This window comes from Clinocottus analis, unplaced genomic scaffold, assembly GCF_023055335.1.
Source record: "Clinocottus analis isolate CAN_PGR_092001 unplaced genomic scaffold, fCliAna1.0.p SCAF_9, whole genome shotgun sequence".
In the NCBI taxonomy this organism is placed as follows: domain Eukaryota; kingdom Metazoa; phylum Chordata; class Actinopteri; order Perciformes; family Cottidae; genus Clinocottus; species Clinocottus analis.
The window spans coordinates 11661764-11733387 of record NW_027176251.1 but is presented as its reverse complement, the minus strand read 5'-3'; the positions used below and the strand labels follow the sequence as shown (position 1 = coordinate 11733387).

Genomic DNA, 71624 nt, shown 5'->3' with positions numbered 1-71624 from the left:
GTGTGATCCCCTCTCTTGAGTCTGCATCTGGGCCCTTCATGACTGTGCTGCTTCAGCCTCCACATGTTGAGTCCTCTGGGTCCCTGTAGTTTAAGTCTCTGAAACAAAGCGCTCTGCTGTCACATTTGCATGGGAAACCGGGCAATGAGCAACAAACGACCCTGGTTTTTGTGCCTCATGTTGGTTTTGTTTGAACTACAGCCAAACAGTTCTGGTGAAGCAGACTAGCTGAGCTTTTGAGTATTTAATTTACAATAAATGATGAATAAGCATGACTTATTAGAAACTTTGATTTTTGCTTGTTTAGTGGTGAATATTCAATAAAAAAAGAAAAAGATATTTGAAGTTTTTAGTTTAAATATGGTGGGGAAAAAAGTACATTTAAAGTACATTTTGTTGATTCACAGCATGTGCTAAGGACGGCAAACTGGTTTCTAATGGGCCGTGTGACATATCAAGGCCTATACAGAATTTGTAATGGTATTTGTGGGTGCTGTTCTCTAGAAAAAGCATCAACTCTTTCCCTTGGGACTGTAGCTACTGTTTCTGGTTACAGAGATTTGATTTTAGATGAAATGAATCCATATTTCCTATCCAGATTTTCTGTGTAAAATCCTCTGCAAAGTGACTAAGGACTTAAATACTGTGAAAGAAATGAAGCAAAACATATTTTCCTCTGAAATGTAGTGTAGTAGAAGAATAAAGTGGCATGGATAGATACGGTCCTTAAATAATCCATAGGGGCAGCTCTTTGTCATGCAGTTACCTGAATATAGATCCTGCATGGCATGACAGTGTTTAGTACATATGCCAAAAATAATGAATACCTGGAGTAATTTCCAGTTGATGACAGCCACTTTCAGCATGTGGCATTGTTTCATCCCCTCCAGTTCTGTTTGTCAGCTGCAACACACAAACCTTTTTATTCATGTCTGATTGACCCACACAGCAATAATGTGATTACAGGGCAGGTGGGCCCCAGGATCACCCATCGCCCTTACTTATTGGATCGAGCCAAGTGGGTTGTATATCATCTATTGTTCCTGGGTGGAGGCATTGACTGGCAATTCACAAAATTGAATTTATAACTCGGTGTATGATGAATCTTGGCCCCCATTCCGCAGTTAATGGCCTCTTGTTTGTTCCGCGTATCGGCTGTATTCCCTTGCACTGCCAATACGGCGAAGTGTTGTTGTTTGCTGGCATGTAGAGCACCGCGGTAAACAGAAGCCGGAGAAAGGCCCGCTCACTTATTGATCGAGCGGTTCGGGGAGAATGTCAAGCCTCACCCTGAGCTCCACAAAACATTTTTAGCTGCAGGTCCAAGGAAATTCCTCTAAGATAAGAGGGCGGGGGGAGGAGAGCCGGGTGTAGGTGAACACAGGCAGAAAGCAGCAGTAAATTGACTTGCTCCACTGAAATAGCATTTTACAAATGTAGTTCCCTCTTTGCAAGTGCTAATTGCTCAGATCTGTGGTCAGGAACAAAGCGAGTACAGCGTGGTGGTGCAGAGAGTGACATTTAGTTCTCCACGCTGGTGCTGATGGTGGGTTGCAAAATAATACAGCAGCTGCCTATAAATCACAGGTGGTCAGTTTCTGCTTCCTTTTTCCATACAAAGTTTTAAAAAGCCAACGTTAAATGACAGTCATCTGCTGTACACCTGCTGCAGCTGAGTGAGAGAGTCTCACTTTGTCAGAGCAATAAGTTGGAGGAGTTTTGTTCAAGCGCCTTCCCCGTAGTGATCGCTCGTCCATTAATGTGACAAACGTGTGGCTGTTGAGGCCCACATCAACCCAGCCTCCACACCACCACAGCAACAAGTGAGCACCAGTTGAACCACAGGACATGAATCGGATCAGAACAATCTCAGTGGCAAACGCAGGTCCGCAGATCTTTTATAAGAAGTGGAATTTACATTAAAGCTTCAAAAAAATGATTTCTCCGGTCCAGCTGCATGCATCTCAGATAATGGGTCACCACCATGAATAACAACATGGTATTTGAACATGTAATAATGATTTGTTGTCCTTCAGAAATGGTACACGTGTATCTTGTCCCCAAGTAAAACATTTAAGCCAGAGTTTATGGAGCTGTCCTTTGATAAGAACTTTGCATCTGTACATGTATTTACTGTATTTCGATGAAGATGACAGGTCGGTAAGTATTGATTGACCTCTCCAAAACGTATCGTTAGATAAAATGTCCGTACTCACACATGCCTAATGAAGCTGATTTTTTGAGTGTTTTTCTTAAATAGTTATGAATACTTAATCTTTTGAAAAAAAGTATTATTTTAAATCAAGTTAAAGTACAAAAAAACACAGCTGCAGACGGTATAGCAGAGGGTAACTACAATCAGAGTTTGATAACTCTGATAACGTTTTGTTACCGTACCAAAAACAAACAAAAAAAGTATATATATATTTCGAAACATTTAGGAGGAACTAAACTTGCAGCTTTCACAGCATAGAAAAACACAACAAAATGGAGTTTTCTTTGTGAGTACTAAAAGAGTACTGAAGAGCTGATAGTGCTGAGACCCTTTAAAGACCCTGAGGCCACATGTTGAGGCACAATGGATAATAGGACATCAGTTCCCGTCACTCCATGACAGTTATTGTCAGTAGCAATCCATAATTGACTTTCAATGACCAGAGTGACAAAAATACTGCCATGCTAATGCATCTCAAGCAGCAGTAAATTTTCTTTCCAGCAAGCAGCCTCTGGATTTGGCTAACGCAATGAACAACTCCTGTCTACTCTCAGCAGAGCAGGAATCTGACTGTATCAAAACATGAGAAATAAATGAAGCCTTGCAGACCATTTGCATTTCGCGCGCTGTGATGGTGAGGGACTCAAGACAGAAACTCTCCAATACTTTGCTGTTGTACTTTGGTGAGACAACATCATGATCTCTTGCTAAACACAACTGGTCAAACGCACTGCTGAAAACAAACTCTTCTCGTGGTATGAAAACTGACCAAATGATTCAACAAATTAGTGCAACAAATAATGAGAAATAAACTAATGCATACATATGCAAATTGGAAGGCTGTAAGTCATTAGCATGCAGAAAAACACTTGTTTTTTCAGTCAAAGCAATGGAAAGCAACTTTACTACACAACCTTGAATAAAACATCTTCATCCACTGCTTTTGTATCACTGAATCAAAAAAAGCTTATCAAATAATTGTAGAGTTACTTCTATGATAACTACATGTCAACACCTGGAATAGATTAACAGACAAAACCTGGAAATATAAGCAATTATTGTCCTGAACTGCAGATCACATATGATACCATTGGCAAATGGTACCTTTGAAACCAAAACCCTGACATTGAGACACCCACAATCAAATCCAACGCCAACCAAAGACTGATAACACAAGCAGAGAAATATCAAGCTTCGCAAGCCACAAACATCGAGGCGTCTGATAGACTCACACTGAGTCAGAGGCGAATGCAGAGCAGGTGGCACATCATACTCACATCTCTGTCACATTCTCGCTCTCTTGCGCGGCCAGTGCCGGGATGCTGTTGATGCCATTGGGCTCTAGGCACTGCAGCATGGCGAAAGAGCACCGGCAAGCTGCCGGGCAACCTCCCAAGGCTGGCGCCGGCGCCAGGCTGAGCAGGGCGAGCGCCAGTGGCAAGGGAAGTGCCCGGGCCCACGGTGCCAGAGCCATGCTCAAAGGAGGATCTTCTCAGCACCAGCGGAGAGGCTTGGCAGCAGCAGTTGGCAGTTAGTGTCTGTGTGCTTCACCTAATGAAGAGGCAGCGAAGAGAGGTGAGGAGCTTTCTCTCACTGTGGCTCTTCGTGTGGGCTCTCTGGCAGGAGTTGAGATCTCCAGCTGGTCAGGGTCTGGTGCTGAGCCACAGCTGTACTGAGCAGCAGGAGGGGCAGGCAGGCAGGCAAGCAGGCAAGCAAGGGGCCTCTGGGGACACAGTGGTAGTGGGCTGCAGCCGTCTCTCTTTCTCCCTCTCTCCTCTCCTCTCCTCCACGATGAAGGGAGGGGCCAGATAGCAAGGGCCCGAGTCACCAGACACCTCCGAAAGCGACAAGGGGAAGAAGGGAGGGGTTGGGGGTGAAGGGTGTGTGTTGATGATGATGATGATGATGATGGGATATGGTGATGGAGATCTCATCTGCTTCCCCGATCCCAGGGTGAGAGGTGTCCTGCCAGCAGCTCGAGGTTCAAGCAGAGCCAAGAAGCCAGGGCTGTGGGGTGCCTGGACGCACAGCAGCGCTCTCAAACTAACACTGTAGCAACATCCTGCCGTACGGATGGGTGGATCGCTCTCTTCTTGGAGAATTGATTGTTTGGAAGGTTTGGAAGTTGTTGAGACTTAGGAGGTCGTCGTCTTGAAAAATGACCAATAACATGAGAGAAGCAAATGAAACGGTTCCCGAAGGCCTCTCTCCATTGTTCTACTGTACATGGGATGGATGGCCAAGGTGTTTAGTTTTGTGTCCAGTTTTCTACTTCCACTCCTTCTACTTTGTTGATAAAACTACACTGTAGTCTAGTTTAATGTATATAGTTTTTGGTCGTCAACAGTCCCTGTAAAATATCTGGTGAAGCAATCTACTGTTTCTTTATTCTTTCACCTCTATTACTTTCTAGTCACCTGCCTACACCACTACACCTTCATGAAGATGTACACAAACTAAACTTCTTGTAGACCAGATTTTGAAAACATTTTTGCATGGCAGTTTTATCAATTCAAATTGCATGTTTTGTCTGACGTACAGTCATAAACTCAAAATCCTCGCATTTGAAAAGTTGAAAGCTGTCAAAGAAATTATGCATGTAAAGATATTATCATTACTAAATGCTTGAATGCTTTTGCACTGCAGCTTTTAAATGTGACTGTTTGAAACGTGTTGTTTCTTCTTTCGTGTTTTAACTGATATGTTTGCGAAAGCAGACATGGTCCGTTAGATTACGAAAGGCGAAGGAAAAGCAGAAACTGTCTTTTGGCCTTCAAAAGAGGGAGAGGGTGCAGACACTTCCTGTTATTGTGTGAAACTTAGACATAACTGGCCTCAGCTAGAGAGGTCATTGTAGTCTTCTGTACTGCATATGAACTTGTTCATGCAAATGTGACTCCACCCATGTCATGCAAATAAAAGGCAAATGAGAATCATCACTCAGGCAGAGAAAAGACGCTGCCATCGAGTGAGCTGATTCTCTCCTTGCAAGCATGAACGGATTACAACTCTTCTCGTTCTTGTGTCTCATTTCATGCAGGAATACAGACTTTGAGTTGAAACCTGACAAAAGCCAAACTTAAAAATTGTCTGATTAAAAAAATCCTCCTGGAATCAATAGAAATATCAGACGTAGAATTAGATGGGTGTTCAATGATGGTTTTGCATTCTCACTTCAATACTTGTTGAATTGCATTGATGACATTTAATTCATATTACTATTTCACTGCTGTGAGCTTCTATATACTGTACCTACTACGACACCTGTTGCAGTGAAATAGTCTTGATCCTGTGGGAATTCTGTAGAACTTGAGTCCGCTGTTAAATATCGACTCTGACTAAATATATGCAATAATTAGACATTTTGATGCTGTTAACAGTTTAAATTAAATGTTTAAAGCTGGGGCAAAATGCCACTCCCCTTGCCAAAGCGGCTGCGCATATGTTTGATGACATTGGCAGTAAATTGAACTATAAAAACTGCTGCAATAAAGGAGTTAACTTATGTGTTCTCAAAGTCAAGCCAATGGGGATGCAAGTGAGGAAGGTAGTAGGGAAGGCTTTAGAGACCAAAGTACTTGTTTTGTAATAAAATAGGCAGGCGCCGAAGCACTTTTATACGAGTGCTGGGCTGAGCTGGAGTGTCAGGGTGAAAACATGTCTATTGAAACCATATTTCCATTTTATATATTGTAGAGCTATGTGAGCGTCTACGCGAAGAGAAGCCAGGCGAGCAGGTGAATCCACCCGCCATCACTGACCACGCCTCTAATTCTGCAACCGCCAACATGAGCTTGCTCGATATGTTCTTTTCTCGAGCGGAGCCGACTTCTTCCCCTGGGACAAATACTGTGCCCCTCCTCCATTCCTCCCAGTCACTCTGCACATGAGTAGGGTCATGGTGTCCCGACCACAATTACTAGCCATAAGCTGAATAGCCATTTTTTGCTGCCGTCATCAGGATTATCTTGTGGCTTGATTACTCTTCCTTTCACGCCCCTTTTTTCTTGGTCTTAGCTCAGCAAATACTGTGAAGGGACAAGATGCTTATTTGCAGGAAACGTGTGTGAGAGCTCAGCAGACCAGTTAAGAGATGAAAACGTCAATGGGAAGCATTAGCTGGGAGGTGTGATTATCAATCACACAAGGCAAACATGCAAGGGAGGTCATGTTGGATTTGAATATGATATGTATTTATGTTCTTTAAGTGTTATATAAGAGTTTATGTGCATGAGATGAGTGTTGCACCCTTGTGATAAATGCTTAATGTGGAGAATCGACAGCAGACATTTCACACACCCTCAGTATATCCTGTAAAATGCAAAGTCATGCTTAAATCATTGCACTTGCTCTATCCTAGTGTATTTCTTATTTTCGCTGGCATATAAATTAGCGATCAAATGTTTTTCTCAAGTAAATCCATTTCTATTTTTTTTTAGGAAACTTTGAAAACTGCAGCACAGTCATTTGCTATAAGGAGTCTCTCCAGCATACAGTACATCTCCAGATAGATGGAACGCACAATGCATCCTGATAAAACAATAAGCAATCAGGTAATTAGCACGTACCGACCACACACACACATCCATCATCAAACAGCGTTCCTCCAAAGGTCCTTTTTAACTTTACAAAGGTGTCGACTAGAATGAAACATCATTAAAATCTATCTTTCCTGAATAATAAATGAACATGAGATGATATGAAGAGTTGTATTTGTTTTTATGAGATATCCACCGGCTTACTCTCACATGATGATGATGATGATGATGATGAATAACAGAAAACTCAATGTTCTGTCTCTTCATTCTATCTTATCTGTTTTATTTCTCCTGATCTCCTGACTGTTGAAACGTGACTAGTTTACTAAATCATACTCATTTCTGTCTGTCTTTCTCCTTATTTTAATCCGAACACTTAATTTTCAGACAATATCATTTCCCAAGAGCCAAATCACAATTTTTAGCCCCCTGACCATTTGGTATTATAGTGGTCATTTGGCGGATGATAATGGTCTCGTGTCTATCTGGAAATGAAATTAGATTACTGCTTTAATGCCTTATGGTGATGGATGGTCATAGAAGGGGTTAATTGCAACACTTGGCTTCTGAACCAATCTCGCTGAAGATAAATGGTTCGGACTCACAGGGAACAGACACAGTTGCTGTTGCATCCTGTGCTATAGACTTGAGCATGTTACCAGCCATACCATATCTCAACCATGTGTCCCTGACTTCCTCTCCATATCTCTCTGGAACACACACACAAACATGCAAGGACACAGTGCATTAACTCAGTCAATCCAAACAATGAGATGAAATGATAAGGTAGCAAATCATGAAGAGAAAGTCTTATATCGTTTTTCTCCATATACAATAGAGCTCCATTGTTGTACAAAAACTATTAAAACACATCAGTAAGCCACATCATGGGTGACATGTTTCCTTATTGTCATGAACATGGACACCGTAGCTTATCAGTCAAGTCCATATGCAGCTGTAAATGTAAGTACATGTACATATATAAGTATGAGTATTACTCCAACAACAAAAAGTCTCAAACAAATGTGCAAATTTTGAGCAATGTCTGTTTAAAAACCCACCTGTTTTCATAATATTTCAATAACATTTACAAAAACTATTGGATGTATTGCAATAAAAATGTGTATCAAAATTCTTGCAGTTGTCCTCTAGCGCCACGTGCAGGTAAAGGTTTTTTACATATCCTCTGAAATATCTCAATGTATCCCAATACAACAATTAGCTTGATATCTCATGAAAAGTTACTCCTCATATTTCCCGCGTTTTTCCTGAGAAAGACACAAGTCACTTTTCGCTCGGTACTTTCCTCACAGTCCTTTCAAAATCAACTTCCGTCTTCACCGGAAAGTCAATTAGGTTTCAGCAACAAAATTAGGAGTTAGGTTTGGCAATAGATTGTTGTTTGGGTTAAAATATCTGAGTGCTGTTCTGAAAGTACACAAGTTACATGACACGTCAACATTGACGTCTCGTTTAAGTGAAATGTCTCAACAAATGTTGGATCCATTGACATGATATTTAGTTCACAATTTGTGTTTGTTCAATCTAATATTCACGTTTTCATGCATTTGGCTTCAAAGAGCTGCTTGTGTTGCTGTGCATAAATGTATCCAACATCCTTTTTTTTCTCATTAATCTAAGTATTATTGAGGCCACTTTTCTTGCTGTGTTATACAAAATACTGGAGAGGAGTTTAATTTCCACTTTTCCTTTTAGTTTAAAGTCAACAATCTGTATGAGTATGAAATATAAGATTGATTATGTTTTTAGCTTTGGGAACACCTCCAGAACGGCTGGTGAAGTTTATTAACAAATAGTCTTTCATCCTATTATGATAACAAACCTTGAAAACACTTTCAAAAAGGCTTTCTGTTAGTTTGGAGGGAATAAGTCGACGTCTGAGCAGCCAGAGCACATAGAAGGGTTAAACACAAACAGAGAGGAAGAGCGTGAGAGAGGCTGCACTCCTGTCAGACCCTTAAACAATAATCAATCAATTTCATATTTATGCCCAGCATCGGAGAGAGAGAGAGAAAGAGAGTGTAACAAGAGAATGAGCGGGTGAGTAAAAGCTCTTTTGGACCAAGTACAAGGAAAGGCTTTTACACTTTAAGTGGTAAAGGTAGCTGCCATGTTCGTATGTTGGCTGCGCTGCCTCTGGCTGTCATTTGCTCGTCGTACATCGACGTGTTTACCGAACACTGATATGTTGGCTTACGTTACACATGTTGATATTTTCAACTTCAAAGAAATACCCACATCAACAACGGATATCAAGGAAAAACAACAGATTTAGAAATTTAAAGATGTTTTTTTTGTTGTAGTTGATCATCACAGATGTTGTTTACAGTGTGCACTTCCATACATATTTCCTCATCTCATCTTGACGTCCATTTAGCAGCTGTTCTGGAGTTTGGGATTATGTCACATGGCCGTCATCAGCAGCGGGAGTTTGCCCAGTTGTTATGGATTTGCAGATGTTCAAAGGTCCATTTTCTGAGCACTTGACAATTTTGAATACATTACTCGTAGAAAATGCTAATTTTAATATCTAGTATGCTGTGACAATTGGGCAACTTCAACTGCTGATGAAGGTCATGTGATTTAATTAAAAGTTTAAATAAATGGCCCTGACAATGTCAAGGATCTTGTGTTTTTTTTAGTTAAAATCATACTTGGGACTAAAAGGCAGCATATTTCAACCTCTGCTATTGCTTTTAAATCTACTTCTTGTGAACCCTGCAACTTTATGGAAGTATGAAACTAAATCACTGGAGTTTTTCTATTGAGAAAATAATTCCACATTTCTCTTGTTTTAAAAGCCTGTCCTCTGCTATCTTCAGAGAAGTGGAAGCCTTGGTTGGATCGAAAAGAGGATGAGGTTGCAATTTGTACGTTTTTTTTTAATGTTTTCGATTGTGGTTTGCACTGGAAAGCTTGTAGCCCTGATGAATAATGTCTACTTATATCTTGAATGAGAGTGTTTGTCCTCAGTGTTCTTTTGTAAAACATTTCTGTTTTCACAAGAATAATCAAGCATATTCTTTCTATGACCTCATTTCACCAGCGCTGAGTGCATCTCATTCTAAGTTAATATGATTACTTTACTAAATTAAAAAATACTTAGTAATTCCACGACGCACAGACCACAACCACTGGATGAAGGTTTTCTTTACTCCACGTCAACTTTATTCATAACACCAACAAGTTTACAAACAAAATTGGAAATATCAACTAACTAATAAACCCTAAAACGTTTAGTGATAAACATATTTTAGTGCACAGTCTAAAGGTCCCTTCCTCCCCACATCTGGTCAGTAACCTGTTGCTCAACTCTTTCCCAACATCTAAGTGTTTTCCGCAAACCCGGTACTGTCGTTTAATATCGGGGAACATAACAATTTGCTCTGGCCAAACTATTTCCTCACAACCTCCAATATACCTTCTTCTGGCCTTCGTTGCTAGATTTTGCAGCTCAAAAGGGTGATATATACTCTTTCAACTACAACTCCGGCTGGTCACGCAGTCGGATTGACGGACTCGTTTTGGTTAATAGTTCTCGTACCTTTTCCATAATCCAGAACAGCAGGTGGCACAACGACCGTTTAGAGTCGACCTGAACATCGACGTTCACCAATATCTCCCTCCAGGAATTCACCTCCATCTGCGTGTCCTTATACTCCGTCAGACGGGTTTTATAAATGCTCATATTTGCGGACCTCTTCAGCCAAACGTTCTTCAACAAGATCTATTGTTTGTGTTTCTGCTATGGCTTTTCAAAATAGCGGTATTATGCAATGAAACCGGAAATGCGAGACTCAGGAAGGATGTGGTTAACGGACCAATCACAGTCTTGCGGGCTGGGAACAGCTCACGAAGCTTTGACGGATAGTCAGACATTTTAGGCGACGCACACAAGCACGGAAGAGGGTTTCGGGACTACGCAAGGGGCCCTTGCGGGTTTTTCGTGCTCGCGTCTCTGCATAAAACCCGAGTATAATGGACCCTTTAGCGCCATTCCTGTATGGAGCTTCAGCATCCCCTGTTTCGCTCTCTCTGGCTGTGTGTGTGTGGTTAGCGGACCAATCACAGCCTTCCGGGCTGCGTACGGCTCGCTTAGCTTTGACAGACAGTCAGAAATTTGGGGTGACGCACGCAAGCACGCAAAATGGCCGATTTGACCACGCACGGTCGGCCATGCGTGTCTTGCGTGCTTGCGTCTCTGCGTAAAACCCGAGTATAAATCAGCCTTTATTAGTACTGACCTGAATGTGTGGCTCGACCTTATACATATATCACTGACACCACTATGGTTATGCAAACATGATTATAGTAAACATTTTCCCTCCGCACAAGAAAACCTCACAGTGTGGCTACACTGACAACAGACTAATAAAAACAATGCAGCGCCATTAAGTTGTGTTTGTGTCAGCTGGGAAGATATTATTTGTAACGTAAGTAATTCACATTATTCTGTTGATTGGTAGACATTGCACAGCAGCTTGCTGCAGGACGCATATCTCATCGCTAATCTTGTGTTTTTGGAGTTAATCAGCAAAATGATGTTCCCCTTAACCTTAACTGCTCTGAGTTGCCTAAACATAACCATAAGAATATGTTAATTATTGAGCTATAGTCTTTTCTTTTTCAGAGCGACAATGACGCGGTAAAGTGTCAACCAATCCTATGTTTTTGTACCCCCCATTAGTCAGTTTGCAGTGTTGTTTAACGGTAATGTTGTGTGGCTTTGCTGTTGTCACTAATAGTCTATATTAGCAACCACACTTCAACCTGACCAGTCCGTGCTACAGGGATCCACAGGCTTTAAAACCACTATGTCCCTCTTTCATCAGAAATGTTACACAAGTAGAAGTAATGGGACATGTAATAAACAAGACACTTTGGGTCCATTTAACTACCCTCGACAAGCTTGTGAACCAATAAAAGTTGTCGACAGCAAAACTTTTGTCGAAGTCCATGTCCATTTCTCTACATTTGCATTTATTTAATTTCAGGATTTCACAGAAGCAACATGGACACGTTGATTCAAGCCACCCAGAGATTTTAAAAGACCACAGAGCTGAACACCTTTACACATATGTGCACGACAAATAGTTCCATCACTATTATCAATGTTACATAATGATACATTTCCTATTAATGCTGCTAAATTTGTGCTAGCAACTCTATCTAAATCTCAAATCAAAACAAGTTGCAGAACAAAGTGCGATATAACCAGCTTTATTCTAGCAGCCGTCACACAGGTGAACAAATTATAATTAAAAGCACTGAGCTGGAGCTTTGAGTACTTTTATCATGTTTGTCTGGTTGTCTGTGTTTGTGTTATGTCAAGATGGATGCCTTGTTTTTCTACTGTTTTATCTACTGTTTTTACTACTGCACTGCAAACCAAGTCTGCCATCGGCTACCAATAAAGTAACCAAAAAGGTAACGCCAAAGTAGTAAAAAAAACAAAACACAATTCACTCATAAATAGATGCATTTATTCATTGTCTTTCACTTTGAGCATGACTGAGCTCCATCAGCCATTTGCAGTGAGAGTTCAGATTGTATAAACCTGAGGAAAAATCTGAGACTGAGTCCCGGCCAAGTCGACACCATACGTTTATCCAAGGAGCTCGACGGCATTACATGTCCTCTGTCTCATATCAGATGAGGTGCAGCTCAGGACAAGCTGATGGAACAAGATACAGAGAGGGGACTCTGTGTAAGCCAGCACATACTACAGTGTCTTTATCTACAGATCTGGACATCACAGACCCGAACCCCTCGTCAGACAAAATCCTCGCCTCCCTGATCGATACACCACCAAGCAAAACAACGGTGTTGGGTGTAGACGTCTCAAGTTCTTCATCAGTTCTTCTCTCGCTTTTTTTGTTGTTTTTTTTTTACATCACCCAACCCTTCTCCTTTATCTGTGGCTGGATCATCAACACTCAGCCAGTAAAGCCCAGACCAGTGTGTGTGTGTGTGTATGTGTGTGTGTGTGTGAGAGAGTCAATCTTTGTTTAGAAATGCACATGTGTGTATGTCTGCAGATCACAGGGGTAAACCCAAAATCAATGGGTTGAAGAAGTTGAATCTTTGTGTGTGTGTGTGTGTGTGTGTGTGTGTGTGTGTGTGTGTGTGTGTGTGTGCGTGCGTGCGTGTCTGCGTGTGTAACCGGATCGGCCGTCTCACCCTCTCATTAGCAGCTGGCTGTGGACACCAGAGGCCTTCGAGAGGCTCATGCAGATGAGCAGAAACCCGAGGAGCTGTGGTGGGAACTGGTTGGAGAGACAGCAGCAGTTAGCTCGGTAGCTAACAAACGACAACATGTCTCTCAACAACGTCTCTTCTCTGCATGAGCCTCTCAAAGTCCTCTGGTGTCCTCTTCTATCGTTCTGTCTCTGCTGCTCTGTTCACTCATGGAGATCCCTTTTTGTTTTTTGCTTTACCTAATACGCTAAAACTCACCCATTCATGTGTTGCTGCTATTTCATGTCCAGTCAAACATCATTATTGAATGTTAAGCTAGTCGCTACACACAAACATAAACAAACATGTTGCCTTGTTAAAAAGCACCCCAATTTGAGTTGGTGGAAGGCTAGTTATGAACATTTCAAAGCTGTGCACATTTGTGGAACATTTAAAGCCTCTTGTATGACTTCTTGGGACCTGTTTAACAGCACTTTTTATCCTCTATGAGTAGCCTGGTTAAAATACATAGAAGAGCCTTCACGAGACCCTCAACGTGTGATTGGTTACAAGGCCCGCGTGACCATTTCCATGCGCCGTGATTGGTCAGTGGTCAAAAAAAGTAGCTGGCTGAACTCAGTAGGAAGGAAGGAGTAAGTTGTTGTTGAAACATATTTCGAGGAGCAATTCAATTTGTATAGTTTTGTTCAGTGTATTTTTTTTATACTCTATGACTGAAGGAGTAGACTTGATGGTGGATTTATTTTACCAGCAACGCCTTTCTCATGGAGGACATTTCAGGAAAAGCTAGAAACTTCTGGCTTCAACCTAGAACCCAAAAGCTTGCTTGCTGGTTGTTTTTGACTTGCTCGTGTAGTGATGACACCTTTCACACAGCGCATTACAGAGATGTGGTGAGTGAAATGCTGGCTATGTAACTTATTTTATTGAGCTCCGCGTTCGGCCTTCTGCGCTGGTGGATGAAATGGCTACGTTGGTCGTACCTTGCACCCCGCGCATTGTACAACTGCAGAGTCTCCTCTTTTTTTCCACTTCATACCGGTGGTGCATTTTATATATATATATATATATATATATATATATATATATATATATATATATATATATATATATCTCCATCCATTTTCCGCCGCTTATCCGGGGTCGGGTATATATATATATATATATATATATATATATATATATATATATATATATATATATATATATATATATATATATATATATAATGATGATAACAATAGAAGTTTGTTCTCTTTGTTGGTCCCTCTCTCCTCCCTTCCTACAAGCAGCCAAGTCTTTAGCTCATATCATGTTTATAGAGCGCTGCTCTCCATTATCCTAATTGAAAAATGAGAGTAAAGTGCCACTTTATTCACAACACACAACCATAACCTCCTTCTATTCATCTCATGCATGACAGTTCACCCCGAGGCAGCAAAGACGACGCTCAAGCATTGCTGCTAAGAGATGACAAAGTAAACTGAAATGTCAATATTACATAGATTGTGATCTATTCCCATGTTTTTAGCAGTTTCATTATTTTATTTCGACAGACTCAAAGGCAAAACCTCCTAGAAAAAAACATGCAGCCCAACAACACACACTCAAACACACATTAAAACAAGTGAATTCAAGATGATTCTTCTGGTGAATATCATGTGATTGAATCATCAATCACACAAACCAACAAAAGAAAACATCCCAGAACAGCCAGACTTGTTTGTACCATGAACATTGGAGTCATTTTGTGACTCATATGTGTTGTACATCCAGGTCCACTCATGATAAAGAGCTTTATGGCTTACGCTTTCTGCAGCTCCAGGAACAGTCAATAATCTAGTGAAACACACACTGGAAGCATTATAATTATGTACCGCTCTCATTCTGTTATGCCACTAGTTATTTGTGGAAAAGTAGAGTACAAATACAACATAACATTGAGCACAGTGGTACAAGTGATGGAGAACAACAACAGTCTGAGGTGGTACCAGCGCTTCTTAATCACTGCATATAGATTTACCAAAAATGTGTACTGTAATAATGTGTATTTCTAAGAAAACGATCCGCACCAGTACTTTGCCTCACTGTGTACTGGGAATCGTGTATCAACTGAAAATACCAAAACAATCAGTATTGGAACTTCTCCAGTCAAACAACGGTCAATCAATTTATTTTGTACAACGAGCTAGAAAAAGAAAAGACCAGGCCAGTTGCTAGAAGCTAACAGTGCTAATAGCACCATCAATGACAACAGTGCTGACAAAAGCGGTGGCTGGGCATTACGCTTTGACACCAACCCTGGTCCCTTGAGTGTTGGTTGGGGTACAGCGTACTTTGTGACACTTACCATTGACACTGGTCCTCATGATTTTCTCAGAATTAATGAAAAAGTGTGTTCACACCAAAAGCAGCATGACTAATCACGTCGCCATAAAGGGGGCGTGGCTTATCTCAGCCGCTACTCTCCGGGAAACAGCGATCTTTTCCGTTATAGACTATAGAAGAAATAACCACTAGTTCTGCTTTATACTTGTTGTGGAAGTCACTAAAATGTCGGAACATCAAACTCCATCGTGTCTGGGTTCATGATATTATCCGTAGTCCCACAACAGCCTGAATGAAGCCGCTATTCGTGCTCCTTCCGAAGACCAGCAGCAGTTTGATTCAGCACCGGCAGGACGGCGGTGACGAGCGGAGCATCTCAACGCTGATTGGCTGACGCAACTATGACTCAGCGTTCGGTGTGAAGGCACCATGACGGCCATTTTGCATGTTTTGAGTATGTTGGACCTTTTACCACTGGGGGCCCAAGGCCAACTGCTGCTGTGGTCAGACCTATATAATTAGCGGAGGCATTGGAGTCAGGTGTTGCTCATTGTGGGAAAGAAAACAGTTTTTATGATTTATGTAGTCATTGTATGGGACAGTGCTGCAACAGAAAAGGAACATTGTTTATGGTTTGTTTCATGATTTGAATACAGGCAAATGAGGTTCGCCGATGAGGTTATTATTTGGGTTTTGTAATAAGAATAAACATGATGGACTTTACCACTGGACATTGACTTTAATTAAACGCGTCAAAACAAACTAGGCAACAGCGAGGGCACTACAATTAGCCTTGACGATTAGGGCTGACTTAAAACGGGAGATGTCTTTTCAAGCCATTTTTAACCAGGAAAGGCATTTTTTTTTAAATAAATTTAAGAAATGTTACTATTAACACCAACATTGTTGTGTTTCAGAAAAGTACAGTTACATGATTGAGTTGAAAGCTTAAAAAATCTAGGTTACTACAACAGGAGACGGTTAATGTATACTTTGAGACACAACCTATCACCTGAACAATAGTAACGGTCAGTTCACAGCCTGTTTATTTTCATTGTCACTTGTTGGTTGAGCTGATCAAATCAAAGATTGAACGAACTTGGACAACAAACGTCCTCTTTTGTTGTGTGCGCTCCAGTCAGCATCGGTTATTAACATTTAAATTATTTAAAAACTGTTTGACGACAGGAATGGTGACAATCCACATTACAGGTGTGAGCAGAAGTAAGACTTAAAGTCTGCAGTCATGCTGGAGACTGTGAGGTTGTACTTGGTGCTTCTAGACTATTTTCCCAATGGCAATGTTTTGATCATCTATATTAAACACTGAGTACAGTTCAGGCTGATGGGAATGTCATTAGTCCTCAAGGTATTTGGTCACAAAACAAATTATTGGACAAATTAAAACTTTGACCTGATCATGGCAGACAAAATATAGAATATGCATTCTGAAGAGAACATGAATGTCTGCACCAAATGTCATGACAATCAATTATAAATAGAAAAACATTTAGAAATATACTAGGTCACAGTTAGGCTACACAATAACACTAATGTCTGCCGTTTGTCCTATGTGATATTTCTGTGACAGTTGTCTTTTTGATATTGTTGATTAAATAGAGACAGACCCTGAGCAGCGTGGCTGCTGAATAAAAATTTAATTAGTGAGTTTACGGACCAAAAACACAACCAACAACCCTTGGGCAACATCTTAATTCATCAACCAGATGAATCCCTTTGTTTGCTCCTTGGGTTACAGCAGAGGCTTGCCTCATCCCATTGGCCCACCGAGGACGGTTCTGGAAGGAGGCTATAAAGCTGCCATTTTGGCAGGATGGATGGGGATCGGTCATCAGGATGGTAGAGGTGGCCCATCAGAGGCCTGCATCACAGAGAGTAATTACAGTAAATTGATGGTGGATGATTTGTGTCAAAAGATCCGGAACAGACATGGAATCATAAAAATATTATATCCCACGCTCACAAAAGAAAGGTAAGGTGAAATGCAAGGTTCAGTGGATGTCAGGCTGTGTCATGTGACACAGGTACTGGCTCACTTCCAGTTGGACATTGATCAGCAATGTGTTGTCAAGTGGTTTGGACAGAAGCCAATCAAGATCCCGCCCTCAATCTGAAGAGTCTCTGTCTCATGGGATTTATCAACTCTTGTTTTTCTTTCTCATTCTTATTATTATTATTTCGGTCACTACCCAAAGCTCATGTCCATAGGTGAGGGTCGGAAGCCTATATGGACTGGTAAATCGAGAGTTTTGCCTTCCAGTTCAACTCCTTCTTCACTATACGTTCCAGTACTTGCTAGTGACTTGAATGCAAAAGTGACTGAGGTGCTTATTCCAAAATGATGCCGTTAAGTTAACACAGAGGTGGCCAAACCTTTTTTGATTGTGAAACATATACAGAAAAATATAAGAAATAACGGGTCACATAATACCAAATGCTCAGTTTTCAACAGTTAAAGTGCCAGAAAATTATTGTTTCCAAACCTGAAAACAATATGTGATCTAATCGGTAAATAAGTAAATGTAAAAATAAAAAATAAAAAACTGGTTTCTTTAACAACTGACATAATTTCTGTACACGTCTGAAAAGGGGATTTAGTTACTCACCCTGGAAGAAGCAAAGTGAGAATTTACAATCTGCGTGTGGATGAAACTATTACCCAGTGCACAGGCTCACTGTAAATGTATCCTCTCAATTATTGATCGAGAAGATCAAAATCCCTCACTTGACCAGCTTTGCATACAAAAAAAAAAAATCTGAATTCTTGCAGGCTACAGTAATGACGAGAGAATGCTTTGAAATATAATAAAATGGTATATAACGACAGTCAGGATAGCCTCCAACTCTGCTTTCCCAATTGATTTTTACAGAAAAATTATTGAGCAGCGACTTGCCTTATCTCTCTGGGTGTCACATTTTCATGTTTACCCGCTGCATATTAACCTCTGGTGGTATCAGCCCAAACTGGGGTGGTGACCTGTGTGACCCGGCGGTCCTCTGTGGGTCAAAACAGAACAGGCCGAGCCCCAGAGCCCCAGCCAGACGGATCAATGACAAGCGCAGGCCATCATTGATCAGGGGACAAAGATAGCATCACCGCTCAACATGGAGCAGCTACACATGTTATTTGTGTCAACCAGGGGTATTCAACCAATGTCCAACAAGGTCCAGTTTGAGAAAATGTCCTCATGCGAAGGTCCGGTACATCACAACAATGTCCAACTTGCGATGATTTTAGTCCCATGTTTATTGAAGTAGCAAGCAGTTCTTTCAACATCTGTATGAAGTCAACAACTGACTGTCAAATCAAATAAAGAAAAATAATAATTATATCTCAAAAATAATTATCAGTTTTAAAATTTTTCAAATCACAAACATCTCCTCAAATTTCTTTCAAAGCAAATGTGAGCGTCATGTCGTTTAAACAGCACAAAGCAAAAAGCACTTAAATATGATGGTGTGAGGGTTGAGTTTATAGATGGGACCTGTTTAAAGTGTGTGTGTGTGTGTGTGTGTGTGTGTGTGTGTGTGTGTGTGTGTGTGTGTGTGTGTGTGTGTGTGTGTGTGTGAGTTTTATTTTATGCCCCCTCTGTTCCTGCACAAGGTTGCAACATTGTTGATACATTTAAGCACCTACACCTGTCTGCTGTTCCCACACTGCAGATTGGGGGCGGGACACAATAACTAGCTTTAACCGTGTAGTTCCTTATCACACAACCTGATCAAGGAGGCCAAAAGATCTCTGCTCAGAGGGCCTTGCAATTGAATTTGGAAGAGAGAGAAGCGTTTGATGATGATGATAGAGGAAGAGATTTCAGAATGTATGGATCTCATGTCTTTTTTAATACAGCATGATTTTCGTTTAGTTATTTATGATCCCGTTTAGAGGCAAACAGAGTATGCTCATGTCTAAATGTCTTATTCAGTGTTTGCACCTAACTCCACCCCTTTGTGTCATTTCTGTTTGCAAAAACAAGATGGCGACTGCCAAAATGAGGTGTCTACTTTTTTTGTAGTCTCTGCGACAGTTTAAATGAGCTTTCTTGCAAAAATTTTCTTGACGCACAAAAATCACCAATTGCAGAGAGCAAAAGATGAAAAGGAGTGTCAAATATACAAAATAGTATAAGCAACACATTTTGTGCCATATTCTTACACATGAGACATGTTGCTAGGTGGTTTTCTAAAAACCGATGTGATGTTTGAGAGCTTGAAAAATGTGGTTGTAAGACTCACTCTAGCCTTAAATTTTACTGCAGTGCGAGCGTCACTGAAGAGCATTTGGGAGCTGTGAAGAACCAAAGAGTAGGAGTGGGAATATAAAGACAGAGCTGTGGGAGAGCAGAAAGCATGAGGGGATTGTGATGAAGAGCATTAGGCAGAAAAGAAAGGTGCTAGGCAGAAAAGAAAAAGGGAAGGCTGAAGAAGAAAATGAGGACAGTGATGTGTTTGTGTGAGTGAAAGAGAAATCGGGGGAGAAAGAAGTCCAAGAGGAGACGCAGCGGGAGGAGGAGAGCGCGGCAGAGGGAGGCAGAGATGATGATTTGTGGCTCTCTCCAGTGTGCTAGCGTTACAGGAATGGCCCTCCAGGGCAGCATGAAAAGCCTCTTGATTGTTCGGAGTGGTAACTGGAGCCCCCAGCTCCTTGCCCTGATAGATTTATTTACATTTCAGCGCCTGGACTCCACTCAGTGGAGGAAAAAAATGATACGAGGCAGCCGGGGCATCAATATTTTGTAGTAGTGATGATCCCACTTGCAGCCCACTCTTTTGTTTCATGACGATGACTTAATGCTGCTGGTGATGCTGCATGTTGCACAGGTCAGCCATTGGCTACGATGGACACACTTGGTCTACTGGTGTATCCATAGTCCGCATCTGTAATATTCAACCTCTAGAGAAATGTTTTAATGTCGGAGAGTCTTGAGGTTTAGTATTTTTGTCTGTAATTAATTTGAACTAAGTCTTAATCAATTGTTATTTAATAAACATGATTGCATCACCACATCTGATTGACCACACTGCACTTCTCTTAGCCTTTGCACAACTATGATTCTTTGAAGGCTTTTTCAAATGGCAAGGCTGTCACTTCATTTTAAAAGGCTTGAAGACATTTGTGCAGGACCCCTGGTGTGTAAAATATTAGACCAAATGTGCAATCTAAAATTATAAATGGCCCTCAGGATTTTCATCTCTTCCAATATGTAATTACGACAAATCAGCCAGTGAATGCCACGCTTTGTCTCAGCCTTCAGACTGCGTCGTGTTAACTCTATTGTTTGTTCATCCTGAGAAAATTCACCAACAAAGCATGTTTAGTATCGCCTGCATGCTTCAAAATGAAAGTTGTGTCAATGCATCATGCCTTCATTGAAAAACCTTGTGGACGTTGGACTTAAAAGGACTGCGTTCAGAATAGACGACGAAATCACATCGCTGTTGCAAATCTTGTTAGACCCATCCACCTCCCGTCACCCATAACAAGTGGTCTTTGTCGACGTTTCATTCCACATAACTAGCTCTCACCGTTGCTCAGTCACGTGGACGTGTCTAGGTGTTTACCACAATAAAGCGTCCTAATTCACGTTCCTTTGGCACTGCTTTCGTGCTGGGACAAAAAACATCTTCACAGCCAGCGCCTCAGTCTCAGAGCAAAAAAAAATTAAAAAAATTCTTAAACTGCCAAAAGATACAGGCTGGGTTTTTTTGCATCTTCATTGCTGCCATGCTCCGAGTAGTGAGTCTCAAATGGGAAGAGATCAATTTTCACTCTCATATTTTCCAGTCGGCCAGGAGAAGCAGTCCAACATCTTAAACCTCAGGGCTCCTGCCTGGACAGAGGTTAGCGGCGGGCATCGACCGAGCTCTCACAGTGAGCGAGAAACCCGGAGAGGAAAGACATGAAAGATACATGTGAAAACATGTGGAAAAAAGATTAAGTGTCTGCAGCTCACGGAGATCTGGCATCATATTTTATAGTGTTTACATTCCCGTCAGCCTCTGCTGTACTTTAGTGCTAATAACTTGCCTTGCCTAATATGCTAAAGTCAATCTAGATGGTGAACATGGTAATTAGTTTTGCGAACATTTTTTTGTCATAAACCAAAGACGAGTTGTGTGACAAATGTGTGGCAAAATGACCTAACAATCTATCCAATAATATTCAGTACAGACCAAAGAGATGCAGCGACCAACACTGACATCTGGAGAGCTAAGCACGGCTAAAGACAAGTTAAAACTTTGGGTAAAATATTTTTCAGTTTGTTTTTTATTTACTGTAAAGACGGAATTGTCACAGGTTTAGAGTAAGATGAAAGCTGTTTCTATACATGAAATATAGCATACAAATGGGGACTGTCATCTTAATGTGACCTGGTGATAAATCCCCCACAATACCCAGAATAAACTGGAGTCAGAGACTAAATACCAAACAAAAGCTTTATTAACAACCAGGGCTAAAAATAATCAAATCCCAAATGTACAAACTAAAAGTAAGTCTTGTGTTACTTAAACTGCACGGTCAGAGGGAGAAGGGCGATGGAGCTACAGTAAGTAAGGACAGTAAATAAACCACACAAACAAAATAGAATAACTCCGGCATAGCAAACCAACCAAAATAACACAATAATAAAATGCCGATGTAAAATGGCTGCCCTGTCACTCTGCCTCTCTCCTCAGCCCAACACAAAAACCCACAAGCTCAAATCAAACATAAACGGCCCATGCTAAATGAATACTTCAAAAAAACAACATGTAAAATATAAAAGGCCTGGGAAAAACAGTGGTGTTTCTTTCAAGGGCTCTTTACAAACAAAAGAAAGAAAGCATTACAACAACACATTACAACACACTAAACACACTAAAATCATGCTTTTAAAACCTGCGTCAAAAGAAAAGCGCTCACCAAATTGATCACCACATGGCTGCTCTCAGGTGTGCTCGCTATCAAAGGCACAGGTGAGCTTCCCACCCCTTTTTAAAGGCCCTGCCCCCTTGCACGGGTCCCAAATATCAGGCTGCCCATGGCCTGCCTTACCACATTAAAATCAGTGAAATACAGTAACCCTGGACTAGTTTTTTGAGAAAGGAAATTAACTGTTTAGAGAAAACTATTTAAAAGGTGGCATAGTCAGAAAATCACAGTAAATAATTTTCCTTGAGCAGCAGAACGGAAAGTAAAAGTCCAGACTGAACAGAGACATCCTGCTGAATTATGAGACCAAACAACTGCCTGCTTACCAATTGTTTGTCAATACGAGCAGCTACTAAAGCCAACATAATGACTCTGATTGTTATGAGTTTATTTCTAATGGTACACAGCCATCACATTCATTTTTGGGAAAGGGTAAACAAATAATCAGAGTGGTTTTAGAGTACTGGCAGACTTTTTGGAATAATGTCTTTTGGTGAAACCGTTCGGTGCATACATGTTCAGAGGAAGTACATGTACTCAAGTGCTGTGCTTCAACACCATTTTGAAGTACTTGAGTATGTCCATTTATTGCTTCACAACATATTTGGAGGTATTTTTTACTCATGTATAACCATACATTTTAAACTAATTTACGATAAACATTTTACACACAAACTGATCAGTTTGTATAATGTTCTTATACATTGAACGGCTCAAAAGCATCAAAAGGTTGACGCAATTATTTTCTCCTGCACCCGTACATGATTCAAAATCTGCTCAGACGTTACTGCAACTCTAATAATGGTCCAATGTATCATCCTGACAAAAGCCATGCTGCTGTACATTTAATTGATGGTACTTCTGTACTTGACAAAGATTTCGATTGCAAAACCTTTTCTTGTAATGACATTTTCTTTTACAAGTTGTTCTCTTCCTTAGTAAAAGATCTTCTTTATCCACTGTTCACGGAACGACGCTTTGTGATGCCCCTCGGCGTCTGATCTTGATGCACCAGCAGCCCTGTGGTGTCGGTATAAATGTGCACCAGACGGAGTGTATGGCATGGTATAAAGACAGGGACTTTCAATCAATCCATTTTCCTTACATGTCTTTTGTACTTATGTTGAGTGGTTTACGAGGTCAGCAAAAAACAAGGGACAAGGGATAAGTTTGACTACCTATGCAAACATTCAACCTGCTGAAACTGAAATAGACATGTAATATTATTAGAAATGGCAAGTGTGTTTATTCACTGGAAAGGGTTGTTCACACGGGTGTATAGGCCGGCTTGGAATTGGGTCATGATGTGGGATGTGTATGTATATATATCTTTTCTTTTATCTTCTTGCTGTAAGATAATGCTTCATTGGCTTGTGTCTTGTATTTAGAGTGATTACCCAAAAGGAGAACGACCAGAAAGAGCCAGTAGCTCGGGACAGCCAGATATTCACAGGCAGACGGCCCTCAGTCTTAAGTGGAAGAGCAGCAGCCTCTCTTCCATTTAGGATAGTGGGCTATTTAGCCTGACAGCCATTAAATATGAATTAAAAACCACACAGGCCTCTTTGCCTTCGAAAATGTCATTACAAATCTTTATGGCGGCCGATTGTTGAATAAGCAGTTTGCAGGGCTCCCCTGGGGGCAAGGCTGGGAATGGGAGTGGAGTGGATGAAGGGAGGGAGGGAGACACCGGGGTGGTCAGATGAGTGCTGGAGTGGAGAGATGGCAGGATGGGATAGGGGGACAGATGGATGAAGGAGCGAGGAGGAATGAGAGGATGAGTGGAGGGAAGGCAGAACAAAAAACAGAGGGGGGTGGGTGAAGCACGGAGGTTGGAGAGAGCAGTGGAGGAATAACGAACAGGCCGGTCTGCTGTAACGGATGAGGCCTAATAGCAGCTGAAATGGAATCTACATTACAGGTCCTAACTGAGTGCAGTACTTCAGGGGCCGGGCCCCCGAAAGGAGCAAATAATAGCACTGGCTTGAAGTGGTGCTTCAGTTTCTCTCCAGCAGATGAGGGAGATGTGTAGGGACGATGGGGGATGAGATTGAAGGGGAAGGGTACTTCAGAGACATACTGGCCTTCTTCGTAGTTTTTCCAGGGTTGTTAAAAATGTCTTGAAAGGTCAGCATGTGACTGGCGACTCATTTAATTGCTGTTGTGTTCGTGGCGTGGTCGAGGCGGCCCAAAAGCCGCCGGGCTGTAGTTATCCAAGCTGCACCTCCAAACTCTGTTGGGTGTATTGATAGAGAAATAAAGATATCGCCCTTGGTCTCGTTGCATTCCTGAATGCACCCTTTGTTGCTTTAATGCAGCTCATTTCACTGAAATCTGTTTGATACACCCGCAACAATAGACATTTAATAAGGTTATTTTCACTGATGGGCTTAAGTTTATTTTACAGAATAATGCTCCAGGTTGTCAGGAGGGTCAATGAATGAGGAAAAAAAATATATTGTGCTTTTTTCTTCTTTTTTTTTTTACATGTTACATTATTTTCATTTAGTCAAACACCTCCTGGCAAAGTGCATTTGTTTGATTGGGCTGCTACAAAAGTCCCCAGAGGATGTTGTTTTTTAATTTTCTCTATAATTTTGGTTTGATCGTTTTTCAGAAATATGTTGCTTGATAAAAGGAAAATAATCCTCATACCCCGTATTCATCCGAGCGTTTGTAATATTTTGCCAAAATACTTTTTCTCTTCTTTTCAATAAAATAAATGACAATTTAAAAAGGAGTATGTCTAAATGTTGTTTCCGCTTAATAATTTGTATGATTACAGAGTCAAAAACTGCCATAAATTCTTAGCAAATTCTTTATGGTGATATGAAAAGGACGCCATGCAGTAAACTATAACATGAGCCTGTCTGAGCTGAGTCTGTATAGATGACATGAAGCGGTGACACTGATTACATAGTTGTTTCATTGGCTGGATGTTTAGGGACTCATGGCAACAGATTGATGGAGGGATGGACGAAGGCATGAACTGACAGATGGAGTTGCAGACAGGCTGCCAGACGCGATTGTTGTTCTATTGACCACGTGATTGGTCAATGCATTGCTCCATCTGAAACATTATCTGCCACTATCAGGTTGTCCCGAGCCGTCTGCAAAAAACAAAAAAAAAGGCCCCACAATGTATTTATTCAACATAAGCATGAAGCAACCGCTTACACGGTCGATACAGCGCACATAGCTTTTCACATGGCCAGCAGGACCTGTCTTTTCTTTTTTTTTTCTTCTTTTTTGCTCATTTTTTTCTAAAAAACTCAAATTGATTCGGTCCAAACCCTCCTTATGTTCCAAACAGCAACTGCAATATTTCAGTCCAGCGTCTACACACAGAGGTGCACAGCTTCACTTACACTCTCCTTTACCCTGCATCGCTCTGTTGTGTGTGTGTGTGTGTGTGTGTGTGTGTGTGTGTGTGTGTGTGTGTGTGTGTGTGTGTGTGTGTGTGTGTTTTCGCTCCTGTCAGTCCACTTAAGGGCCTTTGGTTTCAGAGGAGTCCATTGTATTTCCTCCATCGCCTAGCAACCATCACCAAGGCCGGCACTCCATTGTTGCGGAGGCTGAGCACCTGAATTGCCTGCTGCCTGTTTCTACTTTTCAAAATTGTACTGTAATTTTACAAAGTGGTGTTTCAGCATTAGCGAGAGAGAGAGAGAGAGAGAGAGAGAGAGAGAGAGAGAGAGAGAGAGAGAGAGAGAGAGAGAGAGAGAGAGGGCCGTGCTCCAAATTGGAGGGCTACGAAAATTGGGGGAAGCTTCATTTGGTGGTTTCACATCAGGAGCTGCGCACATTTGCAAAAGCAACACAAATAGCTGTGAGGCGGGAGACATTCAGAGCATATTGTGCATTCAGCAAAATGAAAACAAACACTGAGCAATTCACATAGTGTCGCGGTTTTTAACCTATACTGTGAGGGACATTGACAGGAACTGAAATGGAGATAAGGAGATGCCTGTAAGGCTCTTTGTGAGTAGATGTGTGTTTATGGCTTCATAGTCTGTTGAAATGCACTTTATGGGAGAAACTGATGTAGATAAAGATCCACAAAGACAGGCGGACAAAGAGCGAAGAGAGAGAGAGAGAGAGCGAAAGAAAGAGAGTGAGAGAAGTGGAGATGCAGAGAGAGAGAAAAAAAGGAGAAAATGGGGAAAAGAATTATGATCAGAGCAACACGTAGTGGGCGGGACCTGAGTGCTGAAAAGGTTTGTGGGCTAGATTTCTCTGTGACGTCACTTTTACACAGTTTCCTTGAATAGCACCTGTGTGCATGGGGGCTGTCTGTCCGTCAGTTCTGAGTAAAAACATAACCCGTGCCAGCAAAAACATATCTATCAGTGTTCTCCACTGGCCATTGGAGACAGGCTGTTCCTTCTTTCTTTCTTTTTTTCTGCCTCAGAGGCCAACATGGACTCTGTCTTTAGCCGCTGGGTGTTTGAGATTGGCCCCCTCAACCCCTCTATCTTAACCCTAGAGCATTTAGCATATTTTCCTTGAGCCTTGATTAATTTAGATGAGTTCATTTTTTAAAATTTATCTTTTTTATAAAGACTCCGCTTTCTCTTTGTGCAGTTAAAATTGCTTTTTTTTTTGTGCGCCTGCAATCGACGCCCTTGTGGATGACCCCAGGTGCCTAATTCAGAAATGGTAAGTGCCAACAATTTTACCTTCAGATTAATCGTGTCTCTTACTATTATATTGTATATCTTTTTATTGTTTTGACCGAGATGTACTGAGCATTTCTGTAACGCCTTTTTGTCCCGTTTACTGCAGAGATTTTGCTCTCCTGATCCAAAGACATATTTTCCAATGATTCCTGACTGTCTTGTCTGTCAGTGTCACCCGCTTTCTCTTATTGATTTTCAGTTGTTCAACCTGTCCATTCCGTCTCCGCGTGCCTGCATTTAACATTAAACTGCACATAACATTGAGAAATCTGGTTCTGTGTAATTATTCTCATGAAAAGCATTGACAAAACACACATTTTAATTTAAAAACAGTTATCTAGCAACATACACACCGTAGACTGACAAAGACATCACATTGACTGTACTGTAGTAATGTGTGCACACACAAATATACACACACACACATACTTGCAGATCAGGTTGCATTGTGTCTGTGCGGTGTACACACACACACACACACACACACACAGTTGTCTGTAGTGACTAGTGAGATGGCAGCACTGTTGGCCGACATCTGATCAAGTTTCAGTAAAAACTCGCATCACTTTCTGCATTTATGGTTCACATTTACTTTCAGTTGGAATCAGTTTCACACAATTAAATTCTACAAAAATCATAAATGCATAGCTGTGAAATAATAATTCACTTTTCCTTCAGGCAGCGACAGGAAATATGAATGAATATATCTATTTTATTGTAAAAAGAAATATGTATCTATATATTTAAATAGAATTGAAGATTAAAACACTCATGTATAAAAGGACAGACAGAAAGATAATCCTAACAACAGTGTATCCGCCTAATATGTTGTGTGTGCTTCATACAATGTATGGGCTTCATGTGTGCTAAGGTGTCCACCACTGTGTGTCCATCACTGTTCTGTGTCCATCACTGTTCTGTGTCCATCACTGTTCTGTGTCCATCACTGTTCTACCTGTCCATCACAGTTTTACGTGTCCATCACTGTTCTACGTGTCCATCACTGTTCTGTGTCCATCACAGTTCTGTGTCCATCACAGTTCTGTGTCCATCACTGTTCTACGTGTCCATCACTGTTCTACCTGTCCATCACTGTTCTACCTGTCCATCACTGTTCTACGTGTCCATCACTGTTCTGTGTCCATCACTGTTCTGTGTCCATCACTGTTCTACGTGTCCATCACAGTTCTGTGTCCATCACTGTTCTACGTGTCCATCACTGTTCTACCTGTCCATCACTGTTCTACGTGTCCATCACTGTTCTGTGTCCATCACTGTTCTACGTGTCCATATACAGTTCTGTGTCCATCACTGTTCTGTGTCCATCACTGTTCTTCGTGTCCATCACTGTTCTGTGTCCATCACGGTTCTACGTGTCCATCACTGTTCTACCTGTCCATCACAGTTCTACGTGTCCATCACGGTTCTACGTGTCCATCACTGTTCTGCCTGTCCATCACTGTTCTACGTGTCCATCACTGGTCTACGTGTGGTAACGTGTGTCCATCTCAAGCATTAACAAAATGGCAAAATGCCAGTGAGAAACTGACTGTCTTCCTTCTAAAGCTGACAGAGGTCCAAAACGCTATTATTAATATTAAATTAATAATCCCTATTGACGACATACATACTTTACATGGAGCCTGTAGACCTTATGGCCAATGTGGGATTGAATGTCTTTATTACAGGGACAAACACTTTAGAAGTCTGAAGTGGAAGCACATTAACATGCTCGCGGCATCCTTTCTCGACACCATTCAACTACTTTACTGCTGCAGCGTCGCTGACTGACAACTGAATCAAACTGACATTGAACTGATTAACACTGACGTCAGCACATAAAAACACAGTGCAGAGACTGAACGACGGCTTGCAAGCAGGTGTTTTATCTCCGTTTCAACATGCAGGGTTGTCACTGGCTGCACCGAGCCTTGGATCACACCGGTGGTCCTGCCGGTTGACCCTGACTCCAGCTTCAAGCCTCTCCATCCCTCTGCCTCGTCCTTCCTCCAGAACACACTGATCCCTCCACAGGTTCACACAAACCGGTTGGTTCCATGTTTCAAGGGAGAGAAACTGTGGTTTCACGGGTGCAGCACAGAGCGGCAACACAATATTCAACCCCAGTAAAGATGCACGATGATGACTATCCCTGTTTTTAAATATGAGACATGGTAGATGAAGCATAAGCAAGTAGTCACCCGGAGATAAGTGGAGTGATTGAAACAGAACAACATATATGAGTGTTTTTCTTTTGCGGATGAGTTTGAGCACTTTTACAGATGGTTTCTTGACAGGCGGCCAACCGATTTGTTTAATCTCCACGAGCACAAGGAGAAGGTCGCTCAGGACTGCCAGTTGTTCCGTGACCAAAAGGCCCCCGGCCTTCAACCGAGACGTTTGCGAGTGCTGAGGAAAGTTTGGTTTGAAGGAGAGCCGCGGAGGTTTTGTCCCCAAGCTCCTTCAGCCCTCCCTCCATCACCACAGGATCAAAATTTAGCTCAGGGATGCCACCTTGAGTATATGAAGCGTAGCTTGGCAACAGAATTGGAAGGAGTGTGTAATGGCAGAATAACACTAGAGAGAATAATACTGTTTGAGTACCATGCAGTAATTATGGGCTATTTTGAATTTGTCTTGAAATTAAATGCTTTACAAGTTTTGAATGTCCAGGGAAACAGAAGGAATTTTAGAAACCTGCTTAGGACAGTCTGTCACTGAGGGAGGGAGTCCATGGCGGCATGGAAGACTAGTGATTTTGTTGTTTTGTTGTGAAACTGACAACAAGTCATTGTCTCCCTCTCTGCCTTGAGACACTGAGCACTTCCCCTCAGGTAGCTGCATGGTGAAGCATCACCTGCTACAATTTGCTCCCAAGAATAATGGGCAGTAACTACACCCTGAAGTCTCACTATTGTGTTCAACTGAATGAACGGGGTCAAATCTCACTTTATCTCTGTCAAAAAGTCTCTCAAATGTGTGTGAAAACCCAGCTCAAAAACTATGTAAAAGCACTGTTTGTTTAAAATAGTAACCTTTTAATTAGATTTAAATAAACTCAAATGTACTTCTCAATAGAAAAAGAATGTCCCAGATAGGACTGATTGACGTATTTTTCTTTCTAGCATGTGAACACTGAAGAATTGTCTAATACAGAAGTAATTTGTGAAAACAAATAGATATATGTTAAACACAGTTAAAACTGTGCTTCACATGTGCATATGACTATCCTTACATTATTTCTAAAGGAAAGCACTCATGCTGAGGTTTGTGAGGAACTAAGTTGATAAAACAGTATTTGAGGTATTTCCGAGATATTGATTGACTTTGCTTTAGCTATGTCCAATTGGTAGATTGCATTTACAAACGCATCAATTGTTTATCTGTTCATTTATTTGTGGAGGTGTTTTTTCTTCTTTTTCACACAAGTTTTAAAGTTGTTTTGATTTTTTGATTTTTTTTTTAATAAATAGACTTCTACACTGTTCTGGTTATCATTCTGATTTTATATAAGGGTAATTATTGGCCTATAATCAATACATCCCTCACTTTGGGTTAATCTCATCTTATCTTCACTGTAAACTGGACTCCAACATATTTGACAGCCTACTTCAGAATATTGAACCACGGATGATGGAAAACACCGTTGACCCCAAAGGTCAGAGGTAAAATTTATATTGACTTCCACTTCAATGAGTAACTTATCAGATTTTGCGCCAATATATTTCATTTCAACTTGAGTACTTGCCCTTTGACTTTCCATAAATTAATCTCTGTACTCAGAATGCAAATCAAGTATTTGCTCGAAGTCAAAATAAATTATACGTCATCACAAAATAATGACTTTCGAACCCTTTTTATTGACGACCTTCAAGCACCACATGTCCGATGGCTTAAAAACAGAGAGGAGTACGGCGGACAAACACCAGGCAAGCGTTTTTTGGGCAGACCAAAAAAATTAAGCCAACGGCAGGCTTTACTGGGGAGGCATCAGGGCCTTGGCCTGGTCCGCCACCTCCTGGAAGATCTGCTGGAGCCTGTCGGCCAGAGGCTTGACCTGGGCCTGGAAGTCGTCTGTCAGAGGCTTAAGCTGCGTGTTGAAGTTTTCCATTATGGGCCCGATTTGCTCCTTAATGTTGCTGATGTAGGGCTTCATCTGCTCTTGCAGCTTTTCGGCCTCGACTGCAATCTTCGCGACCAGAGGCTGGATTTGGGTCCGGCTTTCCACCGTGTAAGACCTGCGGGAGGAAGAGGAACCAACGTTCTAACGTTAATCGCTGCTGCTGACCCTGCCTTGTGTTTATTTGTTGTTGTTTATTTGAAGAAAGAAAAAGGAACTGCGATTGCCTAAAAATGTGTTAGTGTGACTGTGAAGGAAACTGTTTTCATTTTCAATAATCCATTTCCTACCCAAAGAGGTAGTAATTCTGTATGAAAATGTATTTTACCATCAAAAATATGACTTTTTCATTTTGACAATTGACAGAAAGGTGACACATTTGTTGTTTTCTCGGCCGTTGAATATCTTAATTACATGAGATCTTTCTACATGTTATTTTCTACATGCTACAATTAGCCCTTCTGGTACTTCCATAATGACATTTGACCATATGGTTGTCTGGTCAGGTTAACACACCATCCTGCCCATTTACATTTTTAAGTTTATACTTAAAGCATTTTACTGAACACACCTACACCCAGTTGCTCACACAGAGGGGAACATGGATTTTAGATGTCTATGTCCCAAAACTACAAGCACAGCAAAGTCAAAGTTGTTGGATTAACAGAAGTTTAGTTCGTACTTACTCTGTAGTGTTGATCATGTTCAGAGCCTTGAACTTCTCCACCATGTCCTGTATTCCGCTGGTGAGGCTGGCCTTAATGTCATCGACCAGCTTTTGCGTCACGTTGAAATCGGCCTCGGCGTCCCGCTTCACCAGTGTCACGGCCTCAGTGCCTGTGAACACACATTTACTCTTCTTTATCCCCTCAATATGATTCAACCTTGCACAGAAAAGGAAGCCTGAGTACTGAAGTCATTTTATATATTTTATAGTCCATCCCTGATCTTACGAATAAATAAATACATTTAAATCATGGAAAATGTGTCTTACCATGGGCAACAGCCAACACAACGACAAGAGTGGCAATGATTGATATTTTCATGGCGGCTGATGAGCAAAAGCAAACTGGGGAAAAAAGTGAACTGTGCCTCCAGAGACCGAGGCTTTTATAGCTCACAGGAGGAGTTCATGACGGCTAATCACAACGTAATCACTGCCAATGCAAAGATCAATCTGATTTGGTTGAATTGATTGGTGCGTGTGTGTGCGAGAGAGAGAGAGAGAGAGAGAGAGAGAGAGAGAGAGAGAGAGAGAGAGAGACAGAGAGAGAGAGAGAGAGAGAGAGAGAGAGAGAGAGAGAGAGAGAGAGAGATTAATAGTGTATTGCTGGATCGGACTTTGTTTCTTCACGTTATTTCTAATGTACTTTATTTATTTAAGTATTTCAGTTTTATACTACTTCATACTTTTTTATGCTACTCTATACTGACAGCTGGAGTTACTGGTTACTTAAAACATGATGTTTTAATAATGTTCTAAATTAAACTACCCAACAACTTATAAAGTAGTAAGAAAAAAATATATTTTCTTCAACTAGCAAAAAACTGTGTACACAGTAAAGCATCAGCAACAACAATCCAGTAATTAAATACATATATAGTGTTGGATCTTTGAGTACATTTAGCTGCTTATTGTAACATTTGGGGAGCAGGACATTAATTTGTAGTATTTGTAGTATTTTTTCCCCCTTAAGATATTTCCACATTTACTTCATGAAAAGATGAAAAGATACCTCTGTGCAAATGCACAGGTATACATACTTCAAGGTTCCTACTATATATATATATATATATATATATATATATATATATATATATATATATATATATATATATATACATATATATATATATATATATATATATATATATATATATATATATATATATACAGTATGTTACATTTTCCACTAATATTTTTTACTTTTGTGTGTGAGTTCTTTTCTTTTAAATAATAAACATTATATAGTGTGTCGTTTAAGGCTTGTTTTGTGTGTGTGCGCTGTTGGCAGGGGTTCATTCCTACAGTGTTATGAACAGAGGTTCAGTTGACAGGACAGCGTCACTCAGTTGAGTTGACTAATCCGGGGACACTTCATCCGATCAGCAGTTCCATACTGACATGCAGCTCTGCAGAAGTGCGAGGAACTCCAGGTAACCTGACCACAGAAGACACAGCGGGAGACGTTGCGGCTCACATGTGCCTCATCACCAATAATTTCATTTTGCAATTCTTTTGTAATATAAAACATTTTGTGTTCTGTTTGTATCCTTTGTGTTGTTACATCTGGAGACAAGAGTGTGTGTCTACCTTGACACAATGGCAACCTATTTGTGTTTGTACCTTTTTGATAGAACACTACTGTCTGAAGCTATGATAACGTGATAACAAAGACATTCTCATATCTTTAGCAGACTTCACAGAAACATTGTTTTCAGAAAATCATTGATTGTGTTAACTTTTCAGAGTTTGTATCTCTGCTGAGCAGTCACTTTTAGTGCCATCTTGAACTCTGTCTTTCAAAGTATAATGAGCAGGGAAAATGTCCCAGTACTCCACACTATTTAACATTAGTAAAGCATAAATAAACACTGAATTCATCATTCATAAAGCATTATTCCAATATGAACACTTATAGTAACTCATTACTATGCAATTCATAAACACAGATGGCTAAATCAGTGTGCTTTTGTTGAATATGATAGATGGTGATTCTCAAATGAATGACTACAATGAGCCATCGATTCAAAATGAATGCTGATTCAAAGAGACATTATCAAAAATGAAAATTCTGCCACAACATTTAAATTGCACATTGCACTGCTTGTTGTCCGATCGGGGATGTCACTATGGGCTGTTTTTTTTTGATACAGAGGGAATGTGGACATCTTTAGGCTTGCGTGCTAGTTCAACATCCGTCAGGTTAAAGTTCAGGTTGGCTATTATCTGTCCTTAGCATGCATTGTGCTGACTTCAGACCAGTAACATGTGTTGGGCTATCGTGACACACATCTTAACAAAGAAACTGAGTCTCTCAAACAACAGACTTAGAATATGTTTTACATGGCTATTATTGATGTTAATGTGGTAATCTATAATTTACTTCAGTCCAATTAAAGTGAACCCACCACATGATGTAACTTGCACACCTTTGGGTCTACTGCGCTCAAGAGAGCTTTTGATTATATAGTAGAGCAGCCTGCGGGTTCTTTTCACCTTGAGGCTCCAAGAAGACCTCTGGCAAAGCTTAAAGATGAAGTTGCTCTGACGTTGGAAACGAGACTGCAACATTGTTCGCTCAGTCTTTTGAATTTGGTTAGTGGAAAGTTTGCCCTTTCACATTCTGTTGAAACATTTTCTAACTTAAATGTGACCTGAAGTAGAAGTTTTCTCTTTTCGGACATTGGCGTCCTCGGTTGACTTTCCTGTCTGTCAGAAGCTGAAGAAGGCTCAGTTTAGAGTGAAATAAAATATTTAGAAAGCCACATGCAGTTTTGAGGGAGAGGGGGGTGGGGGGGGGGGCTGTATTTTTGTCCTGCAGTATTATAAATGTGCTATTTTCATCCATTCTGCATATTTCTAGACTAAAAAGTCTTAGATTGGGGATGACAAGAAAGCTGAGACTCTTGTTTGTAATGTTACTCCCCCTACTGGCCATTTTGTTGCAGCGAGAACTAATTTGACCTTGGCGTACAAAATTACGTTTTTTGACCTCTTGGATAATCACATAACATAACAAACATAACATAACAAAAACAGAGTCTTATGGCTTGAACATGATGTGTGGCTTTCCCAGATGTATTGAAAATAAGGTTTTTTTTTTTTTTTATCAATCGATGCTATTCTTGCACAAATCTCAAAATTTCTGAAGTTCTTGATACTAAATCGAAACGTGGAATTTTCTTCTGGTCCTGGTGTTATAATGTGGTATTTCAAAGAGAAAGTGTGTTAATGAGAGTATGTTAATTTCTATCAATACAAATATTTTAAACTTTGAACGCAGAGTCTGTTTTGATTCAACATGCATGTCTTTTACTTCACACTTCCAGCACACCCTCACAACATTTAAAAATGTTTTTTTTGTAAATCTCCGCTACACTATGATCCAGCTCACCACCAGATGGGAAAATCTTATCCTGCATAGATCTTATCCTGCATAACATGCAGCCTCAGTCTGCATGGGTGCATGAGAGCCCTCTGTTGGACATCAACTAACAATGCCAAAATAAGGCAGAAATTGTGGTTTGGCATGAGGTTTTAGCAGTTGTGGAGGAAGTATTCAGGAAATTTACTCAAGTAAAAGTAAACTCATAATATCACTGTAAAAATATTATGCTACAGGTAAATATTGCAAATAAAATATTTCTTATGTAAGCTATGACCTTCCAGTATTTGTGAATGTACTTAATTTACTTAATTAATTGTAAAGTAAAGGGACACAATGCAGACAAATTTACTGTGATATACTATTACATATTATTAGTATTAGCATTTGATTATTGATACTCATGCATGATGTAAAAGTTGATTTCACTAATGTAGTTTGTTGAGGTGAAGTTGATATTAAACTATTTTGTGTAAGACTGTATTAACAAATTGTTTGTTTTATTATGGATAAAATTGACTCATATGACTTCAATGATTGTTAAGATGTGACATTGTTGAACATACTGTGGATATGATGTCGGAGTGGTATGCCATCTGGCCACTAGGTGGCGCTGTGGCTCTATGAATGAATGAATCTGTCTGAACATGTCAGTGTGCGTGCGCGAGTGTGTGAGCGTGTGTCTTTGTGTTCTTTGCGTATATATCGACAGGTGTGAAATAAAATAAAGTTACAAAATAAATAAATAATACAAGGTTGGCCCCACTCCATACCAACAGGCGGCGGTAATGCGCAAATTCGCCAAGCGACAAGAAACCTTCAAGAAGAAGAAGAAGGCGTAACCTGGCGGCATCCGCAACCCGTTGGTTCTTCTTCTTTCTGTTTTTGCGTACGTACATTGCGTCGTCCAGGCGCTTACACAGACACAGACGACACTATACGGGCATCATGGCGGACGTTTTAGATCTTCACGAAGCGGGAGGCGAGGATTTTCCTATGGATGAGGATGGTGATGGTAATATTAATATATAAACCCACAGGCAGCAAATGCTCCACGACTCCGGCGTTCAACAGACGTGTATTTGTCGAGGTCTACGTTAAAATGGCCGCGACTGTGAACGCCGAGTGCGTGGTAGCAGGCCTGAGACTAGCTAGCAAGCTAACGTTAAACTATATTTTTAAGTCAAAGCTCCGCGTTGAAATATGCAGGTCTTGTTTGGTGCAAACTATTGAGGTCCCTTTTACAATACAAGTTGCTTCAAATGTATTTCCCTTTTAATATGGACGTGGTTTACGCACGTAGGATAAAGCTACAAAGTAGCTTGTTGTTAGTCGCTGTTAGCGCGCTAGTTCAGGCTCCAGCTAACGACTAACTAACGTTAAGATGCACTGATAATAGATGTACTAGTTAATATAACACTTATGTGTTAGTGTTTACCACAGGAACCCATCCACAGTTTAGTCTAGGTTGAATGTAAAGTTCGCGCTGGTGGTGTGCATCGATTTTAAATGGATTCAACTGTTCTTCTTCAGAGAGCATCCACAAGTTAAAGGAGAAGGCCAAGAAGAGGAAAGGACGAGGTTTTGGTTCAGGTGAGTTGTAACCGTTTTTGGCGTTTTTTTGTTTCATCTAATTTCCTTTCTATTTACTTTTAATAAAGTTGTTGTTGCTCTAATGCTCGTCAACAGTATTGTATGTTTTTCTGTGTTGCTGTTTCCAGAGGAAGGAGCCAGGTCCAGAATCAAAGAGGATTATGATACTGTAGAGCAGGACGGAGACGAGCCAGGGCCCCAGAGATGTAAGTGTTGCAATTTATTTTAACATTTTTAATTCAGTTTAGATTTAAGCAAAGAAAAATTCTAAATAGCTTTTGAAAATAATGGCAGCATAGCGCAGCATTTTAGTAATCACACCTCTACTTGTCATCAGTTTACCTAGTTAAAGGTGCTGCTTGATTTATCGTTTGTCCCCCTGACACCTTTTCTTGTCTTTGTCTGGTTGCAGCTGTGGAAGGCTGGATCCTGTTTGTGACGGGTGTACATGAAGAGGCCACAGAGGAAGACATCCATGACAAGTTTTCAGAGTTTGGAGAAATCAAGAACCTGCATCTCAATCTTGACCGCAGGACGGGCTACCTCAAGGTCAGACAGATACCTGTGCAGCATTTGCACTTCATTTCATGCAAGATATGTTCACATTGAATCAATGCACACATGTTACTTGATTTTATATTTTGTTTTAACACGGATAGATGAATAAACATTTTAGTAGCAGGTTTAATGTCAGATAAATTAGGGGTTTGAGGACAGATTTAATTGACTATGAGGGGGAAGTCATGTTGTTTTTACATCTAATTTTGAAATCGAAGAAGAGAGAAACTACTAATTTTAGTGTTTTAAAAAAAGAGCACAATGCAAAAAAAATTAGAGGCCCTGCATATGTTTGTGCATTTTTTTATAACCGTTGCTGTTGAAATTAGAAAGCATTGTACGACAAGCTCAAAGTCTGAACTAATTGCCATTAACCTGTTTACAACTGACATTAACATGTGTCTTTGTTGATATGACCCCCAAGTTTGTCAGTTCACACCTGTCATTAGAATGTGTCTCCAGAGACCATTTGTGATTGTCATTTCTGTTGACAAAGACCCAACAGTATAGATGGAACAGGCTCATTTTCAGTTGATCAGCCATCACCAATGGCTGGCTCATATTCTCATATTTCTCCCTGGCCACACACGTCTGTGGAAGCATTTAGAGTGAAAGAAAAATACATGAATCTCGGAATTTTTAGCATCTGCAACTCTAAAATTTGTCATAAAGGAACAACCTCAAAACATTTGAACCAACTTATTTGGACACTTTAGAGACTCCAGTTGGTCTCGAGTTCAGGAGCTCTTGTCGCCCATCCACAGATTTTGGGGAAAAAAGATGCCAGAAGTGGAATCTAGAAATACTTTGGATAGACTGCAGACTGTGAGGGAAAGCCCTCTAACACAGTCTGTCTGATTTTAGCACATAGTAGAACTAGAAAACATACTCATGTGCCAAGAAAAAACAGTTTAAAGTAATCAGGTTTTGTTCGGAGTGCATCTGTATTTTCCTTGTTTGCTCAAGTAAACACACTACCCATAGTTTTTTTTTTGTTTTAATATGCCATACTATCAACTTTCCTTCAAGCCACAAGGTGGCAGTCTTGTTTTAAATATAGAATTCTGAACAAAAAAAAATGAAGTATGGAGGATGTCCTCATGAGCCGTGTTGAAGATAATCTTTTAAATGCTTTAGAGACATACAATGTATAGTAGTAGCTGGGCTTTAGTGCCACGTTTCAAATGTTTCCCCAGTGATCTCACACTTGTTTCAGCATGGCCCTCATGACAAGCTACCTGTTGGAGTGTAGGATTGAGCCCTGTTTTGCGCAGTTGTAACTTTGTATTGTTAAATGCTCCAATATCTCACATGCTGTTCTGATGACTGTTCCCAGGGATATGCACTGGTGGAGTACGAGACCTACAAAGAGGCCCAGGCTGCCATGGAAGGGCTCAATGCTCAGGACATGATGGGTCAGCCTATCAGTGTTGACTGGGGATTTGTCAGAGGGCCCCCCAAGAACAAGAGGAGGTGAGGGTGGTGCATGTGCACAGGCGTGTGTGCAATTTCAACAAGTTACAGTATACTCTGTGTATGTAGCTACTTAAGCTATTGAGGTATAAGTGATGTGTAATGCAAATGAAACAAATATATATATATATTTTTATATTGGAGCACATATAATATAATACATTTATTTTCAGAACTGGCGGGCGGAGACGCAGCAGAAGTCCGGACAGAAGGCGGCGCTAAGTACAGCATTGGTCATTGGCTTGTCGGGGTATCTGTTACTTTGTCAGGCAATTTATAATCCACTCTTTTTGTTCAATATTTTTGAGTTGTATGCCATCTAGTTTTGCAATTAAAATATTGGGATATGGAAATATGAATAACAAGAAGCAATTGGCTTGACAGCAGTATTTTCAGTTTATTGTAAATTGCTAATGCTGCATCAAAGTGCAACAGAAGGATATCCATTCAGCTCCGTCAGTGAAACTGTGACTTACTTTCAACAACTTGTACGCGATGCATGTTTATGGTTGCCCTAAAAAATGTTCGTTTTCTCAATGTTTATGTGCATTTTGGTTTTTTGATTTTATAATACTGAGGGGAGGGGGGAAATTAAACTTTTTTTAAAGGTTCTTGTGTACACTTGTGTTTTTATTTAGCCGTGCAATGACGTAAGTATACGTCATCATAAATGACCTCACCCAGGCGACGGTGCCGCCCCAGCTATTTTGTCAACTCCAAAGCACCTGTCACTCTGGGCTCTGAGTGCCACACTCATAGGCTACTTGGACAAAACCCCTTGCCCTTTATTTTTTTCTGCAGCCAATTGGCAAGCGAACGCTTTGCACTCTGCCCTTCTCATTCGATGTTCATCCTATTGGGGAACATCAGTCAAAGAACCCGTGGATGCCCATTGGTTCTCAAAGACGTCAATGAACTCGACTCTTTCCTCCCATTGGCTGGCTCTTCCCCGAGAGGGGCGGGCCCAACCTTTAGCTTGACGTTGTTGTTGTAAGTGGTAGAGAAATTACTTTGTCGGCGCTGGTCCTGTTTGGGATTTAACGCGTAGTTCCACTAATGGAGATGCTAAAAAGTTGAAAATTGTTTGCCTTGGAAGCGTGTACGGTGTCCACAAGCTGACGCTCGCTTGGAAACTAAATGGGACGATGACAGAAACGTCTGCTAAGCCGTTGAAGGTGAGCTGTGAAGGGATACTAACGTTAGCCTCCGTTAGCTGATGATTAGCTCGTAGTAGCCACTTGCTAGCCAAACGTTACGACTCGGTCTACTTACTGAAACATAATAAACACTTATTTGCATTGTTAATTTATGCACACGTACGGCAGTTTCACAAAAGGGGGATATGGGAATTTACCACTGATGGGTGAAATTAAAGTTACTAAGGGGAGTGTAAACTGCACGAGCCCCACGCGTTTGAACACCTCAAATGCGTTTATGTAAGCATGTGTATTGTTCTTTGATATGTTTGTGTCAAAGAATAGCCATAAATTGGTGGCTCAGATTCAACACTTCGGACAAACCATCACCGGTAGCATTGATGTGCATTTGTTATATCTAGCGTCACATACTCAGAAGTGGTCGCTGAACATAACGTTAGCTTTTCTTTTTGTGAAGCTGTCAACTTGCGTTGGTGTTGCATGCAGGTTAAACATTACTATTTTTAAAGTTGTGCTTCATGGGGAGATCGCTTCTATATTCAAGCTGCTATCTGTTCCGCTTGAAGAATTCCGGTGAATTGTATTCAGCTAGCTTTTCAAAAAGCTTGCAGTCACGATTCAGATTATCAGACCCCCGGTTTTCCTTTTTAAGGATGCGTGTGTGTGACGTGACGTTCACTTGCAGCATTAGTTTAGGGAAAGATTGTGGATAAAACTGCTTTCACCAGCTGGCATTTACTAACTTCTAACCAAAAAAAGACTGGTTTCCCTGAGCTAACGTCAAGTAGCTAATCGAGTCAGCAGCGCGAGACTATTTCTTCCCAAAACCCTGCTGCAAGATATGTGTGACTAACTGCACTGAGCTGGTTCATTCGGTTCACAGCTCCGTGCTCCCTTTTCGAAACCAGGACTTGGGTTATTTTACCGTCATTTCCCTCACAAACTCTGCGACGAAAGAGGGTTGCGTTACACTTTGCTCTGAATTATTCAGCTCTTGCATGTGTGGGCTCTTTTGTTTGCCGGGATACCAGGACAGACAGCCGACATAAAAAGTAGGACTCGGGTACAAGTGTGTTTTTATAGGGGGGGGCAACAGAGACCGTTTATGTTGCTTTAAAAAGTGTCCTGATGGAAACATAGGTAGGAAAACTCCACGCACAATTGGTTGATGTTTGATGGGAAAATGAAATGCACTCACTTGAACTCGTTTCTTTTCAACGTTTGAAATGCGACACACACACACACACACACACACACACACACACACACACACACACACACACACACACACACACACACACACGAAACGACCTCCTGTTAGTTGCAAAGACGACTGTTGCTCAGTAGCAGTGATGAAAGCAAAGTAAACATGGCTGGGAGGGTTTTTGCTGCTCCACCTATGCGTGTTAGCAGCCATGTGTTGCATTTATTATTGTTACCAGTACACACTTGTAGGTGTGTTTGTGTGTGCGTGTCATCGTCGGCCTTCATTATGCAAGTGCTCAACACTTGAAGGAACACATTGAAGTCTTACTTCTCTCTGAGGTTTTGTTACTTTCTTAACTCTCTCTCTCTCTCTCTCTCTCTCTCTCTCTCTCTCTCTCTCTCTCTTGTCTGTAATATCTTTAACATGGATCTTATTAAGTGTGTGTGTGTGTGTGGTGTTTCACAGGGGGGGACTGGGCTGCTTCAGCAGCTCGCAGGGCATGAAAATTTAAATTTGTCTCTCGCTGGTCTCCCCCAAACAGCTGCTCACCAAAGTGTATGTGTGGGACGGGCGTGCGCCAGAGATCCAGTGTCGGTTTTCCGAGCCGGGCCATGGTGGGGTATTCCCGTGGGATCTCTCCAACACGGTCAGATTAATAAGTAAATAGATGAGTGCTTCTTCAGTTTAATAGGACAAACGCACAACTTTTGTGCTTCTTCAGGTTATTAGGACAAACGCACAACTTTTGTGTCAAATGAACATGTTCCACTCAGTTTTGCAGCGCTGCACGATCTCAGCCACAGGCAACAAAGCGGGTCTCGGCTCTAACTTCTTTTAGGATACTGAGCTTCTTGCATCATTGTCAAGACGAGGCATGGTTGGAAAAAGACTGGAACGGTGATACGAAAGTGAAAAGTACCTTCAGTCCCCACAGTGCCACAAGGATCAATAGGTGGCTTGTCTCCGAAAGGCCTCTGTGTCCAGACAGCGACTCGTTAAAAAAAAAAAACTCTTTGGAGCCCAACCCTCTCCGGCATGGCTGGTTGCCTGCCAGTCTTGTGAGACAGCAACCAGCCAGTGCCCAGAGCTGTTTCTGTCAGGGCGGAGAGACTCAGAACTGAGGCATCTACCTATCGCGCCTGCAGCTGCGTGACTTTGAACGACAGTGCACCCACACCGAATGCTTTGGGATTACATGTGGGATAGATAATTCATACAGTTATTATCGTAGAAGTGACTGTAAAGTAGGGTGGAGAATTATATGAAAAAAAGGTGTAGCCTTGTGGCACTGACTAAGCAGCCATAATCCCATATGGCATGAGACGCCACTCCCACAATAAATGCTGTGGTAATGAGAGCTCACTGTATCGGTTACTTCCTACTCTTCTTGACCGTTTTCCTCCTCCACATGCAGTGCAGTGTGGGGAACAGATGTTTGGTGAGTCTACTTGCCACCTGTGAAAACCTCACAATTTTATCTGTCCTTTGGGAAATTTATGAACATACAGATACGGTTGTTTGAATACATCAATATTTAATTTTAAAAAGGGCTCACGTTTTAAAGTGAATGACTTACCATAGTGAACGGGGCGTTTAATGCAAGCCAGCAGTATTTTCCATCGTCTGTTTGTCACACCACTGCTTGTCACACCGCTGCTTATGACTACTGCTGCCTTTCCCCTATGGTATTTGTCAGCTTTGCTGTATACAGTATATGAAGACGTTCTCTCATGTTGAATAAGTTGTGCCGTTCTTGATCAGTGCACCTGCGGTAGGGTGATAAATAACATCCTGATGTTGCAGGGTAGTTCAGACTTGACAATGTTTTTGATGTGATCAAATCCTGAACAATGTTGAGTATTGTCGGTTGTTTGCGTGCTCTCTTATAAATTCCAGATCTCTTTGTACTCAAATCTTGTGAATTATGTTAATTTAAGTTTGTTGTATCATTCCCTTTTTCCATCCTCTGCTTTCCCTGTTGCCTACCTTTTGCTGTTCTGACTTTCACATCCAAACTTCTTTCATTCTTTGAGTCACTATCTTAGCAGCAATGTTAAGTAGTCATAAAGTAAATCATGTGATTAAACATTGTTATCATGTAAAAACGGAACCAAAATTATCATTAAGGATATGGCACATGATACAAGGGTGATATGTAGCTTTGTTTATTTAATTTGTGTGTCAATGTGCTGTTGGCAAAAGCTCTCTGAATTGAATCCTACTTCATACGACTTTGTAATAAAGTTAGTTAAGTCGGTAGTATTTTTTTCATAAGCCAGGAGACCATAGAAAACAACTGATAACTATTATGGTGGATTTGAAAACCAACTGAGACTCGACAGGACTGTTGGATTGGCTTTTCCTGCTACCTGTCAAAGTACCGGACGTTAAAGTCTTGTGGGTAATGTTTATTTCAGAGCATTGGGCCCCATAGCAGGTGAATTGTGATATTTGTAGTTGCCTGTGCAGACGGTAAGCATTCAGTCCCTCCCGCCCTGCCCCGTTGATCCAGGACAGCGGGAGTAATCCCATACACAGCCCTGATGATGAGCCTGTCACCCACCATGACATCACACAGGGAGTGACGTGAAGTCGCCCTGCTGCGTACTGGGCTTGGCCTGCAGCACGTGGGGATTCACATGAGCATTAGTGCTGTCCGCCTGCAGAGGCTGGTGCCCGTTTAGCCACTGGCCTAAGATCTAGCTTGGTTGGCTTCACATTCAGGCTGACTTAGCGGGAGGGAGCAGATCTTGAACATTTGAATCAGTATTGAGATGCAAGCCGTAGCTCCATTTAGTTCTAATATTGAGGCTTTTTTTCCAGGCCACTGTCTCTCTCACAGACGTCTCATTTTGTTTTGCAGAAGTGGAGCAAATGAAAGTTCATTCGAAAACGGCACAGCCGAAAGGCTCTGGGGTTGATGTCTAGGAAATGTCTCGGATTCCTCAAGGGTTAAGATGCAAATTAAAGCAGCGGTTGTCTGGCCTGCCTTTTAAATGTTAATGATGTAATAATAAGCTCTTTGTTTGTACACTAAGCAAAAAGGATATTTTGTCATCATTGACAACCCGGAGACATTTGTTGCCAGCTACAGACCACTGTGGGCTGGGTTTAGGTGTGTGACAACAAGAAGAGCCGACTGTTAGTCAAGAGGTTGTCAGAGATGCTGCGTCAGCGTCGGATATATCGGAACTGGAAAGTATTTCTTCATGAAAGTAACAGCAGAAAACGGCATGGCAGACTTTTATCTCAATTTCAAAGATATTTTTTACCAGTCTTCTGACTTCAAGAGTCTTTAAGAGTTTGATTGATAGATGGTTCATCCAATCACCTGCCAAGTATTTTCAATTTTTTTCTGCAAGTGCTTGCCCTTTCCCGAACAGTTTCCAATGACTCCTTCTCAGATGGTTCTGTGTAACAAACCATCTGGTGAGTCAGGTTGATGAATTGCATTCCTACATTTTTGAATTATTTGGTTTAGAATAAGATACGGATGCTTGTCTGTAAAAAAAAGAGAGAGAAAAGTTTTCCAAATCCAAACGAAAGACTCTTTGTTACATAACTTGCAGTTGTTTTTCCTTCATCATAAATCACGCTGTTTAACTTAATTTCTTGGCTTCAAGGTGCCGCTATTCATTTTTATATTTGCCCAATGGGAGTCTTTGAGTATTATTAACCCTTTTTGATTTGTTTTATCGTCTTAGTTATTACTGCCGAGTCATATCACACATTTCTTTAGTTCAAGGTCGAATCCTACCCCCACCCTTTGTTAATAAATAGGCGTGCAGTGCTCCGATGGATGCGGAGGCTTGTGTTTCTTCACAAAGGGTAGAAATCAATAAAGAGGCCGCCAAGGCTGAACGAGGACTTCTCACCCACGGAGTCTGGAGTTTAGGTTATCAGCCTTCTGGAATACTGAAACTAACACAAAATGTTCACAGAGCCAAGCAATCTACCTCTGTGCAAACAACCCTTCTGCAGAGGACGCTCTTTGCAGCAGTCACACTTTACCATCTTGTTTTGGGTTTTCTTTTTGAGTACGCCTCTAAAACAGCAATGTGTTGAAAACAGATTTAGCTTCCACTTCCCTTCACTCATTTCGACGATCAAATCCTTTCATTTAATTTTCTGCTGTTCCAGGTGTCGGCCGTGTCGGCTGCACTGGCACTGTTATGTAATATTGTCTCCGTGCGGAATGTGGGAATGCCACTTATATTCCCCTATAGCCCTCTCCACAGCAGCCCGCCTCATGCGGCTGTTAATTACGCTCCTTGAGTGGTGATTACTGGGCCTGACTGCAGTGACATGCCCCGGGCACACACTTGAACGTCTGAGGCCAGCTTTAATAGACTTCCTAATAAACCACCACAACACACGGACAGAAAGGAATGGAATAAAGTGAGGGCTTACAGCAAGGATTTAGATCAAATTCTGATCACAATAACTCTTGAGATATTTCTCTGTATATTAAAAATTACAATGTATCACGTTAAGCTCAAGTCCGACCACTACTCCGGTGTTTTACAAGAACAGATTTGGAGAAACTTTAAATGTTGTTTTTAAAAGAACGTGTGAACTAAGATATCTTTGTGAAAAATATAAAGATAGATTAAAGATAATTTGAAGATATTAAAGCTACCGTAAACCTGAATTCTTGGGACTAAATCACAAGCTGCTCTCCAATGAGACACTTCCTGTTTTCCAAGAGAAAAGTTGTTGCTTCTACTGCATCCAGATGGGGAAGTAGATCTCTCATGGTGCGATGAAGGTTTGTCCTAAAATTCAATTCCACAGAAGTTGTTTTTTCCTCTCCGCTAAACTTAGTTTGTCTTCCGAGGCGTTGGCATGCTCCGCAGCATCTCAGCGAACTCAGGGAACTACGTGAATCCTCTGCTACACCATGAGATGAGCTCTCTTTGATAAACAATGTGCTCAGAAGCTAATGCCACCAGCCATTTCAGCTGGCTGTCTCATTACGTTGCCACAGTAAATATAAGTCCACTGAAGAGGACCACTAGTAAGCACTCACATGTACTTACTGACTAGGTTGTTGTCTGAAGCCATGTCCCATTTCCTGATCCAAATGTATGCAGTGTCACCTAATAAGTGAAAGATGTTACGTCATCTGGAACCCCGCGTGCATATCCTGTCTGTCCTGTCAATGGGCGCTCGCCCTAACTCTATTTGCTGTGTTCAGAACAGAGCGGTCTAATTATCATTATCTTTTTGTCAATGGAAGTCTGGCCTGAACTGGGTGCGGACTTGGGTGTCATGCTTTGAGAAAGCACAGGATGCCACTCATATGATTATCTTTAGTTAAGGCACAAGGCGTTCACCGGGGCTTTTTAAAAAAAAATCTGACTGAAATGTTGGTTGTTTATGAGCCCTGCACAGCAATGTTTCTATGTTCATACTGTGATTATAAGCAGATTATTTTTAGACCATCTCAAACAGGAGCTTGCTCTAATTCTAACAACTCAGAGATTAGGTGGCTATTCTCTGCATGCGTCTGTCTCTGCAGTTGTGCTCACACAGTCGTCATTTTCTCTAGTTTAGGTGCAGGGAGCGATCCTCTCTAGCAGGCCAGTGCCTAATGGGCATTAAAGGGCTGCGTCCTTCTGAACAATAAAGATGTAAAATTGTATACCAATTAATTGAAATGACTCCGGTACTGCCCTGAATGCCAGCTCGAGTATCAGCCAGTAAGCGAGGCTTTGCATTGTTTGCATGGTCCTGCTTGGCTAAATGACAAAGCTAACGTCTGTAAACGGCGATTCCTTTGAGTTACATAGCTCCATTGGGAGAAGTTAAATTATAATGTTATCATGATTCGTTTAAATGTAATCATGTCAAATTTACTTTGAGCGTGGAATTCCAAATTAATACAGATGTTTTCACAGCGATATGTAAGAGAGGGAATCTGGTATCGGATCTACGAAAGAACAATAGTCATAATAAAAAGCCAAACCACTATGAATCTTTTTCTTTCTTATTCCTTGTGTTGCATGTTTAAATCAGATGAATGTTATTCAGTTGCAGTGGCTCAGTCACAAAGTTTAAAGCCACTGCAACCTTAGGTCAACATACTTGGGCTCGAGACATGCCAAACAATAAAACCCAAGGTCAAATTCATGATCTGTAAGCAGATCTTGTTTACCTCACCTTATTTTGCCTCGAGCTCTCTTAGAGAGAGAAAAGGCTGGTTGCTGAGTTCACATGGATCAGGTTTGGATGTTTCTGAGCCAGCGAGCGAGACCGGGAGGCCTCGACAGGGAAGTTAGACTTGGCAAATTTTTGTGTGATGACTGGACAGCTTTTGGACTAAACCGGCTCGAGTGGCATGGCCTCAGAGGGCAGGCATGGTGTGGAATCTCTGACATCAGCTGTGTGTGCATTCAGGCTGGTGTTGTCTTACGCATTACACACACACACAAATGCCCCCAGCTGGTGGCGAAGCCTTCATCCGGCCGGAGTGTGCATGCTACATGTTTCCCACTGCAACATTTTTGTATCCTTTGTAGTAATAACAACATACCTGCTTAAGGAATCTACTGAAACTGATTCTTGTTTCCTTATAGGGAGGCTGATCTCTTCCTATTTTTTTTCATTTCCCCCTTGTTTGTACGTTCTTGGTTAGCTTGAACACTTTCACAGCTTAGTCTGAGGCTGAAGTGTTGAACTATAATTAATGTCCTTATTTGGAAAGAAGATAACCGGTCCTTGCTGCATCGGGTTCTTTGCTCTATTCAAAACAAACGCTTTCTTGGATTCGTATGAAGCATTTATATTTTTTTTGCTCATGGACTTAGAACGGCCCACTAGTTGCTAGAAATTCACATTTCAACAGCGGCTCTGTGGATGTTTTGTTTTGCCTCAGTGGGTTGTATTGATTTTTCTCAAATGACCAGCTTACTAGCATATTTCCCTTTTGTCCAGGTAAATGGTCACACTCCAATTTAGCGTATTGATTTCTGAGATGTAAACCGGCAGCAACTGAACGTCAGTTCCCTCCCTCGGGACTGGTCAAACACATCTGCTCAGCGCGGAGAATTACTGAGGCAGCAGTTTGCAAACGGAACAGGAAGCTCGCAGAATCTTTACGTTTTGTGTTTGTTCACCTTTTATGATTAACATATTAGTTAAAGGTGCCTAATAACAGAATTTACTTTGACATTGAGAAAAGAGGAAGAGCAGTGACTCTCTTTGCTACACAAACCTCTCTCTCTCTCACTCTGCAGCCGCCTGTATAAGCCAGAGGGGTTCTTTACAATGCAATGCTCATCATATGCTTTGGCATTATGCAAGCTCTTGGAAATGAATGCGCCGACGTCACACGGTTTTACGTGATGCATCCAGTTGCCCTTGAAGACGACTGATGTTGCAGAAAATTACAAAATTGGCTGAGATATCTCCTGCTTTTTCTTTACTGGCAGAGCAATTTTTTCGATACCATTAAAATCTGTGGGTTTATTTGTCAGCACAACTACAACAAAAAGAAAGCTTTGCCCATCCCTATAGAATTATGTTACACTAAACCAAACAAGCACTTTGCATTGCTATGCTCTGTTGTGCATTTTTAATTTAATTTTTGATCCAAGGCTGTAGGGTTTTTTAAACCCATCTGCATTACATGTCATGAGGGACTGGCACAATACTATAGCAGAGATTAATGTTGCTTGGTGCATGAACAGAGTTGCCTTTGTCTCAGTTCAGCTGAGAGAAACTTTGGAAGAACTGGGTGAAGGGCTCGGTTTCCCCTCCATTTCTTAGCCAGGCGGCGATCCTGTCCTGCCTCCTGCCCAGCTGTAGCTCTCACTGTTATATAATGAGTCGGTGTTGGCTCAGTCAGTAACCAGATTACAGCCCTCCGCAGTTGAAGGACAGCCATCTCACCACACCTTTTTGTTTTTCTTCCTCTTCTGTTTTTCTTTAGTAGTGAGGTGTTCATTGTGATTGTTCGTGGCGAACCAAGCCGCCGCTGTTGGAGCTTTGACTCACTGAGAAAGCGACTTAACAAGGAAGCAACTGCTGCGTTCACCCCCACAAGTTTTTATAGAGACTAGACGCTACACCTATCGTAGATATTTAGAGCACTTAGACTGCCAACTCAGATAACATTAGACTAATCGAGACTAATGTGCATCAATCATGTGGAGATTTGTGTCTCTCCAAATGCCCCTCCTTAGCTGTCAGGAAAGCCCAGCAGATACAGGCTTTCTTTTGATGTTTTGATAGTACAAAAATCAAATGGCGATAATATCGGCATATTGTTAAATATCTTAGCTGGACATAACCGCAACAAATAATCTTTAAATGGTTTCCCTTAGATTTTGTTTTTCTATGAATTGTAAGAAAGATGCTCACTAAGCAGAAGTCGGTGCTCTCTCGCTAACACACTATATAATCGAGACACTGTTGCTAAAAGGATTTACTTTGACTTACTCTGTATGGCAATTTCTTGTTCATCATTTTGGGACATATGACACAATATGTCCACACATCGGTCCAGCTCTAGCTGTCAGTACTCACTGTTCTTGCAAAGGTTTTGCTTTCCACCTCGCCATCAATCCAGAGCGGAGGCGGAGCTCTGCGGCCACACTTATCACTCCTGCTACACCAGCCACATTGCCCTCCCCTGTTTGCTTGCTTTGTGCCCTTTATCTCATTACTCATGTGGGGCTGAGAGGGTGTGATCACAGGAACATTTTATTTGTGATTGAACTAAAATAGATCGGACACATTTATAGCTGTGGTCATGCATCATGTCCGGACCATTAAAGGAAAACGTAGCGACTCAGTCGGTCTTATTTGGTAAACATTTCTTACCACAAGCTGTCCTGTTGGAAAAACAATTGTGCCTCTCAGTACCTTTTTCAGGTGCAGTGTTCTTTGACCCCAGCTTCTTTCCCCCTCTTTAAATACTAAAGCAAAGTTCATGTTTCACACAATGACTGTAACCCCAGTGAGCCAAACGTGAAGAGGTGTATCTTCCCCTATAAACACGTGACAGTCCATGACCCCTGTTTCCCTCATTCACGCCGACCTGCTCTGGGAAGGTTAGCTGACTAGTCATGTTCTGTAAAAGGCAACTTGTATATAATAGTGTAACTTCATTGTCAAAATTCAATATGCAGGATTTGGAGTCTGCAGTTGTCGGTTTGTGCATCAGACAAAATCTCTTAATGATTTCAGTTCACTCTTTGCTCTCATTGGGGGCCGACGAAGTGAGAGACTAGCTGGGGAACATCATGGAGCATTTAGCGGCTAAACAGCCTGATAATTTCCCACGGGAGTTGGTGGGAAATCCAAAAGGTGTAAAAAGTGTGAATATTGGACGTACATTTATCTTGTGGACACAAGCATGACTCCAGATGAATGATAATGTTGCCCAGTAACTGTTGCCTAGAACGTTGGCTCTATCGACTTCAAAGCTGATGACAGGTTAACGTTGTTTAAACGACCCCAAGTGTCCTAAAGAAAATCAGTTTTGGCATGTTTAATAATGCACGTAAAGATCCAATTTGTACAGCCAAATGAATTGTGTAGCAGATCTATGAATTAGAAAATGTTCATGCTGGTTAAGGATTCAATATATCGGTTTGTGTCATTGAAATGTAGGTTACCACAGCTCCGCTTCAACATTATAGGTCATGTCATATTGAGTGACCTTACATGAGTAACCTACACAGTGAAGCATGACGAAGCATTCAGCGCACTAGCATGTTGTAGGCGAAAGAGGTGTGTGGGTGTGTGTTTTAGTTATACATTGTATTGTCTGCCTGTTTCTCTTATGTATCTTATCTTGTGTTGCTGTGAACAGTGGGTAATGGCCTCACTCTGGGCTGATAACGACACATTGAACAAACACTACTAAAACCAGTCTGAGACACTGCAAACAACAACAGAAAAGAAAATAACTGCTGCTCACAATGCTTCACATAGTGAAATCACAATGATAGTTATGGCATTTTTTAATAAATAACAGCGCAATAGGTTTCAGTAGTAACGGCAGCAGGGTAAATTAGGGTAAATGTGCTAATTCCTTGTGGTTTTAGTGTCGTCTAATCGGCTAAATTGACATTTTGTTTTTCGAAAAAAACAGAAAGCACAGACATGTGGCCTGTGATTCAGATGTCTGGAACTGGGACAAGCTTTTCTTTTTTGCAGGTCACATCTAAAAATGTCTTGTTGTTGTATGACTGCTTGGTGACATAGCTCTTTAACAATGAGGTCTGTTGTTTTTCTCTCTTCCTCACCAACTTGGGTCTTTGGGAAATAATTGCCGTTTTAAACTGTGTATATAGATTTGCATTTTTCTGTTCTGTTAGGTTCAGCTGCTCATTACGGCTGCACTCTGCTGTCTATAGTGGTGTTGTTGTAGGTTATAGGCATGGGGCAATATGGAGATTCCCCGTCACAACTTTCCTAGCCAAAATAATAGCGATCAAATATGCTTCTAAATTACACTAAAACATACTGGAATAAACAAATATTTGTAGCACTTTACATATTGGACACAGCCTTTTTTTTCCAACAAAAAACTGAAATAAGTTAGTAAGGTTCCCCTGCACGAATAAAGGATAAAGAAAATAAAAACAACATGGGCAGGTTATTCTTTCTTAGCCTACTTGATAATATTTTTTTATTTATCGTGACCCGTGATAAAACCTAATGCCGTCTCATTCCTGGAAGCCAACATCTCGAAGGGCATGCATTCCATATGAAGAGTATGAAAAATGTGTCCTTTTTTTTAATGCTCTCAGGGCGAGCAAAACAAAGTTGTGTTCCCGGTCCCGGCGGTAAATTGACCCTCTCAGCCCACTGAGGGCTGACGCAGTGGGCTTTAGTGACCTCTCTGTCTCCCTCGGTGATCCAGGCCATTCTCCCGGCCCACAGCTCAGCACCCACGTGTTGTCAGCAGCTCCTGTTACGTAAGCCCTCCTGCCAGACAAAAGCTCAGCCATCCCAGACACAAATCACTGCCCCACGTTGGCAGCAGCGCTGTTAATGTTAGCCAGTAATACACACACACACACAGGCGCTTTCTTGTGTCAATGTTTTATTTTTATTTTATTGGTTGCAAAATTAAAATTGTTAGCCATCAAATGAGAATATAATATATTTTTTGACAGCACGGAATATAAAAATCGGCTGCACGACTGATTCCACAAACCTTTTTTAGAAAAAAGCAATTTACGAACACTACGCCCTGCAAACCACGTGACAATCTTTGGTAAACTTTTGCAAAACATACACCCCACAATTTATCTTGCAATTAATGAACTCGTCAAACTTGTAGCCTCCCACACCTTCACTGTTGTTTGATGTCCAACCAGTTTTACTGTTCTGCATTAATGAGTGTACGTTCTGACACATCCACCATTGTTAAGTTTCTGCCTTTTTGTTTTGCTTTATTCCACCAATTTAAAAAATAAAAAACAAAATGTTTTACAATGTAAGTAAACATAAGACAAGAAGACAAGACTCATAGCAACAACCTTCCTTTACAGCCCTTGACTCATGCAGGTTAATCTGACTTTGGGATAAATACACAGATGTGCTCCCATTTTTTGATTTCTTTCTGATGTCACACCAGAGATCTTTTGGTGTCACACCAGAGATCTCATGGGGCCATAATCTGCAAGGTTACTGGCCTTGTTTGAAAAAAAAAAAAGAAGAGCCATGTGACGTTACATCAAACGCATCAGAGTGGGTTTGCAGCAAATTCTGCAGTTTTAGGCCCAGAGTGACAACAGCCAGTCTTTTGTTGGTCTATGTTGGTACTTTCTGTTCAGCCCCTCACATTTATCACCCTTCTCACAGTGCCTTGTGTTGTCAGTGCCAGTATTTGTAGTCAACACTCCAAATAACAGTGTTTCTCAGACTAATCAAACCAATGAATTACCTTTTCATGGGCTGTTCATAAGCAAACAAACAGTACACACACACTCCCACAGCGCCTTAAAGTCTGGCCAGAGGCTTGATTCTGTTCAAGCCATTTGACCAATAATCATACAAATTATCACTGGTACTGCGCACATTTTTCAGCCTCGCTTCCATGTTGGACATTCAATTGATTTGACATTTTCTTTTAATTAATTTAAAAGCATTATGATGTTTTTATAAGCGTTTTTTCTTTTATATCCGAGTTCAAAACAGTGCTGTTTCCTAATCCAGAGGAGAAAACTCTGGATACCATTTATCGTTTTTTGTTTGTGAACATGGCATTCAAATCCGGCCTTTCCTCAAAGACGTCAGAAATGCATGGCACCCTGACCGCTTCTCTTTATCTATATTTGAGGTGTTCTACACTGTGTTCAAAATGTTTTGGTTGCTCCTTCATGAACATATGCTTACATGCTCATGATCTGGCACCTGGTCGCCACGTTCTTTATAGAGGTTGACGCCCGAATGCAGCAAAAAAAGAAAACTCGGGCGGAGGGGAGTGACTCTACGGATCCAAATACCGCTGCACGCTTCTAGTGGGTCATAAGTGATAATTGAGAGAGACTATTTTTCTTTGAGTTTATTTTTTAAGGAAAATACTTATCATTTTACCTTTTTTTTTAAGTTGTATTTTTATTGTAAAATCCTGCCTTCGAGGAGTATAAACATCTCTTTTTGAGTGTGATAATAAACTGGACTGATTCGTGTTACATCTTTTGGTGCCTATAGCAACACGCTCACTCCAACACACCCCTGGTGTTTTTGATGCAGTGCTATTACCGGTCAGAACAACCCACACCTCTGTGTAAGTCTTAATGGCGTCTTAAGTTGGTTTTGATACCCCCCGTGGTTTTAACGGGTTATTTCTCCCATTTCTCAGTTGTCGTGTGTGTGTGTGTGTGTGTGTGTGTGTGTGTGTGTGTGTGTGTGTGTGTGTGTGTGTGTGTGTGTGTGTGTGTGTGTGTGTGTGTGTGTGTGTGTGTGTGAGTGAGAGTGTGTGAGTGAGAGTGTGTGAGTGAGTGAGTGAGTGAGTGAGTGAAAGATCAGTCGACCTGAATATAGCAGAATTGACAAAAACGTTAAAAGTACCTGCAGGGGAGGCTGACGAATGTCGGGTTTTTTCAGAGAACGCTCTGGAAATACTCTGCAGGTTTTAGAAAAGACCTTTTTGTACCTTAGTCTGTTCCTCCCCTGCGTGCCTTTTGTGGCTTTAACTGTAATGATGATAGAGATACTGAGGGAGGGAGGAAGCGCACGAAGTGAGAGAATGATAGAGAGGTGTAAGAAGAGTAAACTCGTGACTCATCAGGCGCACTGGAACGGAGTTCACTGAGTCATAGATGAGGCAGGAACATTGGGTGGTGGATGAGCCATGGGACGGATGGGAATAGATGACTGTAGGTAGATAAAAAAATAAAAAAGTCAGGCAAAACTTGATCATGCAATTTATGAACTTCATGGCGGCATAAAAAGTGGAGCGGTTTGCAATTGTGTGCGCAGCAATTTTGTTACTAGAATACCTTTTAGAACGTCATTGTTTCCTGCGCTGACTACATTTCATGCCCTGATGAAAAGGCTGCACAAATATGTTATTCAAGATCTACAAAACTGATTAATAGGGATTGAGGAAAAGGCTTACAATGACAAGTAAGTGGCATACTCTAGCTAAGGTTTGCATTTTCTGTTGCAGCCCTTCACACCATGAAGGATTTAATTTGCCTTCGGACTCGCATTGATCAGCTAGATTCATCATTCATGCACCAGATGTTTGAGACGGTCTAAAAATGATCCCACTAAAGTGCCGTGGAAGGACAAATATTCCACAACAAGACTTGTAACTGTTCGATTTTGATGTTCAAAGTGCTGCTGGAAAAGTACATGTACGCTCAGAATACCTCTTCTGGTAAATTAAAGGCTTTCATCCTCAGCTTGAAAAACGCATGAAACGCTTGAAAGCGCATCTTTTTAGCCAGAGCCTGCCTTTTTGTCCGGCCATGCATCGATTGCCCTCCACATCCTTTGTGTCAACTCAACAGCCCAATCATGCTGACTCTTTTTTTTTTTTTCTTCTTTCTCCCTCTCGGTCCTAATAATGTGTCTGTATTGATTTCAGTGCCTAACTGATGCGGGTCCTTTAGATCTGCCATGGAAATGTGAAGAGTAAAATCGTCCAATTGATTTCAAAGGGGCCTCTCTGAAGGAGTACTGTTTCCTTGTATTACGCTGCTTTGACTTTGAGGACCATTTTCTTTCCGTTTGAAACCAAGTGCATAATATTCTGTACTTTAATTGACATCTTAAATCGTAGTAGATTGTGACAATATGAACGATATAACACAAAAAACAGCAAAAATTGACATTTGATATTAGTTTCTGATCAATCTCCAACAGATTAACGGGTGAAACACAATTTATGTGGGCTGTTTGCTGAATGCTTCCCTTACTTTCTCTTTTACATGATGTTTCAGCGCAGACCTTTTCATGATCTGTTTTTCGTGAAGGAAAATAAACAGTGTCTGTTTATATGCTCAACAGATCACATCTGAAGGCGGCGATCTTGCATAGGTCTCAAAGTTCACGTTTTGAAAAAGTCATGACTTCTGAATCCGTAACGCCTAATTTCACACAAAAACAAAGTACTCACAAAAACAGGATGAAGACGGAAACCACACTGTAAAGTTGCTCACACGGCAAACATCACATGCCTGACAGCAGCTACCCTGACGCCTAAAAAAAGGTTCATATGCAAAATCTGCGCAAACAGTAAGACTTTGTGTACCGCAGCTGTTGTCTTGTCTGTGAAGGTGTCAAGTTCAGAAGCAACTGGGCCACAACAGGCTTTTCGTTTAGAAAGAGGTTGAGCAGGGTCATGATATCAGTTCCGTAAGCTCACTTCTTACTTCTGTTTTCACCTGCAGGTTTAATCTTATCATTTTGGTATCTGTTTTCTCTTTCCAGGGCAGGCAGGAAGAGTAGCACAAGGCAGAGAGGACTGCTCCCCAACCCCCCACCCCGCTTAGGGGAATCCGTGTTTGTTTTTTTCATTTTTTATTTGATATTTTTTCTGCTCTGATACAACCCCGCGACCTGGTGAATTCATGATCACATGACCGTGGATATGGACGCAGTCCTATCCGACTTTGTCCGTTCCACTGGAGCTGAACCAGGATTGGCCAGAGACCTGCTCGAGGGTGAGTGATTCAAGACCCATTAGCCATGGACAGAACAATTCTTATCATCTTCCTAATCGCTGCAATATTTGTGGAATGGTTCATTGGGTCCCGAGTCCACTCAGTAATTAATGCAATTATCACATTGCCCTGTCCACGTCATAATAAAGGTTGTGATGAACGATCAGACTTGTTTTCTTTTTCGAGTTAAAGTTCTTGTCCTATGAGTTATGTCTTCACCAACTGTATTCAATTAAGTTACGCTTTGGTCCACTTTGCTTGGATCATTTAATTTAGTCTTTGGGCACTTATGGTTTATACGATTCAGCGAAGAAGAAAAAAAGGAGGGGGTGGGGGGCAGGGTAAAGTTGACAGCTGGTGATCTTCTGAGCAGCAGCCAGATTGACCGCTGTCTCATTCAGTGCTTCTGGCTTGTAACTGTTAATTAGGCTATCATCCACGAGCAGAAGGAAGGTATATCTGGAGTCAACAGGGCTCCTGTTGCCTAGCAGCAACACAAGCTGCAGATAAGAATATGGGTTAAAAATGTAATGCGATGCAGTGAAAAGCAGCGAGCCGAGACGTGCTTCAAATTCTGATGTTTACTCAAGCGAAGAAATGTGCCAGTGGCTTTAACAAAAGATAAGACGGTTAATAGTTGAATTGACTTGAGGTGAATATTTAAATTGATAAAGGACGTGTCATTTGCTCGACATGGAAACGCGATTCAGGATGCCCCCTCTGGACCCGATGGCTCAGACGGATGTTGTTCCTAACCCTCTCTCTCTCTGTAGGCAAGAACTGGGACTTCACCGCTGCCCTCAGTGACTTTGAGCAGCTACGACAGGTGCATGCTGGGAACCTGACGTATTCGTTCACAGAGGACAGGACGTATCCGCCGCTCGAAAAGGAGATGGCCCGGGTCGGCCGGCCTTTACTCCACCGCCAGGACGAGGTGGTGCAAGGTGAGACATTGGGAAGCTTAGTTTAACGTGCCGAGCTCACTGTGACATGAGAACTCACGAAAAGCAGCTCCCAGACAGACCAGTTACAGCTCATTAAGTTTGTAAAATTATAATTTGAATAATCTTTTCTCTCCATCCTCTGCCATTTCCCCCTTAGCAGCGACAGAGAAGCGCCTGTCAAGGGGCATTTCCCACGCCAGCTCCACCATCGTGTCGCTGGCGCGCTCTCACGTCTCAAGCACCGGAGGTAGCAGTACTGAGCCCCTCCTGGACACGCCCCTGTGCACTTTCCAACTACCAGACCTCACCGTGTACCGGGATGACTTCCGTGGCTTCATCGAGAGGGACCTCATCGAGCAGTCAATGATGGTGGCCTTGGAGCACGCTGGTGAGAGGAACTGAGACTCTCGGATTTGCATGTAAACTGACTTGGACAAAAATGGCTTTTTTCGTCTCCTTCTCTGTAGATATAGAATGTGTATACTGAAGGATTTATTGTGGATTCACATCACCATAAAGCTTTGACCTTAGCACATCACAGATAATCCTTTTCATTCACAGACATTTTGACATGTCACAATGGGGAAAAGCGCAGGTGTAAATAATTAAATTATCTATGCCTGAATTCCATTTAGCTGCTTATATTTTATGGCCCTGGTGTTGTGCATTCTGGCTCACAGTAGCCATCATTGTTGTTGTTAGCACAGTTAACACCCGTGCTTTTCTTCCTTTTTTGAAAAGTGAACACATCTGCATTCAACCCTCTGAACTCTAAAACCCTGTCATCAGGATGAAGAAGCATGTTTTCTTTCAACAATCACCTGGACATTTTTCAGATTTGTGCATTATCAGCTACAGCAGCCTGGTCTACGTGTCATGTGTAACAGCATTATTATCAGGCTGTGCACATTTCTCAATTTTTTTTCTCTCGCCAAAACAGAATCGACGATTGTCAGATTTTTATATATCTCGTTCTTTTTATGATTTACTGCATTGTAATTGTGTTATACTGCACAGCAGACATTTTTCTCTCTCTCTATTTCTAGCTTGTGCCATTTTTCCCAAAGAAGTGCAGGAGAAAATCAAGGCCAAAGAGAGACAAATAGGGTTAGAGGGTTCAGGGGCTTAAGTCATATCTACCACATTTTTAAAGTATCAAGGTTTTTGCACATTCATATTGTAATCAATCTCGAGTGGGTGAGGGTTAGTGAGTTCACACAATAGCCTTGTTAACGTTCATGATGCTGATTTTGAAAGGGAGCCTAAAAGGATGCGCTGTCAGTGCTGCTGACTTCTTTGCTAGATTTTGTAACTTTTGGAGCCAACAACTAGGCTGGTTTTCTTTTCCTGTGGGTCATTTCTTTTTTAATCTAGTTGTTTTCTTTAATGTTACCTACCCAAGTGTTAAATTTATCTTATTGACAAACATATCAAGTGACTGCTGTCGTAAAAGCAATAGTGTCTTCCATAGTCTAGAATACTACTGAGTCATGCGGCATCCTATTTTTTTCGCATGAACTTGTAGTTTTAATAGACATATTATTATCTTCCCAAATCTCGTAATGTGTTTGATAAACACTACAAATACAGTTTGTATTACAAACAGGTGAGTTAAGTTTTTTTCCCTAATGTCTGCAGGGCGACTGAACTGGTGGACTAAAGTGGTTTCAAACTGTCAGAATCTGCTGCCTCTGGCAACAAGTGGAGACGGAAATTGCCTGTTACACGCCGCCTCGCTCGGTGAGTATCGCAGACGTTTCAAACAAGACCCCCGTGCCGTTACAGGTTCACACTACATTAGCATTCATTGAGAGAGCTTCATTGTTGGTTTAAGCGGTAATTGCATTTCACAGCGTTGCAGTGCACTTAGTGTTTGTGGCCCACTTAGGAAATTAATAATGTCATAACTGATGTGCAGGCTTTGTTCAAGCCTCTTTTGTGCTTCTAGATAGTAGATAAAAAAGTCACATTCATGTAACCTTTAAAAAAAGACACTCATAGGTTGAAGGCAAAAGCTGGTTAAAAGTTTAGCGTTTCATTCATTGGTTTAGAGTTAATTTTGGTCTTTACGTGAGATAATTTGTGTCTTTTAAACATGTTTTCCGATGCAGGTATGTGGGGTTTTCATGACCGGGACCTGATGCTACGGAAGTCCCTGTATGCGCTGATGGATCACGGGTTGGAGAGAGAGGCACTAAAGCGCAGATGGAGGTGGCAGCAGACCCAGCAGAACAAAGAGGTCAGCATAGAGCCTGCACATTTCTCTAGGTCAATTTTGTGATGCCTCAATGAGAGGAGTGGCAGTCTAAAGTATGGGGAAGCTTGTGAACTCCAGAACGTTGCTTGTTTGACTCATTTGACCGAGGGGGGGAGGGAGAGGAGAAGAGTATACACAGGGACAATGGACAAGTGAAAGCCTTTACACGCTTCTTATACCAGCATGTCCGCCTCCAGCTGCTCTCACTTCTGCAAAAGAACATTTGAAATGCCAAAGACACACAGCTCACTGTTTCGTTCGTTCCTTCGTTGTCTTTGTTCAATGCAATCCTAGCTCTTTCAAAGGAACACACTGGCAACATCAACCGAGATAGGCAGGACAACGCTGGGTTGCTGTAAACGTCAAATATTATGATTATATTAACAAGGTTATTTCCAGTGGAAACCATAACCTAGCTTTATTGGTAAATGCTGGCTAATTTGGTATACTACCACAAAGTTAGGCTTTTCATGCCGATTGTAAGTAGCTTCAGATATTTTTAAATGATCAGGCATGACTGTGTTAAAAGCAAAATTAGGATGATTTTCATATAATAAACTGTAGACTCATAAAAATAATCCCTCTCAATCATCACTTGTCACATCAGCGTGTGGCGTCGTTTGTCCCCGCCCACTCCCTGTATTTTAATATTTCACTTTGTTCAGAACTTTTCTGGACTTCCAATCGTACACCATGGGGCTCTCCAGGAGGGAGAGTCAGATGCAGCGCCGGACAACATAAACATAGCGAGGCAAAATGGCAAGGATACAAAGCGCTTTCCAACACACTGAGTGAATCTGTGGTTGCTTTTCAGCTTAACTGCGGTCATGGGGGAGTGTGCTTTAGGGGTCGTTGAGCCAGGGAGGAGGGACATAAATGGCATAAATTCTACCTGTGCAAAATCTAGTGTTCATTTTTTGTTGACATTGTCAGAAATGGCATCATACCGAAACCTACGTCACATGGGAAAATGTTTGTTCGAAGGGCAACGCGTACATGCGTCGACCCCAAATTTTAATGTTCAGTTTTTAATACATAAGGAACGACACAAAAGATAGATATGAAAACCTATAAAAATAATGGACTCGCCCCTTAATTTAATTAACATCTATATGAGCGTGTCAAAAAATGGATTGCATTAGATTGTGGTGTACCTAAATACCTGTGTGTGTGTGTGTGTGTGTGTGTGTGTGTGTGTGTGTGTGTGTGTGTGTGTGTGTGTGTGTGTGTGTGTGTGTGTGTGTGTGTGTGTGTGTGTGTGTGTGTGCGCAGACACTACAATTGCAACAACAACAAAGCATTTAATAGTTTGCATAACAGGTTTGGCAGGATTTAAATATAAAAACTTCAACACCGATTTCCTCATCCGTAAACAACCCTCCACCTCTTCGATAACATCAGTTCCTTGTTGTTTTTTTCAAATTTTTCATGGGGCATTTAATTATCTTTCACAGTTGATGGTCTCTTTGTGTCGCTTTGTGCAGCCTTGACAACATGCTGATGATCCTTATCAAATACAAAGTGTTTTTAAGATTGTTTTATCAGCATTATTTCCTCACTGTCTAACTATATCATCTAGAAGCGGCGGTATCTCCACTTACTTTTGGTACTATTTATCAGAGCCAAAGAAAGAGGCTGTTTGAGTTGTGTGTGCTCTCCGCTTCACTTCAACACCCTTCAAAAGGCTTTTTTATTGTATTTTGACAGACTACAGTGACTCTTCTGCCAATGAAATCAAGCGTAGCAGCACACCGAGTAGGTTTTCCAAAGTGTCTGCAGACACCCGCAGACGAGATGCCACATGAATGACGGCCTAATGTTCAGCCATTATTCAACGGAGACCACAGAGGTGTCCTTAAGCAAATCACTGAAACCAAAATTGCTCTTGTGGAGCAGTGCGGTGGGCAGCGGTAGAAGACTGGGACACTTTTCTTGCATGAGTGTGCCATGTAGGTGAATGGGGGCATTGATTCTGAGGAGAAAAGCGTATAACTGTCCATATATGGAGATTAAAACCTGATATTGGTGAGGGTTCTGTTGCTTCTCTGACCTACACAGGGGATTTTTCAAATTCGCTAGTTAAATTTCTTTCCTCAATTGTCAGCATGTAACCTTGTGGTAAGACGCCATCACGTCAGTACATGCTTTTGTGACATTTGACACTCCCTCTCTAAATGGCAAATGTGTGTGTGTGTGTGTCCCTCCTTTCTCCTCAGTCCGGTCTGGTGTACACGGAGGAGGAGTGGCAGAAAGAGTGGAATGAACTGTTGAAGCTCGCCTCTAGTGAGCCCAGAATACACTATAGCACCAACGGCACCAATGGGTAAGGCCCGGCTCGGACAATGCTGGGACTGTTAACCCAACGCACACTTAGTCACGCGCATGTTTTTATTCATGAACAAAACAACTGAGTTGGCGGCGCCTCATTTCAGTCAATCTGCTGTTTATTGTAACAGGCCTGAGTTCAAAGGGTTAGATATACTGACAGCGCTCCACAATACAAACTCTTATTTCCAGTGTGGTTCCGCCTTTATACACTCAGGAATTTTGTGTTTGTGGCCCACCAAAAAAGTCTCCAGTTCCCTTCTTTTTTCCTGTTCATCATAATGAATCCCTTACAATGTATCCGAACTTTGATTATGTCTGTTTTTTTTCTGTTGTCTTCAGGGCGGAGTCCTCAGATGAACCGGTGTACGAGAGTTTAGAGGAGTTTCACGTTTTCGTCTTGGCCCACGTCCTCAGGAGACCCATAGTTGTGGTGGCTGACACCATGCTGAGAGACTCCGGAGGAGAGGGTGAATATGCGTGATGCCTCACACTGCTAATGCATCACTCTTTATATTTCATATTCATTTTTCAGTATTTCATCCCATGACTCATTCTCATTGTAGCTAGAATTTTAAATCTAATAGTTTTGATAAAGTTTGTCAGTGGCTCATGACTGGCTGAGTTGGATAGCAAAGTAAACACCACCCATCTGGTAACAAACAACATGAACGACTGCTATATACTGTGACCTATTTCTGTCGCACACCAACATGTTGATTTACTGACATCGGAGGTGACGACAGTCTCGTTACAGAATGAATGCAACACTCATAATTCAACATTTTTAAGTAGATATAAATAATCCTCTAATAAGTGAAATACTGATTTGATTCATTGATAAGGGTGAAAGCTCTTTTTAAGTTTTTACCCCTCCCCCCCACCCCCGTGTGCCATATCGCCAGGAAAGTGCTGAGGTCGTCATTTATGAATGTTTAACGTACTTGATATTATTTTTCTTAGCCTTTGCTCCTATCCCGTTCGGAGGCATCTACCTACCATTGGAAGTGCCAGCTGCCAAGTGCCATCGCTCGCCCCTAGTGCTGGCATACGACCAGGCACACTTTTCTGCACTGGTCTCCATGGAGCAGAGGGACAATGTCAAAGACCAAGGTAATGCTCTGCATCCATCATCTCCATTTACATCTGAATATTGTTTTTTTAAAAATGAGCTGTTGATGTTTTTTAATCATCAGTATGCGTGTAACACTTTTACATAAATTCCTCATGAGAAGATGTTTTGTAATTTGCATGTAATAAATTCTGTCAGGTTTAGAACTTTACGTTGCACTTGGACCCACTTTACAGCTTTATGCCTTTCCTTGATGGGTCAGTCTTTTTTAATATTGACCTTAGTGGTTTATTTAAGAATGGTGACTAATAGCCGTTGGGCTTTTGAGCCTCTCAAGCTCAACAAGCAAGTGAATGACCTCCTTCCAGTGTTAAAGTTAAATGATATTTAGACGAAAGTTCGACTGACAAAGTCAGAGATTTGTTGTTAAAAAATACTACCTTCTTCCAATGTTAAAAAATGTCAAAAGTTATGATGTTGGCCTGAATGCTGTTTCTTACGATTTCACCTTTTTACAAGTGTGGACATTTTGAGAAACCCAAATTACAAATGCATCTTCAAAGTTCAAGACATTGCCCAGACATTGAATTGTTTACCGGTCTAAAAATATTGCTTCCAGCCGTCCAAAGACAATATTGGTCAGACGCCGCAGACTAAATGCTAAAAAAGAAAGTTAAAGAATTTATTGCACCCAGAAGTATTTCTTTCTGCAGACAGCTAGAGAGAGCTAGATTCAAAAGTTTTATCTTTTTTTCTAAGAATACTTTTTCTCCCCCTTCCCTTCTCTACCAGCAGTTGTAATCCCTCTCACTGACTCTGAGCACAAAATGCTGCCTCTGCACTTTGCTGTGGACCCTGGGAAAGAGTGGGAGTGGGGTAAAGATGACACGGACAATGTGATGCTGGCAAGGTATGGTGTGCTTTTAAAACCACCTATGAAGGATTTACATCCAGTTGTGTTTGTCAGGTTGAATGTACTCATTGTTGCCTTTTTTAAATTTGCTTGAGGTGCAAATGATATATGTGTACGCCCTTCTGGACAGCTGTCCCTTTAGCACCGAGTGTCAGTGTGTAGGGATTGACCCCTGACTCCAGATTAGCACACTCAGTGCCAGTGACAATAAGATTAGCTCTTAATACCTTCTATGAATGGACCAGGGGAAGAAGGAGCACTGAAATAGCAGCTCGGTAAAAATAACCTTCCAACCTTATGTACGTCAGTTGATAACATCGTGGATGTCTTATTCAGATGAAATGGTGTCCAGAGGATGATATTACACAAGTGGCAGGCGATATTGTTCGGGAAAAGGTCATTGAGTTAAAAGGCTAGTGCAGAACAAGAACGCTCTACTGCAAGATGCTTTTAGGGCATTTGCTATTTACTGCGCCATTCAGAGCAAAATTGACAGTGGCTGTTAAGCAGCAGCACAGAAATCTTCTTTTTTATTATAACCATCTTTACCATTAGCCTGGGAACTTGAGTAAACTGCTGTTTAAAAACTGAATAAACCTTTCCGTAAATTAGTTATTTCTTGTTAGATGTTTCTCTTGCTGGCTTCTTCTGCATATTGTTTGGATGTATTTTCAGTGGGTGCACATTTTCCTCTGCTACCACGGTTTAAAATCCAGCCCCAATACTGCCTAACAGCTAGAACATCAGAGATAATGTCATCAATTTCCTAAAAGTCAATGTTGATTGCATTTTCATTAGTATGACACTGAGGTTGGTCTCTCCCGTCTCACCAAGCTGTGACTCATTTCTCTCTCCTTTTTCTTTTACCCAGTGTGGCTCTTTCTTTGGAGGCCAAGCTCCAGATGTTGCACAGCTACATGACGGTCACCTGGCTGCCCCTGCCCTGTGAGGTAAAGGCGAAAGTCCGCACATCCATCTTGAGCCGTGTTTGCTCCTCTCCAGCAATGAGCTGTATAAAGACTGCTTAGACAGCGGGAGGCACCATGACTTTTATCGGCTCACCTGGTTTTACCCAGACTGCTTTTGCAATGTGTTGGACAGACATGGTTGAAATTGCAACATGACATGAGTTGACAGAAGCAGACAACCTCTTCCATCAGACCAGCTGTCCTCTGACTGCTGAACAAAGCCTATATTAATAACAAACGACACTGGGTCATTCAGGTCATAAAGTAAGACTGGGACAAAGCTCTTCTTGTGCGCCACATGCTAAGAGCAGGGAGCTTGAAAGGACTAGTTTATAGCAGTTTCATGGTTAAGCTGCAAGGGCTGGAAACAGGAAACCCTGTATAAAACTATAATTGAGGAATTCTGATTAGAAATGCTACCGAAGGATAGCCTGTGTGGTGGAAATTATTGTTGAAAGATTGGGCGTTCTGCTTCTTGTTTGACATCAGAATAGTGCGTCATCATGGAGGTCGTGACTTTTCTAAATACAGCCCTGTTAATTTTAGAGCTTCCATAACCTGTTTGTAGATGTGAAAAAGCTTTTTGAAACTGAGTAATTTGTTTGTTTTTTTGCATTGGTTTGCAAAAAAAAAAACAGCTCTATGAATCACTCTTTTCACATTATTTCTCCACCATACCGAAGGGTCTAGTTGCTGTGTTGAGAGAGTTTAGCCAGAACATAATTTCCTTTTTTTTAATGAATTTCATATGAATGTTATACTCTTTATCTTCTTTGTTTCATTGTGCCAGTATTATTCCACTAGCTTGTGTTTCTGCTTTGTTTCCCCGCAGCAAGCCCCTCTGGCCCAACCAGAGTCTCCCACAGCATCAGCAGGAGATGATGCCCGAACGCCTCCTGACTCAGGAGAGTCAGATAAGGAGTCAGTCAGCAGCAGCTCCAATGGCAACGGAGACGCAACAACAGGATCGACGGTCAATGGAAGTGGGTCCTTGGCCAAGAACAGCTCCTCTTCCTCATCTAGTTCCTCCAGCAGTGGGTCAGCCGGGGCGGGGAAGGACAAAACCAAGAAGGACAAGGACAAGGATAAAGACAAAAAGAGGGCAGACTCGGTGGCCAATAAGCTTGGTAGTTTTGGCAAAAGCCTCGGCAGCAAGCTGAAAAAGAACGTGGGCGGACTGATGACGGGAAAGAACGCTGGAGCTGGAGGTGCCAAGCAGGAGGGTGTGGAGAAGAAGAAGGGTTCGTTTAGGGGGAGGAAGGGCAGCAAGGATAGCTCGCCTTCGGCCCATGCCTCAGAGGATTCTGGGAAAGGCTCCCCCTCCTCAGGTAGCGAGCGTCTCAACGGAACAGGGAGCAGCATGAGCAGCAGTGGCGGCAGCAGCACTGAGAGCGACAACTACAAGTACAGCGCGGACGTCAAGGTCAGCTTGGGCATCCTACGATCCGCTATGCAAGGTGAGAGGAAATTAATCTTTGCCAGCCTTCTCACAACCAGCAACCGGCAGCCCTTCCAGGAGGAGATGATCCAGCGGTACCTCGCCGACGCCGAGGAGCGCTTTCGTGTCGAGCAAGAACAACAGCGACGCGATGGGGAGAGGAAGGGCGTCACCAATGGCATCCAGCCACCGAAGAAGGAGGCGGTCAGTGGAACAGAGCTGACCTACCGGCCTTATGAGGCCAAAGAGGAGCAGTCGGAGAACTCGTCGCCTTCCTTCAATCAGCTCAAGTCCTCTCCTTTGAGCCCTTCTATGTACTCTGCCGTTGTGCCCATTCCCCGGCCCTCCTTCATCGACCAAACTCCTGTCGCGGCGCCCCTCACTCAGCACCTTCATATGCACGGCTACATGGATACTCGGCGCCAGCTAGCCGGCGGCTCCCCGGCAACCTCCTACCCCGGCCTCCCCTCTTACGCCACCCTCCCCAGGCACTGCCCCACGACGCAAGGCCCCTCCCATCCCCAGTACAATAATTCGCAAGGCCCCGCCTCTCTGAGTCCCTCGCGCCTCACGCCCTCGTACCCCCCTGAATTCGACCCACCGGACTACCCTGGGTCTGAATCTGCTGGGGGGAGTTACACCAACGGCTTCCGGGACATGCGCTCCAACTTAGACTCTCGGAGTGTGCAACCCCCGGTCAGACACTACTCGCTGGGCAGCGCCGGTGGTTTGGCGAACCTGCAGTCCAGCCGCTGTCGGACACCCAACTGCCCCTACTACGGACACCCTGAGACGGGCAACTACTGCTCCTACTGCTACCGGGAAGAGCTGAAGAAGAGAGAGCCAGAACTAGCCATCCACAGGTTCTGAATGAACCCAGCTTGAATTTTAAGAGTGGCCTTTTTCAGTTTAATTTTCTTTTTTAAGCAGGCTGGGGCAGATCAGCCTCTAAATGAACAAGAGAAAAGCACAACCAGCTCTCTCTCACTCTTTTTATTTTTATTTTTTTTAAATAAAATAACTGTGTCACTTCCTGTTGGGATGGATGACCTCAGAAAGTGACACAGAGTCGACGCGACTACAGAATAAACAGGGTGGTTTCTGGCTGCTGGGGTCACATGTTAGACCATAGAATTAACTAACTGCACTTCTGTTCTGTGTGTGTGCGTGTGCGTGTGCGTGTGCGTGTGTGTGTGTGTGTGTGTGTGTGTGTGTTGCACACTCCTTATCAGTTTAACGCCTTGCTACTGTCTCCTCCTTGTGGAGAGAATGTAAACGGCAGGCGACATACATAACGCTCAACGATGCGCATATACAGTACATGCAGACATATACACTAAGTCCGACTCACACTATCACATACACGGAGATGCAAGCACAAAACAGAAAATAAGGCACGAGTGTCACCACTCCATTTGTGGTCTGTGATAATGTTTGGATCGGTTTATGAAGGGACGTTTGAGCATTTTGGAATCAAATCTGGTTTGGTTGATTTCAGTGTTACACAGATTTTTACACTACTGTTACTAGATGCTTGCATCATACGTACCTCGGGAAGCAGCAGAATTAATCCTCGTCAAATTGCTCTTTTTCGTTGGTTCGTATTTGCATAATGCAAATTGGAACTACCGTGCAATGCTACAGATTAAGCGTTCTGTGGTGCTACTCTTACAGAATGCAAACACATAAATAAATCCATGCATTGCTTTGCACTGTTATCCTTTCTGCAAAACACTACTCATATCGCTATGAATTGGATTATAAAGAGGTTAACCGGTTGACTATTACATGCAGGTGGCCAGATTATCAACCAGGCAATGTTGAACAAAGATGACACGGCAGCGTAGCCCTGCAAGGAGACCCCGGTCCTCCAAATGTTTGTTGCAATGTTTGACTTTTTCCATTGGGTCTTCTTCTTTCTGCAACGACGGTTGCCATTGAGGCATTAGATCATTGCGGCAAATACAGCCATGCAATACTACACACACTACAGAGTTAAAATGTCACATAGCACAACAGGTTTTGGAGACATTCTTCACAAAAGGAACATGCTGCAACATTAAATAATTCAAATTCAACCTAATGATTTTTTTGGTAAGTGGGGATTTGACAAGTAGAGGAACCCCTTTGTTCCTAAATGAAGTGACATAAATTGTGGCTTCAAAGTAGCCACAATTTCCACAGTTGTGACAATTGTCTCCGATTTCTGTTTTGCATGATGCAAAGGGGACGCATGCATTTTTCTTGTAGGATGTTGACACTATTCATCATGACAATATTCGTCATATGTACTAACACGTTACATGGTTACAAGTTATGATTCGGGAAGTCTGTTTTGAAACGACGTGGTGATTGAGAGGTGCGAGACAAGGTCCAACGTTCAGGGTGTCCGTGCTAACGGGACATCTTATTGCTTATTGAGTTTGGTATCCCACTGCAAACTCTTGACATTCAACTGAAGACCGTTTCTTAGTTTCTGGCATTCGTCCTGACAAAATCCAGCTGCGTAATCTCTTTTTGCACAATATCAAGCACTTTCCTGATGTCCGTAGATATACAAAGAAAACTACTTTTTACTGTTTTTGAAGTGGCCTGACTGTTGTCTTTTGTTCATCTCTGCAGACACTGCCACCTCTGTTCATGAGAAATCAGGGTGCCCGGGCCAGAGGGGTGTTCTCGAAAGGATTTCGTTACTGTAGAGCTACAGCGTTTTTGGTGCCGGCGTCACCATCTAACTCAGTTTCCTAGTTGCCTTTTTCAGCATTTGTTCTCGTGGCAATCGCATTGCCGTTTGTACGATGTGCAAGATGAACATGGAGTATTCGCTGCTTGCCTCGTTGCCCGCAGTCTCTACTACTACTACTGCCCCAAGAAAATGTAACAAATTTGAATTATTACTATTAAATCTTGTTGAAGCTATTGCGGTAATGCCATTTATTCTATTCAGTTAATTATATCAACTGGTTAATACCAGCTAATTTTCAGTTTGTGTCCTTTATTAAAAATATCAGATGTAAGGCTCTTTTTATGTCAAAATGACAACTTAAATATTGAATTAAATCCCCCTTTTAATAAGCCATGGTGAGGACTTTCTTTTGAATGAGTGGGACTCTCCTTGAGTGCGTCTGTTCTTTGGCATTGAGTCTAGAAAAGCACAATTTAGTATGCAATTCACTGCCTTGCCCAGTTGAGGGCAGTCTTGTTTTGTTTTTCATTTGAACTCTGTGTTTGGAGCTAAACCTCACTACCTATACTCAAAACTACAAGTCAAAATAACCAAAATATTAGAGCAGCATTTTCCGTAGTGCTAATTCAACACTTTAATATAATGTTTTCTGTGACGTTGAAGCCGGGTCAAGGAAGAAGGGAGTTTATTTGCTGTGCATTTAAAGTAACTCTAAGTTTTAGCGACAATAAAACACTGAAATCATGCTATTTCCCAAAAAAAACAAAAAAAAACATCAACAATGTGCATTTGCTGTGTTTATATGTGTTGACCTGCGTCTGTGCACTAACGTCTTAGTTCAGACGAGGCCCTTCAAGTGTCCCTTCACTGTGGAAGGTGATGTCTGTGTTTAAAGACGTGTTTGTGTGCAAACTTTCTCCAAAGTAATAATTAGCTGACGAAACCATTTCATTTTCTAATGTGTTTTTTTTTTGCAATGAAACAGATGGCTCAGAAAACATGAAAGACGTCAGACTTCACAGGCTACAAACCCTTTTTTGTATTTAAGAAGAAAAAAGAGAAACAATGAGAGGTTGTATAAATACGTTTGAAGTTATTTTTGTAAGCCCAAAGTTTTACAGTGTTTTTTAAAAGGTAAGAATGTATGTTGTTGGAAACTGAAACGTGTTCGGCCGATGAGCTTGTAGAGCCTGGATTTGGTGTATAACCAGAAAGTTACATTTTGGCCGTCGAAAGTGACTCCCAGACGAGCCTCCTGATACTCAAGGCTCTCTCCTTGCAAACTAATTTCCTCAAAGCTGACCTAACGAGACACCATTTGAGAATATATATATATATATATATATATATATATATATATATATATATATATATATATATATATATATATATATATATATATATATATATATATATATATATATAGTGAGATTTCTTTTAATAGGTTTCCTTGTGGAATGTTTAGTTGCAAAATTTTAGGATGTTCTTTCTCACATGGCTAATTATCCAGCAGTCTGGCTTTTATTTGTTTTGTTGCTTTTTTGAGTTGTACATTTTTTTGTTGACTTTTTTTTTTTTTTTCTACAGCCAAAACATGACGGCAGCGTTCTTGTTGACCCAGCTTGTTTCCTCCAAACCAGAAGAGAAATGGCTCAGAATTAGTTTTGCGACACAACTGACCCGATATATTTTTATATATTGTACAACACTGTATTTTTCTGTGTGAACAGAACATTCATCATCGGTTACGTTAACATGTAATACTTCGAGTTGCATGGGACTGGAACTGTTGCATGTAAATGGCAATCCATTTTACCAAATTTGTGCATTATTTTAACTTGATTTCAGTTGTCCTGGTATTGTTTTATGTTTAAATTTTTTTTATTGTTTTAATGTTTTTATTTTTATATTTTGTTTGAAGAGGAGAGCCCTAAGGCTGTGTGACAGTGCAATCTGGATAGAAAGAACATCAGATTTTATGTTAGGTTATTATTATTATAATTATTTTTTTGCACCGTTTGAATAAATTCTCATTGTATTTCAAGAATGCTATGCTTCCTCTCTTTCCTGTGTTTAATATGAAAAGAAAAATACTCTCGTAGTCTACACATTGCTGGATCATAAATTAACTCCATGAACAAATAATTGTCATGACATCTAGTGACACACAGATTTTACACATTTCAAATTATGTCTATACATAAAGTTGCAGCACGAGGCTAAAATATCTTGGAATTAGAGCGAAAAAGAATCTGTCCGAAGAAGGAAAATTAATTCTCAATTATATTAAACAAATATTACCTATAGTGTCAACCCTCTTAATTTCTTTTTTTTCTGCATTTTATTGTCTTTCTTGACAAGAAACTGATTATCTTTGGGTTTTGGACCGTTTGTCAACAGAACAATCCATTTGTCAGATATTATAGACAAAGTGAAAATAACTGACAGATTATTTAAAAAAAAATTAAATAATTGTTGGTGGAATTGCCCTGGCTGTGTTGCATTATACATTGTTGAATAACTCTAGCTCAGATGATGCAAGGTCCTGTGTCTGGGACTGTTTTATGTATTAGAGAAATCGGAGACCCTTATGTAATATTAAACAGTTTCCCATGTGGTAAAAAAAAAATCCAGACCTCTCTATTATAGTTCACAGGACACTGTCTCTCCACCTGTTCAGCGGCACACACCATCGCTAAGGATTACTCAGACTTTCCCCCATTTCTTCTGAATCGGCCTCCTGTGTTTCTCTGG

General features: G+C 41.4%; 4 protein-coding genes across 9 annotated transcripts in view; 2 read left to right on the top strand and 2 right to left on the bottom strand.

The window, feature by feature from the left end:
• Positions 1-3689, bottom strand: part of ntrk1 (neurotrophic tyrosine kinase, receptor, type 1) — a 26846-nt gene extending 23157 nt beyond the window's left edge. For both annotated transcript variants that reach the window (XM_068569651.1, XM_068569652.1), the window contains exon 1: positions 3493-3689. In XM_068569651.1, coding sequence (XP_068425752.1) covers positions 3493-3689 — 197 coding nt within the window. The remainder of the gene's footprint in view (positions 1-3492) is intronic.
• A 27094-nt stretch (positions 3690-30783) lies between these two features.
• LOC137781700 (type-4 ice-structuring protein LS-12-like) lies at positions 30784-32092 on the bottom strand. Its single transcript, XM_068570616.1, has 3 exons — positions 32028-32092; positions 31720-31870; positions 30784-31151 (listed from the first exon to the last, which is right to left on the bottom strand). Exons 1-3 carry the CDS (start codon positions 32077-32079, stop codon positions 30890-30892), a joined length of 465 nt encoding a protein of 154 aa, XP_068426717.1. The 5' UTR covers positions 32080-32092; the 3' UTR covers positions 30784-30889.
• A 3898-nt stretch (positions 32093-35990) lies between these two features.
• Positions 35991-39377, top strand: rbm8a (RNA binding motif protein 8A). Of its 2 annotated transcripts, none has more exons than XM_068568920.1 (6): positions 35991-36151; positions 36676-36735; positions 36864-36941; positions 37148-37284; positions 38630-38766; positions 38940-39377. In XM_068568920.1, the coding sequence occupies exons 1-6, from the start codon at positions 36091-36093 to the stop codon at positions 38986-38988; spliced, it is 522 nt and encodes a 173-aa protein (XP_068425021.1). In that variant the 5' UTR covers positions 35991-36090; the 3' UTR covers positions 38989-39377. The 2 variants fall into 2 exon arrangements, with proteins under 2 accessions (XP_068425021.1, XP_068425022.1); XM_068568921.1 differs by having other exon boundaries at positions 35994-36157.
• Positions 39378-39760: 383 nt separating this feature from the next.
• otud7b (OTU deubiquitinase 7B) lies at positions 39761-70180 on the top strand. 4 transcript variants are annotated; one of them, XM_068570274.1, is made up of 12 exons: positions 39761-39941; positions 56035-56267; positions 57041-57211; positions 57372-57599; positions 58850-58951; positions 59323-59450; positions 61685-61791; positions 62136-62263; positions 62757-62906; positions 63661-63775; positions 64650-64728; positions 65579-70180. In XM_068570274.1, exons 2-12 carry the CDS (start codon positions 56183-56185, stop codon positions 67052-67054), a joined length of 2769 nt encoding a protein of 922 aa, XP_068426375.1. In that variant the 5' UTR covers positions 39761-39941; positions 56035-56182; the 3' UTR covers positions 67055-70180. The 4 variants fall into 4 exon arrangements, with proteins under 4 accessions (XP_068426375.1, XP_068426374.1, XP_068426373.1 ...); XM_068570273.1 differs by having other exon boundaries at positions 63658-63775; XM_068570272.1 differs by having other exon boundaries at positions 57369-57599.
• Positions 70181-71624: the final 1444 nt, after the last annotated feature.

Excerpts from the sequence above, each read along its gene's own strand:
- LOC137781700 (XM_068570616.1), bottom strand. The coding sequence starts at position 32,079 with ATGAAAATATCAATCATTGCCACTCTTGTCGTTGTGTTGGCTGTTGCC. Across the intron at positions 31,871-32,027 it reads TGTGTTGGCTGTTGCCCATG|GCACTGAGGCCGTGACACTG; the intron begins GTAAGACACATT and ends GTGTGTTCACAG. Across the intron at positions 31,152-31,719 it reads AACATGATCAACACTACAGA|GTCTTACACGGTGGAAAGCC; the intron begins GTAAGTACGAAC and ends TTCCTCCCGCAG.
- rbm8a (XM_068568921.1), top strand. The coding sequence starts at position 36,091 with ATGGCGGACGTTTTAGATCTTCACGAAGCGGGAGGCGAGGATTTTCCT. Across the intron at positions 36,158-36,675 it reads TATGGATGAGGATGGTGATG|AGAGCATCCACAAGTTAAAG; the intron begins GTAATATTAATA and ends GTTCTTCTTCAG. Across the intron at positions 38,767-38,939 it reads CCCCCCAAGAACAAGAGGAG|AACTGGCGGGCGGAGACGCA; the intron begins GTGAGGGTGGTG and ends ATTTATTTTCAG.
- otud7b (XM_068570271.1), top strand. The coding sequence starts at position 56,183 with ATGACCGTGGATATGGACGCAGTCCTATCCGACTTTGTCCGTTCCACT. Across the intron at positions 62,264-62,756 it reads GAGAGACTCCGGAGGAGAGG|CCTTTGCTCCTATCCCGTTC; the intron begins GTGAATATGCGT and ends TATTTTTCTTAG. Across the intron at positions 63,776-64,649 it reads GACAATGTGATGCTGGCAAG|TGTGGCTCTTTCTTTGGAGG; the intron begins GTATGGTGTGCT and ends TCTTTTACCCAG.